We start from the raw sequence: 61,024 nt of genomic DNA, 5'->3' as shown, positions 1-61,024 counted from the left end.
TATATAAAATATAACATCTAATTTTATAACACTCACTAGTGTGTTAAAGTTACATTCTTAGACATTTATTATTTTGTAATCTATTCATTTGGCAATCGCCAATGGCGGTCAGCGGGGTTAAAGAACATTAGTTGTTCGACCTGTTAGTCAAATGCGTTTTGTTAAAGTATACTTTTTCATTTTTTTTTTAACTTTTGGAAAATGTTGTTTGTGCTGTAGTTAGACCCTTCTACAACGAAGTTTGCTTTACATGCACACGTATAAGAATTGCGGTTTTTATCCAACGCAATGATAGGTTTGAACGTAGGTTTCAATTTAGACTTGTTTATATATATATCACTATAATAAATATATATATATATGCGAAAGCAAATTTACAGATCTAACATTGTTGGGTTGATGTTTAGACGAGTTGTATGTATATACTCAGACGTACTTATGAATACAAGTATGTTCTGTGACTGTATCTGACATTGATTTGTAGGATCCTTTACGATAGATAATTTTGCTGATCTGTAACAATAAAATCTTCATGCCTTATATATCATGTACTGTAGTACGCCGCTAGATTAAAACTGACGAGGAAAGGTAACATACGGCCAGCGAAAGTTCTGTTTTTGTAGAGCCCAGGTGATCGTGTTGTCTAGCAGGACGGCTGCAGTGCAGGCGATTTAGTATCACGATATCACAGTAGCATGGGTTCGAATCCCAGCGAGGGAAGAACCAAAAATTTGGGAAGCAAATTTACAGATCTAGCATTGTTGGGTTGATGTTTAGACGAAGATCCGTAACATCACTAACGTTGATGTGACTACAAATGCGATAAAACGTCAACATGTCATGTCCTGGATATATATTTATGTATTATCACAAACCAAATGTCGCTCAGTCTTATAAAAACAGATCTTGTTCAACTGATCATTTTAGTAAAAATAGTTGATATTGTTTAACACTTCCATGACAGTTGTAATGCAAACATAAGATGATCAGCCTCTCATGAATGATTCTAACGTTATTGTTTAAGGATGATTCATGCTTGCATCAAGCAGCCAGAAAAGGGAGAGACAAAGTGACTAAATATTTGGTGAGTTTTGGAGCCGACATGTCAGCTGTTAATAATGAGGTGAGTCATGTTTTTATTATATCAAGATATTAATATCGAATTCCAATATGTTGTACATGTATCTGATATCACTTATTAAAACACATATTTTGTTTATTTGTAATACTATTAATGTTTTTATTTTAGAGTGAAAAGGACTTTCGCAATTAGTATTCGTATTAGTAGTTTCTAATTATGTTTGAACACTTAAAATAAGTTTGCCTTTAAAACAAAAACCAAAAAAAAGTAAAAAATATTCAGAAAAAAAGATACACATTTCACATTCTTACTTTTTTTAAGACGATTATTTTGGGTTGCTATGCTATTGATTTTTTACTCAACGTGACCAAATAGATCAAGTAGATGACAACAAATAAGGATAATTTTATAATTTGTGTATAACATGGTTATACAAATGCATGCAAACAGTAGTGTACTTAGTTTACACGACAATGACATACAATCGTGGTAAATCCTAGAACTCACAAATTTTGGATATGATGGGTCCCGTTGACTTGCCAAATCAAGAGCCATTGCTCCAAAAATACTGGCAACAAAATTATAAATCCCTGTATTTTGTATCATAAAAAAATATCGACTGAAATGAATAATGCATTGTATACATGCAACAGTAAATAGAGAATATTTTATGTAAACAAATGTATGTCTCGAATAGTGATGTAGAGGTGATTTGGTCCAGTTAAAAACGGCAAACATAAATATGTTTATATTTCATTCGAGACTATACTTGTTTACATTCGTTGAATAGAACCAATTGACCATTTGCCAAAATATCTGACAGCTATGTACGAACAATAAGTATTTTACCAATGCAAATATGTGTAGAAAAGACTATACAATTAAGGTTACCCACTTATATTTTAAAAACGTTTTAAAGATCGGTGGTGATCGGAAGTTTTTCCTATTTGATACGTCTGTATAATATTACTCATATTAGAACAGTCATGGTAAGTACATTGTTTTACATGTTACGTATTTTGTTTCTTTTAGGGTAATTCACCTTTACATATGGCAGTGATATTCGAAAAGGACAGCAGTGTGACAACTTTGATAACATTGGGTGCCGATCCATCAGCTAGAAATAAGGAGGTTAACCTCTTCTAGAAGTCATCTTTTCTGAATCGTATTTCATGATTGTTTCAAATTCCTTCATGCATGCATTCATATTATTGAATAATTTTTTACTCAAGAACTAAAATCGATTAAGTAATTGTATGTAAATGGTAATCTACAATTTTAAGTTGTTAACATGACAATTCTTTAATGTTTAAATTTATGAATAATTGCGTATTCCTATATTGCGTTGTAAGGTCGATCATATGTTGCATTTTTAATCACATTTATACATGATATAAACTTCCTCATTTCTGTGGTTTATTATATTCCATAATCAAAATCGTTTTGTTACAGGGTAAAACACCTATCGATATAGCTGAATATATGTATAAACAAAAAAGGACCAGCATAAATGAGTATAAATATCGAATGATATTTAATGTTTTAAAGGTATTTATCATACGTTTTTATCCTTAACATATATTGTTATGTTACAGTATATATATTTTGGTTGATATGTTACCCAAGAAAAAAATGTATTAAATGACATCAACATAATTTTTTGTTGTTTTCCAAGAATCTTATAAACAGAAACACTCTTTTTGAGTTGCAATTAGATTAAGAAAATATCGCAAGAAAACTATAAAGATAAAATTTAAAAAAAAACAGGTTTTCGATAAGAGAAACGATTTATCAAAGAAAATTATAACAGCTGAACATGTGTAATGTCTTTTGTTGTTGAAATGTTATTTAAAAGCAATATCATCAAAATCGAAGAATCTTAAGCATGTATAGTTGTATTTAAAAGCCAACAATAGTTTAACCTAACTGTTGGCAAACATTATTTCTATGTGCTTTAGGGAAACTCTCATACCTCGATTAGATCAAGAGAACAGTCCCGTGCCATCACCAAAAACCAAGCACCTACTAAGGAAAAACTGGAGTTACCAACTACTATGCAGTCAGAAATGTCAAAAGGTCCGTATATGTATAGCAATGATGTTGAGTTAGGTGTAAATTTACCGAGAAAAAAATCAATAGCAATAACAAAAGCAAAAGAAAACAAGAGTATCAAAAGATTAATTCACAGCGTTGAACTGGTAACAATCAAAATGATAAAATTGATAATGAAAATGGAAAATGTGTCTTACAGATAGCAACCCGACCAAAGGAAAGAAAAGACCCCAAAGTCACAATAACTGTTCAACACAGCGATCTTAATTTTTTTGAGTTGAAGGACTTTCGGCTGCTATTATATTTCCGGTCAATAATCAAACGGTATTTAGTGGAGATAATTAGCTGTTCTGAACCGGGATATGTTAGCTGCAACATAACTGATTTTAAACAAAAATCCATATCTCATTTATTTATAATGGCCTTATTGAATGTTAATTCATGAAATTAAGTTATTGACGATCTTCTATATAGGGTTTGTTTTTGCTTCATATACATGTATTAAATATGTTTGAGTCCTTTTCATGTTTTTGACGGTTTGTAAGTCATTACAAGTTCAATGATTTCCTTAGTATTAATATTAAAAGACCTCCTCACAGAAAGGGCTGTTCAAATCCCCTCATCCTTCATTGAACTTTCACTATAAGATATACTATGGTCATTTCAATTTATTTTTTTAAATGATTTAGCTGTTACTTGTTCTACTTGGTACTGACAGCTAGCTCAAAAACTGTTACACATAAAATGATAATTGTTTCATAAATGAATCATCACTAAAATCATTAAAAGGTTGTTATAGTTTGCACATATTACAAAGGAGGGTACATTTTGACGTTTATTTGTTTGTTAGACTTACCAGTTGACGGGAGATAAATCTTTATATAAAGTATATGCTGGTAAGTAGAAAATTCAATAAAAACAATCTGAACTTGAAGATAAGATTTTAAATTATTTACAGGTTTATAGGTTACAATTGCATTTTTTGTGTTCGACGATCTATAATCTTTGAAAAATCTTATTAATAATTTTCTGTTTTAAATTACGTTACTCCTTTGTTTTTAATGTCTGTCTAGAAAAGGACCTTCAACTCCCTTGGTTGGTTGATGATGAAGAATTCCAACGCATGCTTTCCCAAGGAACATTTTTATCTTACGAGAACCGTTTGAGTCTAGGTAGTATAGTTATCAAAGATATAAACAAAAATTAACGAGTAAATAAAAAATGCAGAAATTAATATTTAGGAAACTCTGTTTTTACATGTTTCATTCTTTATCGGTATGTCATATATAGATATCGTCAATTATTTCTAGGATATGTATATTATATTTTTAGTTCATGGATACCTGTCTTGTAGATCACAAAAGACATACGAAGGTGTGGTATGAGTGAAAATGATAAAACTCTCCATCAAAGTCAAAATTCACAAAAGTAAACCACTATAGGTCGACTTACGGACTTCAATACGGAGCCTTGTCTGACACCGAACACCAACCTTTAAAGCGCCCTTAAAAATTACCAGGGAAACCATTCAAACATTTAACTAAAAATATAATCTATACAAATAAGAAATAAGAAACACTTATCAACCACATCAATCAATGACAACTACTGAACATCAGATTCTTGACCTAGGTCAGGTACAACCAATTGCAGCAGGTGTTAATGGTTTGATGGTACCAAGTCATCACCATATAAGATATCAATTGAAATGGCTCAACTCATCCAAATGACATATTAACACAAATAAACATGCATCGAAGGAAGACGTTTGATATGTGATACAATTTAAATACAAACGCATATTTCTCTAGACAAAAAAGTTATATACCTAAGGTTAACAGTAGATAAATAATATCATTACAAATTCAACTGTATGTATGACATTTTACAGTCTTAATTAATGTCTGGCATGTTAGAGTGTCTTATACGCTTATAATGAAGCTGATAGGCAAGAAAAACACACATTTATGATATATGTTTCTTTCTGTATTTTTATTATACATATTTTTCTGTGCTAGGAGGCCCGTGTAGAGCAGGAAAAAGTACCCTAGCAAGTGTGCTTATTGGTGAGAAAATTCCTTTTCAATGGAATTCTACAGATGGACTGGTCATATACTTTGGCAGAAATGGTATTGATATTGACCAGAAAAAAATGGTTCCGCTGAAGGAGGGTATGTTAAAGATAAAGGAACACATGCATCTTGTCTATTTTACACTCCATTAACACGATGTTTGCATTTAAAAAACTGTTTGTTTGTTCCTTTTTATTTTGTTTTTGGTCTATATTCCTTGATGGGTATCATAATTAGATCATAACGGACTAACCCTTTCCATAGCAGTAACATATAAATGAAAGATTCTAACATAATGTCCTTCAAATGCTCTGAGTACACACCCGTGGTAAAAAATGATTGTATTGCCTAGGCTGGTATGAAGGTACACCCACGTCATATGCGTTTTTAAAGAATGAGAACTTGACGTCGTAGAACAATGACGTGGAAATTCACGCTTGTGAAACCGAAAATGATCACAACAACGAAACATAAGCAAACGATGATGTAATATGTTATAAGCCATATTTTGTTATACATTCAAGACATAAAAGTAAATTATCATTTACATTCGTTCTTAACTATCTATATACATTATTGTGAATAACAACAACAACAACAACAACAATACTTTTTTTTAAGAGGGTTACACAGTTAGCTATATAACTAATCTTCCCTGAGGCCCTCGTAATGAAAAATCAAACAAAACACAAACATATACTAGTACATTGCATACATACATTAGCATAAAAAGTCAAGTGTGATAATAATGTTCAATACAACTTGATAAAATGTGATGAAAAAATAAACATGATGACATGATCAGTTTTTTATATTATTTATACAGCTAGGTTGATTTCAATAAATGATCTGTTATTTTGTATTTGAAAGAATTAATATTTGTAATATTTCTTAACGGTATTGGCAAATTATTCCACAAGAATGGTCCAGAATACATAAAAGATTTTTTGAATAATTCTGTTTTTGGTTTAGGGAGTATGAGGTTTCCTTGAACAGCATTTCTCAAGGGGTACGGATTTCTGTCTGAAACATAATGAAACTTGTTAGTAAGATATGATGGGGCATCATTATTAATACACTTAAATGTCATCACTAACTTATGATATTTTATTCTCTGTTCAACTGTCATCCAGTTTAAGTGTTTGAATAAGGGTGCAGAAGGAGCGAATGGGTCTGTTTCTAGTATTAATCTAGCATCCCTCTTTTGTAATTTTAATATCCTTTTTAAACCCTCACTGCTACAACTACTCCACACTATACAACAATAATCAATAAGTGGCAAGATATAACCATTATAGAATAATTTTCTGCAGTCTAGATTTAGAAATTTTTTAATCTTTAATAGTAGATATAGTCTAGATGATATTTTTGAGCAGATCAAGTCAATTTGGGTTGTCCATGTGAGGGAAGGGTCAATTTTAATGCCTAAAAGACTTTCGCATGTGGAAGATTGTATCACTTGATTGTTAATAGTTAAACAACTCTCATTGTAATGTGGCATTGCTCTTTGCTTCGTTCCAATAATCATATATTTTGTTTTATTTTTATTGATGAACATATTGTTATCATTGCACCATGCCTCTACACCATGTAAATCTTCTTGTACCTTTGACTGAAGAGTTTGATAACAATTACCAGAAAGATGTAAGGTTGAATCATCGGCATATAAATCAGTGCAACAATTTTTCATATAAATAGGAAGGTCGTTGATGTATAATATAAACAGAAGGGGGCCTAATATGGAGCCTTGGGGAACACCATACTTGATATGAAGTTTTTCAGAATAGTTTAAGCAAGTCACTAATTCAGTATGCTCCATTCTTTTACGCCAATTTTATATTGCGTTTATTTAGTGGAACGGCACATATTTGCCTCCACCCAAAGTGCTTCGATTCAAGAGAATTGCCGTATTGTTGATATTAGAATCGAATTAATTCATGGGATCTTGAATATATCGTGGTTTTACCACGGTTGTCACTTTATGTCCTTATTCTGTAGTTGTCTATGTTGTGTCATGTCTACTATTGTATATCTTTTTGTCTTTTTCATTTTTAGCCATGGCGTTGTTAATTTATTTAAATTTATGAGTTTGACTGTCCCTCTGAAATCGTTCGTCCCTCTTTTATGGCGATATTTCACCCCTTGCTATCGCTTAGGGTAAAATATTTGACATACAGGGCGAATACGTAATAAAATTACGATATATTCAAGCCCCTTGCATCATTTCTAAATCAATCAATTGAACAGTCTTACACGCGTTGTGTTGATTTTTCCTAACCTCGGAAGAACGTTAACTTTATAAAATTAAAACAAAACTTATTAATGTTATTTCTGTAAAACAAGTTAATTATCAGCACTTTCATATTTATCATTTATAACTGTGTTTTTTTTTTATTTCATAGGTGACAGGGGTCATAACGTTTTGGCTAAAATTATCAGAGGGAAACCAGATGTTTTTAATGAAACAAAACCGAGAGAATTAGATAAAAGGAAAACATTGGTCAGGAGAACCACGTCAAAGAACCAAAATGAAAACAACACCTCCAAATCATTAATCAAAGATATGCCAATGCATTATTCAGTTACCAGGACATCAACAAACGAATTTGCAAATCAGAAGCATACTCCCATTGCTAAATCTGATCTGCAGGCTGAAGGTAAAGAAGCGCCGGGCAAAATCATGTCTAAAGTAAGAAATGACATTCTAACGTTAGAATGTCAGAGGCTGAAGCTTCAATCAGATATTTTGGACAAAGTTAGGACTGGACAATATAAAATCGAAATAGCACCGTCTGACCTGATTGATTTTGGTGGACAAAAATCATATGATATGACCCATCAACTGTTCATACAACACAAAGGATCATTTTTGTTGATGTTTGATGGTAGATTTGGTTTACATAATCAGTTGGAGGATTATCCTGAGGGAGTTACTGCTGCGTGTAAGTAAACTCATCATAGATACCAGGATAAGTATATTTGCTGAGTATACTGCCAATTTTAACTATTAATGATCAACTTTTTTTTCTACAGGCTGAAAGCTCCATGAGGATGATGAGATTGGATATATCATAATGTCGAATTGATGTTTTATTTAGACTAAACATGCTATGGTATTAAAATTCTTTAAAATATTCTCTTATCATTCAAAAGTGTGCCTTTCTCTCGTCAATTATAAATTGACAATGGTTGTAAAGTTTTAGCTTTCTTTAATTGGTATTTCATGAAATAATGTATGCTTATCCTGTGATATTACTAGAAATATAATATCATTCATGACTCTTTTTCTAACAAATGGTGATACCAATTTTATATTAATTTGTTAAGTTGTTCGATTGAAGCCTATTGGAGATAGGACCTTTGATTGGCTTTGAACAAAAAGTTGATAACATAACAATGGTGATATTTGTATATTGTACAAAATTAAATGATTCCTTTTTTTTCAGCTATACTGAAACATTGGGTTGATTCAATTTTGACGTACACTGCAGATGCGGATGACATAATGCCAATGATATTGTTTGCAGCAACACATAGAGATATGTGCGAGGTATATATATATATTGAATAGTATTTAACAAACGTACAATTCAAATATCACTGGATAGGGAATGAACGTCATAAACTTTCCATTATCAAGATGCCCTTTGTCTTGATTACATCGGGTTTTTTTTACATTTTGAACACATGATTCAGACAGAAAATATTTATTGTCGAGGTCCTTAGAGCTACAGCTAAAAGTGAAGTTATATATTATGAATGATACTGTCATTGATTGAGTAGTCGTTATGGTATAAATATTAAACATCTGATGGTAGATATGTCCAATTGTTGTATTTCAAATCACGTGTTCATATTTGAATGTGAACTCACACTAGTAGCACGATTTCAGTCTGAAACGGTCATTTTGGTCTGATCACATCTTGATTGACTGGATTTACCGCTTGAGGAAATCGTCGAGACATTTAAGACCGTTAAGACTGCGTTACGATCGATAGCCGCATCAGGTAAATCAGTTCGTTAAGGCATGTCCAGACGGAAAAGACTGAATCGTCTAGCGGGCTGTTTAGATCCGTTAAGACAGTGTCAGACCAAAACAGACCATGGATACAAAATTACGTTCAAAATTTTCAGACCCTGTTTAGATCCGTTCAGTATATCGGTTTGATACCACGAGTTGCGCCCCTTCTACTCGATAATGCATTTTAGATTAATATACATGTATTTTAATATAATTATAATTTGAAGTATATTTTGGTTAATTAAAAGATAAATAAGGATTAAATCTTCTGTTGATTCTTTATTTCTTTTCTTGTTTTGTTGAGGAACTACTAAATAATTCGTCTATATAATTGTTTATTTTTTAATAAATGTTAGTTTATATGAATATATATATTGATAATTAAATGCAAGGACGTATGTTTATTGTATACACACCAAAATGTATGCCATCAATTTAACCTTAAAATGTGAACACCGGTGAAAATGTGTTTCGTATTTGAAGATTAAAAAGTAACGGAAAATCCTAAACGTTACCTTAAAAAGTTAAGGAAATGTGGTATGATTGCCAATGAGACAATCCACAGAAATGCAACGGAGGCAAATTAACACATGCATATTTTTGTTTTATGTATTACAGTTGCTTTAATTCGTTATCTGTTGATATATGTCATAGTTTACCATGGAAGCTGTTGCTTTTTTATGTTTTTTTCGTGAGAGTTACTCTATTAAACTTGGAAAAAAATATTCTCGACATCAGGAAATTAAAAAAAAAGACTTCCCGGATCCCGAAAGCTGATCATGATACTGCATTCAGTCTCTTTCGGGACCGTGTTAAAGTATCACCGTATAAAAATGTTCATTCAAACAATGTTGTATCCTTATAAAATTTATTTTCTAATTCATATAATATGTATATAGTTCTTAGTATATATGTATGGCGTTAATTTAAAAAAAAATCTGTGTTAGTTAAAATGGTCGAGTTCAATGGCACGTGCTAGTAATCAACCGGGTCAACAGGTAACAAAATCAATGATCCATAACGTAAGAAAGAACATGCCTATTATATTTTACAATTACTCTCATCATCATTCTTAATAAAAAGGTGCCGTAGGGCTAAACGTTAATAAAGAACTAATGAATTTGTGTATACACGTATTTAAATAGTGATGTCTGACCGTCAGTTTTTAATATACATGTCTTTGTTTTTCTTATATTGAACAAAATAACGAATTTGAATCTATTATACGTTAAAGGTTCTTACAATGTCCAGGGACGTATATATTTTAAGTCCTTGCAATGTCATATGTCTAAACACTAAAAGACCATGCAAAATATTTGAGCGCCGTAGGGAAAATCATTAAAAAACATGTACTAGCTGTTCGGAAGTTTGTTTACTATTCAAAAGAAACTTTTCGCTTCTCTACTTGTATAGTTTAGAGATTATTCCTTTAAATTATGTCAGTTACTTAGTATATAAAGTAGTGTGTATCATTGTATTCTATTTATTTGGCTAATTGTATAATTATAATATACATTTTGTATTTCACAACTATATATACTATAAGTTGTAGTGTGATTGATTGTTGGTTGTTTAAAGTCCAGTGGCAAATACTTCATGCATATTCAGGACCAGCTGTAAGTTTATGACATATATGGAACTCACTGGTGTAGTTTTCACGTGTTAACATGGATAAAAGAATAATTATTTTTTAAAATATCGAAACATCAGGGAGGAAAGGCGCATGGATTCCCCGCACTTATCAGTTCTTTTCTCTGTTTTGTGTTAAAAAAAATAATGGTTTCTTTTCGATTTTTTTTATATATGTTTTTATAATTTACGATAACTGTGGTGTATACCTGCTGTCAGACGAAAGAAACATATGTGCCCTCTAAAAAAAATTATGGATTTTTTGCTTTCGCATTGACGTTTAACACACAACTTTAATTACTTACTGTGATATATGTATGTAGAAATTCTGGAGTACTGGAAAATGAAGGATGCAAATCCAACTGACCAAGCTTTGAATTAAAATGGTCATTAAATAACCACACAAATAAAAGAACAAGTGTAATTGTTGGAATGACATATACAATATATCACCAGGTGCATTGTCAGAGAATTATAAATTTTGATTTTACTTTGGTAACTAGACACAATTGAAGAGAGGCAGCCCAATCTTTTCTTCTTTGTGTTACGTGTACACATAAAGTGATCTTAGTTATTTCGTGAAGCATTTTCTTTAAATGATAAAATCGCGCGTGATTATCTAACAAATACTCACAGTGCAGTGTACTGCAATCAGGCGCGGATCCAGCCATTTTAAAAAAGGGGGTCCCAACCCAGAGTAGAAGGGGGGGGTCCAAGTATATGCTCTATTCAAATGCATTGATCGGCCAAAAAAAGGGGGTCCAACCCCCGGAACCCCCCTGGATCCACCGAGACAAATTATATCAAATTATAGAGCAGTCTGACGGCTCCAACTCAAAATTTGAACAATTCTATGTTGGGGGTTGGGGTTACCATTTAGTTCGAAAGCTCAAAGTATACAAGCTGTTTCACCCATTTTATTGTGATGATTGGGAATTTTCATTAAAGGGAAACTTCGCAAAAAAATCAAAAATTGATATTATGTTCATTCTGTATAAAAATGCTCAAATGCATGAATATTAAAGTTTAATTCTGCTAGATAAGAGATCACCATCGATTTTGAATTTAGAGTATCAATTCTCTCCGGTCGGCCATTTTGTTACCTTCTCTGCTTTGCACCCAAGATATGTCTAAAAATCTGTATGTTATTGTATGTAAAAATATCTTTCTTTGTACCATTTGCTTGGTTTTATAAGAAATAAAGAAATCTAAAAAAGGAACAAAACTACAGTAACCCGATGTAGTCGTAATTGCGTGTCGATATCTTGTCAATCGTACGGTTGTTTTATCCGACTAGTTAACTATACAAACTATGTTGATACGGAAAAATTTCTTATCTTTTTTTTTTAATAACCATGATCTGTTATTTTTAACAATAATGATAATATTGGAATAAGTTAAATAGTAAAAATTTCAAATCATAAATAATTGTTCCGTGAAACTTGAATTGTTTTCGGAAATCTAATTCGTTCATAATTCTTTTATGTAATAAACTTTATTCAAATAAATTAGGATCTTCGTTCCACTGATCACCTGCATGGCTAAAGGTATTACTCCCAAAGGTATTGCAGGGGGTGTGACACGTCCAGGTATTCAGGCGATTTCCTGTCGAGCTTGCAAATTCACGCATCGTTGGATCACGTCTTAGGGTATTGATCAGTGTAAACGGCCTGTAACTTATAACTTTCCATTTTGAACTATTAGGTGTATAACGGAAAAAAAGTCACAGGAAAAAAAGTCACAATATCCCTAGGAAATAAAGTCACAGGAAAAAAAGTCACAAGAAAAAAAGTCGCAGGAAAAAAAGTCACAATTTGTTTAAGTAAACTTATTTGTCAGAAATATGTTGGAATGCATGTGAAAAAGTCACTATGTACATGTATGCAATAAATAATTAAACTTTAGTTTTCGAATGCATTGAAAAAGTCATAATATATTTGTATCGGATTAATTTTTTAAAACTATATATACTAATAAAAGTGTATCTGAATAAATCATTTTCTTTTTTTCAAAATTGACTTTTTTAACTAACAGGGAAAACTGATTGTGTCCTTTTATTTAATATTGAGCATAAGTTGTATTTCATTGATATGGCTTCCTACGAAGACAAGAAATAAAAGGTCTACAAAGGGGGGAGGTGCCACAAGAAGCCACACATCAATATCAAAAGTCCCTAGATATATATGTATAAAATGCGTATAAAATGCTAAGCTATTATTAATGGCAATGAGTTGTTTGTTTAACACTAAATTACAGAATACTTATCTTTATAAAAATCCCAAAAACATGTGGTCAAGTTATATACTGAACTTCTAACTTTTATTAAAATTAGGGGAAATTGTTGCTGTTAAACTCACATCTCTAAGAGATATAAAACAAAAATAATTACAACAAATCCTTGAAAACATGTATCAATCTAGTACACTAGCATGAACATGTTCCATTTAAATGATTTGCAATTTATATCTAAATTTCCAAAGCTAGTCGTATAAAATGAATTAACAAATGTCTATTTCCAAACAAATATCTATTGGGAATGTTTCGCTAATATATCCATATATATGTGCGGCCTTATGACCATTTCCATAAGAAAAAAAATACAAATTGGGAATGTTTCTCCTGTTAATACATGTATGTGCAGACCCTATGACTATTTCATGCAAAAAATATATATTGTGACTTTTTTTCCTGTGACTTTTTTTCCTGTGACCTTTTTTCCTGTGACTTTTTTTCCGTGACTTTTTTTCCGTGACTTTTTTTCCTACATTCGTATAATATGCATCTCTATCTTGTGTGTCCGAAAGTGATATTATATATACTAGTCATTACTAAACTCATACGCTTGTTTATGAATAACATTTCTGATGTAAAGAAAATTATTAATAAAAATATAGATAATACCTAAAAATAAACAACAGATTTGATGAAATAAAAATATATATACATATTTTTTGTCAATGGTGAAGGACAGATCAGACTATACCAGAAATTTTGATTAAAAAAAATGTACGCACTTGTCGACCATTCGTATATACGCCAGGATAAAAAGTTACGGAACTATAGCGCAAATTCAAATATATACATGTATACATTGTACATAAGAAAGAAACATACATTTTGTGTGAATTGGGGTAAAAGTTTTGTTACATGTAGTAGACTAGTCCATGTATGCCAACAGTATGTAATCATCAAATGTCGAAAGACTATTGTATACCAAAAGAAGAAGAAGAGATTTAAATACAGGTCGATATAAAACTTTCTTTGGCTCATTTATGGACATTTATATATCATTAGATTGTTCTCGAATAAAGGAAGAAATTCGTCATCATCACAATTGTTCCGACATACATGTTATATGTACGCAACTGGACGTACACTAATATTCCCTAAGGGATGTGAATATTTTCCAGGAAAACTATAGAGTATCAAACTTTCAAATCAATTTCGGGATTTATTTTCTTTCTTGATATTCAATGACAGCAATTTAAAGAACAAACTGATTGTCCGCTTTATGGGTATTCTTGCCAGTTGAAACAGACTTATAACATTAAACAATAGGGAAAGATGACATTAAATTCGTTCTGTTTTTTTTATACATTGTTGGTCAAATAGCTAAAGTATTATATATAGTTGGGCCCGATATAGTTACGGTGTGAGACTATTCTGTTAAAGACATTCCCGATTATGTATAAATTTTGTTGATGGTTTTCACACTTGAAAAGCATATATGTTCGTAAATTTCGACGGGGGGATTTAGGGGGGCAGGGGGTTACCCCCTTTTATGCAGTTATTGGGCCCTACTTATGAAAATTTCTAAATCCGCGAGTGGATACTCAGTACCACAGAGGTCAAACAATGCACATTTGGGTAATTGTACACGACATGCATGCTACAATTCATGTTTGATGATCTTAGACCCTTTGGACCTCTATGTGGGCTATTTCGGTAACTTGGCAAAAGATCCCTAAACTGGATACACGGTTAGATTCAGCATGTCAGAGAACCCCAAATATCCATAAGGACTTTTGTCTATAAATTTGAAGACCACAAACTTGAAAAAGGGATCAAAAATATGAAAATGCATGCATGAGATACATTTGTTATTGAAGGCATGACTGTAACAATATGATGAAGATAAATAAATATCTTATTCTGGGGTATCATTTTGGGGGGGGGGGGGTCTGATACCTGATCCCGCTTACTGCTTTGTCAGATTCCCGTATCCCGCTTATACTATGCAGTTCTGATTTTTTGAAGTTTTCCGTGTCCTGCTATACTTTATTTGTCGTTTTCACGACACAATCATTTAACTTTCACGTGTCACGCTTACAAAAACAATCGGCAATTCAGCGTCAAGCTTATACCCCAACGCGACTCACTATTCTACTCTTTTCTGACTCATATTAAGCCCATTATAAATATATAAAAAAAGTGTGTTTTTATCCCTTTTTGTCCCGTTTCGTTTCGGTTTGAGCCATAGATAGATAAGATGTCGTATGTGACAATGAGACAACTCTCCATCCGAGTCAAAATTTATAATAGTATATAATAAAAATAAGTCAAAATACGGTCTTCAACATGGAGTCTTGGCTGACACCGAACAGCAAGTTATAAAGTGCCCCAGTGTAAAACCTTTTAAACGGGAAAACCAAGGATTCAATCTATATCAAGATGTACGTAATTAGTGGTGAAGTGTCATGGAAATGGATAAAAAAAAATACAAGGATATGGAAATGGATAAAAAAAACAAGGATAAAGATCCCTATACGATTTATAAGAAATTAAATGGAATACATTTGAAATAAATGAAATTTCTATTGAATTTATTTAGAGTGTTTTAAACCCAAACTTTCCTCCATATGTTAAATTTTATCAAATCCGTCTCTTACTTTATCTATTGTTTGAGCAAGTCGGCTAAATTAAGGCTTTACAGCTAGTTTCCTAATGCATGTAAAGCAAAACTTTGGTTTACTTGCTTGCTTTGTTTGTATAATTGTTTATACAAATTTTGTTAATAAGATTGACATCTTTAAACAATATGTATCGGCATAGTTTAACCTGTATTTATATAATTATTATATTTGAATTAAATTTGGTTTTATCATAATGATTGTATAATAAAAAAAAAAAAAAAGCAAGCACGCTAACTAAAGTCTTGCTTTACATCATTTCATCATTTAATTTATAAGTGCACTTGAATTGTTTAGGTTTTATGTGGTTTGCAATTGAAGGATGGAAGAGTTATCATTGATATGTTCATAATTATAAATTTATAGTTAACAAAATTTTGTATTTTTGAAACACTAAGGCTTTTTATCTCAGGAATAGATAACCTTACGGAGGATGAAATTGGGAAAACTTTTAGGTATGTTGGTCCTCAATTCTCTTCAACTTCGTACTTTATTTTGCCTTTTTTTAATTTTTTGATTCGAGCGCACTAGTCTAATGAGCCTTTTTTTTAAGACGAAACGCAAGTCTTCCGTAAATATTAAATTGCAATCCTGGTTAACATAACCATAGTGTCATTAGAGAGAAAATTCTTCGATTAAAACACACTCGGGAATATCAAGAAAGTTCACAAAAAGAGTATTGGGAACTTTACTGATTTTTTTTATCATATATATTTCTGATAGTTTTTCCGACCGATTAACATATTTTCAAACTTGAAAGGAGACCTCTTTCAGCGGCACGAGCCTGGAACATGTACATATGACAGTTTTAAGTAATAGCTATATAAATATAAAAGAGAAGATGTGGTATGATTGCGAATGAGACAACTGTCCACAAGAGACCAAAATGACACAGACATTTACAACTATATGTCACCGTACGGCCGTCAACATTGAGCAAAGCCCATACCGCATAGTCAGCTATAAAATGCATGTCAAATATACTAGTACAGCCCTTGGATGGTGTAAACTTCCCAAAAAAACGTGTATGGTGTAATGGTGTAAGGTGTATGGTGTAATGGTGTAAGGTGTATGGTGCTATGGTGTATGGTGTAAGGGGAATGGTGTAATGGTGTATGAGGTATGGTGTGATTGTGTAACGTGTGATCGGGAATGGTGTGAATGATGGTTTACGACATTTCATTAGTTGAAAACGAAGTTCTTTTTATTTTGTTTTTTTCAAATAGTAAACATTAACAATAATAATAATCTTAATCTTTGAAATTTAATTGCATTATGGGTAATTTTGGATCGTGTAGATAGAATGGGTAATGGTGTATGGTGTAATGTGTAAGGTGTATGGTGCAAAGGTGTAACGTGTATGGTGTAATGGTACAAGGTGTATGGTGTAATGGTGTATGGTGTATGGTGTTATGGTGTATGGTGTTAGTGGGAAGTTTACACCATCCAAGGACTGTATTAGAATTATTAGAATCAAAGGTTAAAGTACTTACAAAATATGTCATCTTGTAGAATGTGATTTCACAAATATATTATTTTCAAATTCGCAGTCCAAGTCAACGTTAAATCGGTAACACACATTTTTCATGTTATAAATCCATTCCAACAATATCATTTTAAATACACACTAGCTTGCCTTTTTCATTAATTTGAATAATACAAATTCAGCTAAATTTTGTTTATTCCCATCAACAGAGATTTCTCACACTCATCCCAGACGTTAATAATACTCATGCACTTCAATTTTGATATTAAACAATTTATTGATACGGATGACTACGCTTTAAAAGTACGGTTACATCAGGGTGTAAAAAATGTGAATTTGTTATTAATTGAATTCAAAGATAGATTAAACGGTAGCTTTAATAGTGAAATGAACTATTTTTTTGAAGACTCGCCTAAATGTTTGTTGCATAGATGTATTTGACCCCAACAATTTTATTTAGATCATGCTGTATTAAAATTATATTTATAGAATCATTTATTTGAAAATACCGCATACATCTGCTCACCGTTTGAAAATAGAAACTTGTCGATTTTATAATATTGAGAGATATCAAAAATTTTGTAATATGTGTGATAAACAAGTATTTGGAGATGAATATCATTTTATTATAGTATGTGAAAAGTATAATGAGTTTTCGAAAGAAATTTATCAAACCATATTGTTGAAGAAAACCGTCGAATCCTAGACTTTTTAGACGATCAATGCATTTAAATAGGGACATATAGTTCGTCCCTTTTTTGATGCTCGGTTGTGACCCCCTTTTAAAGTGGCTGGGTGCTCACCAGTATCTGTTCATTATGTAAAGCAACTTAACAATTAAAGGGAAATTTTTATTTTTGACTGTGAAGGCACAAAATTAAATTCATTTGAAAATGTGTTATATTTGATTATACTGTGCTGTACTGTTATATAAATGGGTATACTTATTTATATGATTATTTGACTAATATAAATATATTTCACTGATGTAATTGAATATTTGTAATAATTATTTTCTGTAAGTTGTATTGCTTACGAATAAAAGATTATATTATTAATAAAATAAATATTATGACTTTCCTTTTTTCATTGGATGACCATGCAGTGGTGTTGCAACGCCAAAGAACTGATAATAGAAAGCTATTTTAATTTGATACATAGGACAATGAATCTTAACAAAAGGTTCTATAATTTCAATTGTGAAAAAAAATCACAATACCGTGCATTAACTCAACAACCGTTCATCGACAAATATTACTTGATATTCATTGAAATGATAACAAGATAACAGTTATTATAAAAGCAGGGCAGCCTTAAATTCTAATATTTTTGTCAAAAAAGATTCAAAGTTTTACCGATGCAACGATATTTTTATATATTTTGAGTTGAAATGGCCTAGCGATTGTCTGATCACTTCGAATCATGCGGCAACACGTTTAATCTGAGCATTCGTAAAGTTTTTAAACTAAAATAAGATCTATATTAGCTATCGAAACATATGTTATATGTAAGCTATCTATTATAAATCTATGAGGAGTTTCATGAAAAATGGGGGGGGGGGGGGGGGAAGGGGGGGAGGGGTTGAAGTCTAACTTTAAATGTTGACACAATTTCCCCACGACACCAGTCTGTAATTGCATAAATATTTATTTACAATCACTTGTAAACCATTAAATATAAAGTTTTTGATGTGTATATTCAATGAATAATTATTAAATATAATTTCGGCAATTTGTTGATTTTAAACTCAATTCACCACGGTTTGCGCAGCAGTATGACTTTGAACCACTTATGTTTTTTTTAATATAGAAAATGTTAAATAATTAAATAGGAAGAGGTATGAATTAGAATTGATTATTTTCTTTATTTAATTAAAACATGGCAGACTTTCAGTTAACATAAACCGTCTTCTTTTTAATTTTAATTTTATTCTTAAAAGGGGAGCAACCCCTGATAAACACTGGGAAAGTTTTACCCGTTTTTTGTCCAAATTAATAAAATCTGAACACGACTAAACACGGTCTGACAACATCTTAACGTAATTTTGTATCCATGGTCTGTTTCGGTCTGACACTGTCGTAACGGATCTTAACAGCTCGCTAGGAGATTCAGTCTTGATAATCTTGACATGCCTTAACGGACTTATTTACCTGATGTGACTATCGATCGTAACGGAGTCTTAAACGGTCTAAAAAGTCTCGACGATTCCCTCTAGCGGTAAATCCAGTCAATCAAGATGTGATCAGACCAAAATGACCGTTTCAGACTGAAATCGTGCTACTAGTGTCACCAATCGAGACATATTACACATGTATGAACACCATTGATGATTAATATCCCGTGTAACGTCTGTCTTCAAACAACACAATAACGAATTCACGCAATAATTCTTCAACCTAATATATATCTAGTGAAATTAATCAGTCAAGTCGTTTTCTCAAGTCACATCGTTCTCTGATGTCACATTAAGGAGACAATGCCGTACCATAACCTAATATTAAAAATCTGTACTTCCACTTTTTAGGGAGATACAACAAAGATGAAGGAATGCTTCCTAGCAGATATTAAAGAGATGTTTTCCAGTCACGAGAAAAAGAATCACATACATCTGGACACGCTATACTTTATCAATGGAGTAGATAAAAACGATGTCGACATACAAAGAATGACAGATCAAATTGTCATATTTGCGATGAGGCAGACGTCTTGGGGTCAAAGAAGACCCATGCAATGGGTTCCTTTAGAGCTACAAATTTCCAACATGAAACTGAAGAACATTAACATCTTAACAAAAGCAAACCTCCAACAAGTTAATGTGCTAAATGCAGACCTGGCTTTGGATGAACATCAAATGGATGACTTTCTTTTAGTTCAACACTCACTCGGTAAACTGATGTATTACAACCTTCCTGGATTAGACAAGTTCATCATAATCCATCCTCCTGCATTAGTAAATATACTTAGGTCCTTCGTGACAGACGAAAAATTTTGGCCGGCAGATACGAATCTGAGATACATACTTGAAACAATGACCAAAACGGGAAGAATCTACAAGAGAGATCTTTTAAAGATTTGGAAACAACCCAAATTTAACCAGTATATGCAAGAAGATGGCATCAAAGAATTCGTCTTAAAGCTTCTTGTCCACTTGGACATACTAATAGTTCCTAAGGCGTTTAAACAATCCTCTACAGATGTGTACCTGGTACCATGCATGATCAAAGCAACACGGCCGGATTTCAACAACCTGGGAAGTCAAAGAGAGAAAACGATCTGCCTACAATACATACTAGCTCATAGTTCTATACCTAGTGCACTAGCTTACAAAGTTATTGGAGCTGCAGTTATCGCTTGGCCATTAAAGGAGGAAAAGGACAGACCATGTCTTTATCACAAGGCTGCAGTGCTGAACGTAAGTGAAGATGATGAACTCCGCATATGGGTAGACGACAACCGCGTGAATGTTTATCTGACAAACAAGAAATCATTACTCTCTATCTCACCGGATATTGCCGCAAGCATACAAGATTGTTTGACCAAGAATATTGAGTCGTCTCTCTTATTTTATCATAGCAGTTTCGGTAGGACATTGAATCCAACAAGGGTATCAGAACTATACTACACGGAAATTGGGATTCCATGTGGAGGTGGGAACTGTTTTATATCGTCTCTGGAAGTGACGAAAACTAACAAATGGATATGCAAGAACGGAAAGGAACATAATACGAACTACGTACGGTACTGGATATTCGACAAGGTAAGGACACGTTTTCTATTTGTATAATTCTCGTTCAGTATTTTGTTGCACACACACATACACATTTTTAAATGATTGTTGTATTAGTCACGTTTGAGTAATACATAAGGATGAATACAGTAACAAATAAGCGAATAATATAAAACAACATACAGCCTATATGCATTTACCAACAAACAAAATGATGGAAGGACAAATGAAGTAACTTAAGAAGATATAAAAAATACGATATTCAATTGTGAAAGTGGGTAGCTCGTTTTTCAATCGATTTAATGTACAATGGACCAACTGGACATCATGAATCTATATCATAAGGTTGATTATTTTGGTCTACCTTTCAATTATAGTGAGGATTAAGGTTTTATTGATATTTATTGTTTTACAAAAAAAACTGAAGCCGATTTTGCACATAGAACTGTATTCCTGTTCTTCATCTTTGTGTTTTTTTTTGTGGAATTATACCGTCTGTACGTTATAAAAAATTAAGATGAAAAACACAGATAGATCTTTCCAAATGATACCCTCTCTAGAACGAGTGTATATATTCATTACACATACTAACAAAAATATATAAGAAGGAAGCCTGTCTTTTAATTACTGCAAGTACTGCAAATGTCCACGATATGTTTCTGAATGATTAAGCTTAAAGCAAGGGGGAATTATGAAAATATGTGTACTAATTCACTTGTTTATATTTAAATCTTGATACACTTTTATATCAATAGTGTTGTTATAAACGTTCTGGACTTAGAGTAAATCCTATCCAGAAAGGGCCAGTGTACGTTCCGGCATTTTGAAATAGTATATATTTAGTTTTATTACACTTATTGGTGACTTTATATAATTACAGTCCCAAAAGACTTGCAGTGTCGGGTGTGCAGGTAAATATAAAGACACTAAAAAATAAAGACGCAGATATGCATTTACCGCATTTTGTAATATAATACTCTATCATTAAGTCATATAGTTTAACTTGTTTGATTCGTTCAGGCATAGTCACATGTTACACTATGTTTTCGAAAGTAGAGAGAAAACGGCGGATAGCAAAAAGCATGTTGCACAGCAAAAAGCATATTGCGCGGTTATTTTTAGAATATCTAAAAACCGATATCCTTAAAGACGTCATGTTATGAACTTCATGATATTGTTAAAAGTTTTATAAAAAAATATCTTTGATAGATTTTTTAAAGACGAAAATATAAATTATTAAGATGTAAAAAAAGTAAATGAATTAACAACTTATATTTTGATATTGTCTAGGAGATACTAAAATATCTATAAAATTCCAACAAAATCAAAAGACGATTTTGATACGAATATGGTCTGAAATTAATAATATAACAATTATACCCTTTATATAAGGTAAATACGGAATATATCGACTCAGAGAAGTATATCAACCTCGGATTTCAGTCAATATACTACTTTTAGGTCAATATATCCTTGTACCGACCTCATTCAAAGGCTATAATTGTACGAACCACTTATAAGACGCATATACATGTTTTAAAATACCCTCAGCTATAGTTAAAAAAACAGAATCAGGTTATGTGCTTTCATAATACTTGTATACTCATGTAGTAAACATTAAATACATACATGCACATGATAAACTTGGATAACCTTCACGACAACGGTGTTTATACTCATAATTTGGAGGACGTTTAAAGATTACAAGCTAATTGTTCTAATTGGTCAGTTTAAGGTACAAACTCGAATTTCAAACAATGCTTTACCAATATACATTGGTCATGTATTCACAGTAATGTATATATGTAGTCAGTGTTGTGCTTTGTGGTAAGACATATTTTCATTCTGATTTAATGTTTAAATACACGACACATCACAAACATATTTCAATATTGGTGATGGTAAACGGCAGCAACCAAGAAATACATATGCAAGTACAAAAAAAATGTAGAGTCGAAATTTTTAAATGTGTTAATTTAAAATTTGGTGTTTTCATGAAAATACCATAATAACACACAACTATACAATTAAAAGGATCTTGTCTTCTGAACTACATTTTTTGTAATCGTAAAATGTCGTTACATGCAGCATTGTACTAATTTATGCTTTTACATGGTCAAATTAATAATTATAATGTTCATTTTCAAATTTCTTTTGCGATCGTCCAGTACACATTACGTACTTTTTAAGGTCTCACAGATATTGAACTGCAAACACAACCAAGTGATAAGCATCTTGTTAGATTGGGAAGTCAGATTGAATATGGTATATTTAGAGAATTTTTCCTCAATTTGGGAATGGAGTTACAAAAATGGCGTAGCACAGAGTCCACGTATGCTTCTCACAGTACCGAAGGAATTAGATCGATGGCACTGAGACAATGGAAAACATGCAATCTATCAAAACTGAAGGATCCTACTTTGAAACACATTTCTGACGCTTTGAAAGAAGTGAATTTCGATAGTCATCTTGTTTGCCAGGTAAGAACCTTACCAGTTAAAGTTTTTTCTTTATCACTTTTGACGTTCACTTTACCCGTTTTAGTTTGCATCATTCACTGCAGTTTATTTTACACCAAAGTCATATTAATAACAGCATATGCGAAACAAAAAATACGTGGTCGGAGAACCTAGGTTAGTTCACGGTTTATTGTACGACTCGTTTTCGCCAAACCATGAGTGTAAGTACAATACTGCTGTTTTTTGTGTTTTTGTATGTTTTTGTATTTTTTTCTTTTGCCGAGGTCATTGTATTTTCTTTAATAAACTGTTTTTGAGTATCCACGGTGTCAGCCCTCCCCTTTCAATATTCGGATGCTGAAATATTTGATAATAGCCTTTTGCTAATTTTTTCATAAAGAATATTTATTTATCGCCTTACGAGATGCACTCTCAACTAACACGATCAGATGTTTACGATAACAGTGAGTATTAATGTCCTGTTGGTTTTTTACAGAAAGTCTTTTTAAGCTGATATGTATCTTTTGTGTATTCACAATGTATATAATATAAATACGTTCCAGATGTAAATGTTTCTGTCGTGATACGAGCTGTGTTATTGACTGTCCTTAATTTTAAATTTGGGTGTTTGCTCAGATCGTTTACCTCTTTCGTAATAGGCGAGTGACATTCAGACCTAAAAAATAGTTTTAGTGCACCTATCTAACACACAGCTATATTATATATCATTCGAAAAGAAAAAATGTGTAGATTCAATTTTTCCCGGTCGTAAAAATGAACTATGGTGCAATTTTTTTTTTAATTGGGGTCAAGGTCATTCATAAGAAATTGAAAGAAAAAAACTTGTGCAGTATTGTTGTTTTATTTGAAGCAGCTGGTAATATAGCTAATTCAAATTTTACTAAACGCGATACTATAATAACGTCTCTCTGATTCTTAGTTGCTTATCGTTCATGGTTTGGCGATAATTCACGTCATTTTGACGTTTTCACTCTGCAATAGGTAAAACGGTACTTTCTACAAAAAAGAAGTATAATAACAAAGAGTTGACCTTACATGTGTTAATATTTGCTATAATTGATGGTGAGCCATGCAAAATAAAAAAATATGATGAAATATTTGTAAGTAGGATGAGTAAAAGGGAGATGAAAACAACGCAATAAAGAGAGTAAAATGTAGACGTCTTTGTCACATCAATAGTGACAATAGTCTCGTGTTTGTTAACAGCCTACAAACCGTGTCAAGATCGGAAATCACTATCTTACATGTTTAATACAACCACAAGCAAAGTTAAAACGGATATAAGAATCACATTTTAAGTCTGTCCGTCCGTCAGTCCCCACTTATTTGCGGCCTATGTCGAATTAAATCAAATAACTTAAACATGTAAACAGATATACAGTTGATCCAAAAACCAATAATTTCAAATATAAAATGCATTGCCTAGAACTATAGAACTGATGTTAAACACACTCAGTTCAGAAATGTATTATGGGATGGCACGTGGTTCTTCATATACTAAATCAGTTCATTTTAACAGTTACATTGACATTTGAGCCGTCAAGTTTTCAAACATTGTTTGATTCTATCAGCTGCCGGTCTGTCCATTATATTTTAAACCTTTGAATCAGGGTTTTCCAAACTAAGTATGCATATACATCATATAATAGGGAATGGTCATACACTAAAATCAGGTCACTGTGATATGGACCCAATCATAATGGAGTCCTATCCGCGACATATATAGCTGCTGAAAACTAAGCTTTTTACATTGTCAAGGGCCTTTTATAGCCGACTATGTGGTATGGGTTTTGCTCATTGTTGAAGGCCATACAGTGACCTACAGCTGTTAATGTCTGTGTCATTTTTTGGTCTCTTATGAACAGTTGTCTCATTGGCAATCATACCACATCTTCTTTTTTTTATATTTACCAAACTTCAGATACAGAAGTTGGTTTTACCAAAAAAACTGAAGACAAGATTTAAATATCGCAAGTAAACTGAACTATTCATGATTTGCGACCAACTTAAGTCGTAAGATTTGTTTTGAAACTGACCCCAGATGCAAAATAAGAATGCGGTGATTTACAAACGAAACTTAGGTCCCACGGTGACCCTTGTTTTGACACTTGGGATTATATACTTTACAAACACTTTAATTTCTTAACGTGTTTTTTTTTTATTACGACTGCATTTATTTTCACTCACGTTTGTGCAGTCAAAAGTTTTGCAGTTACAAATGCAAGTACAAATGTCTTACCAGTATTCAAAACTTAGATATAGACAGATTTTTATCAACTAATATGAATTTGCGGGATATAGTTCGGCTAAACCTATATATAGTTTTTTTTTGTCATTCTGGAGGATTTTCTGTGAATAATCTATTTCTTTAAAAGAAACGAAATAAATCTAATTTATAAATAATAATGCAATTTTCTACTTTTGATTTTTAACAATATAAGACAGTCGAAATTCATATTTTAAAACTGAGCCTGTGAAGCTTTGCTTTACTGGAACACTTTTTGTTACTTCGCTGTTACTGTACTGACAGAATTCTGTGTAACAGATGTTTACAATGATTTCAGTACATGTACAAGTTCCCTAAGAACAAATGTATTAAATCCTGAAGAAAGTATGACGTATTAAGACCACTTTTGTCATCAGTACTCATACTTAGGTAAACCTGCTGCCGAATTAGTTTGTTATGACGCAATTTCTTTGTTTGCCAGCTTTCAGAACATGTAGTTTGAATGATGATACACTTGGTGGTAGGCGTGACCCGATGGCAATCTTTTTGGTTTGAAGTTTGATATTATGTAGCTTGCTCAAATTGTCTTGATTATGTATTTTTGGTTTCGGGCACTTTAGAGTTTTCTTTTAGCACCGATCTACATGTCAATATGAATTTTGTTTAACTTGTGATAGACCCGCTATCTATTGATGATTTCTAAAGCGTAAAAAAAGAGAGTTTTCTTAGAAACACAGATAGATGATGAGCTATATAACTTGTAAGAGCATGAACAATTGTTCCATGTCTACAATACAACGAAGTGTCAGATCATCGTCGACCCTCTGACATTACTCCTCATATATTGTTAATCCGTATTTAAAATAAGAAGCCTGATGATATCATATTATAAGCCTGGTACCTTTGATAAGTATGATTTAAAGTACACTGTGATATCTGTATACCAGAGACTAAATGCTTTGAGGTAAACAACTATAGTGTATTGTATGGCCTAAAACAAGAAGCAATAGCCAACACCGTATAAGCTATAAAGGTACTAAAACAATTTTAATTAGATACCAAAAAGCTTGATTCAAATCAATTTGAAAGATATTTGGCATATGATCGCTTGTTTACGTTAGACACGTGTTTCGTCGACATAAGACTCATCAGTTACGCTCGAACCAAGTAAAACTTCGAAGAATATTTAAAAACACGTAATCCTATTTAAAATACAGCTTAAGTAATATATACCCCCTGAGGTAGAACATTTATTGTATTTAAAATATCTACGAAAGATTCAAAATTGTCAACTGAATGAATAGATATCCCCATATAAAAAAGTATTTAAAGCATGTCAACATACAGGTTCTTGATATGGCCCTACATACGCTATGCTTCCTCTTAAATATTGACCAAATTTGCACCACCGATAAGTCTACCGTATGCGAAAGTTAAAACGGTAGGAAATTTAAAAGGTGGACATATCTCACGTTCAAGTTCATGGTAAAAATGTCAGATTTGACACATTTTTGCGTACTTTTAGTTGCAAAACTAAAATGTGCATTGATCCAATTAAGAAAGAAGTATTTTTCAATAGTTATTCATAATCTCTGCTTTTTGTGAGTGCAAATTGACTAAGAACAGTAAGATATTGGTTTTCTACAAAGAAAAAAAACGTTGACATTTCAGCTTCTATGGTCCTTTTAATTTATCTTTTTATACTTTGCGTAATATTAGTACCAAAAAAAATGCCTTCGTGGTTATTCATACCCTTTTTCGAAGCGTTTAGGTCCATTAACTTGAGGAAAATTAACAGAGAAAGCGATATCGGAAATTTGATTGAAAAGGGGGAGTTTGTAAAAAATGTATAAAATCCAGAATAATACAGTGATAATGATATGTTTTAAACAAGTAATGAACTCTTGAATAATACGAAAATCATTAATTTTGGTTTCGAGCCGAAAATATCTAAGAAATGAAAAAAAAATATGAAAATTGGCACCATTTTTATAAAAATATCCAAAATTGTTACAAAAATCTTTTTTTTTTGGCAAAGATTACTTCTTTTATTTTTGAAAAGTATTTTTTTATACATTGACATGTTAAACGTACATATTTTTTGCATTGTGACAACAGAAAATAAAGCTACGTGTTAATTTTTTTCACGCTTCAACACTGTTGGTCATTTTTCAATTTGGAATTATTTCTCGATTTTAATTCAATTTTTACAAAAATTGCACCATACGATTTTTTTACGACCGACCAAAAAAGGAAGTTTAGATATTATGCTATAACATATAAAAAGTTCATCTGTGTGCTAGTCGGGTGCATTAAAGTCACTAATTAAGCGTCTTTTCTGGAAATGTCACTCGCCTATAATGCATTACAGAGAATAATTGAGAACTTAAAATATGAGTTTCGTTTTCAAATAAAAAAATAATTCATTTCTGTTGTATTAGATATTCAGAGAAAACATGGATTTGGTAGGTAAGTAATAACTAAATACGTTTACCTGGATTGCATTTGGTACTTAATTTTCACAAGAATCCGTACAAACGGCGACCAATTGTCGACTTATCCGCATGCTATTTTGATATAAGTCGGAGTTCATTTAGATACTTGCAATAGATAAGGAGATCAAGTAAGATTAATCATTTAGTTTCCCTTACCGATATATTGATGGTGTTCATAATTCAAACTATTCCGATTGAGTTGATTTATAAACTACGGAACAAGACACTGAAGAAACAGCATACATGGCTTCCTCTGGCTCTGTATGTTGTGTTTGCGAATGTGCTTTGACTATATCCCGTTATGTGTTTTTGTGATATATATGGTGTTTCATAGTGATTTATACAGGCAACTGTGGTATACCGCTGTTTGAAAGTCATTATTCGATTCAGAGAAAACATGTCCTGATTACAAAGTAAAACCGCGATAAACACATCAACTATAAGAGGAAAACAAACGAACAACAGGAACTCTGATGTGCAACAAAAACAAATGCAACATACACAGAAACATACTAATTGATTACAACTGCAATATTTCTGATTTGATACCTGACATTTTAGGTAAAATAGTGTTCAGATGATAACGCAACACTGCATTTTGTACTTTAATTCTAAGACATAGTCTCCCTATCGTGAAACCAGGTTTGATTCGCAATTTTCTACATACGAAAATGCCTATACCACATCTGGAAAATGACAGTTTTTAAACGTTACTTTGAAGTACTCGAGCTTTTCATTTTGCCATTTGATTAGGCACTTTTCATTTTAGATTTATCTCGGAATCTGTACTTTTGTTATCTAACATGTAAGCTAGTACATCTTTATTTGAAATATAAGGAAATCCTTAACACTATTATTTTAATTAAGTAACTAGCCATATAAACAATAAGCAAAATATAAATATTGTTCCTTATTTATAATACATAATCAATCATAAGATGACACTAAACTGACGATCAATTTACATGCACTAGAACATGCAGAGCTTAATCTCCAAGCGGATCCGACTGATCAACATTTGAAGGAATTGTCAAACCAAATAGGAAATTGTCCGCTTCAGTTAGGAATAGAGCTAGGATTAAGCTTCACTGAAGTTGAACACAGTTTGTTCAGATTTCCAAAAGATCTGCCTGGTTTGGTGGAAGACATATTGTTAAAATGGAAGGCAAAGTCAAAAGTAAAGACAATATTAAGTCTAATGATGGCACTTCAACGAGTTGATGCAGGTGGAGTTGGATATTTACGTGAAATTGCAAAACCATAAGCTTAAAATTGAAATAATCAAAAGTGTGTGGAAAAAAAACTTTTCTTTAATTATTAGCATGATTAGTGTTTGTTATCATTTTTTAGCGTGCTTAACTGTTGTATATATTATTAGATTCTAATGTGGTGGTATTTGTATGCGTTGAGGCAATGTTTACTTACTTACACAGTGCACATATAATATGACTCTTTAAAACTATAAAAAATAAATTAAAAAAAAGAATTCACAGAAAAATGTTTTACTATACATCACTCAATTAAATCATTTTTATAAATATTTAATATACTAGTATTCAAAATTTAAAGCTTACTTAACAGTTGATATAGGTATGACAAAATCAGTGAAAAGTCTGAAACCATAATGTACTAATCAAATATTTTGTGTTTAACATACGGTATATATGTTATATGTTATATAAATAAAAATCATATTCATCCTTATGTTCTTATTGCAGAGTCTTCCATAATTGTTTATTTCCATGTGTTGTTTACCTGTCATAAGAAAACGTTTAAGCATTGCTGAATACACTTATATAAGAAAGTCGAACAGTAAAACTCCTAAAAAACATAAACTGACAACGCCTTGGCTAAGAATGAAAAAAAGACAAAATGATAATTAATAGTACACAAGAAACAACATAGAAAACTAAAAACGCAAAACGAACCCCACAAAAACTAAGAGTGATATCAGATGCTCAAGAAGGGTAAGTAGATCCTGCTCACCAAGTGGCACCAGTCTTGTTGCTCATGGTATTACAAACCCGGTAAATTGTGATTATATATAGACAGATCTGATATGAGTGCCAATGAGACAGCTATCCATACATGTCACAATTTATAAAGGTAAATAATTATAGGTCAAGATACGGTCTTCAACACGGAGCTTTGACTCACATCGAACAGCAAGCTTTTCAGGGCCCAATGAAATTACTAGCATGTTAATATTCTAACGGAAAACCCAACGATATAATCTACATTAAAAAACGAGGAACGAGAAACAGTTATGGACCATAAAAACAAACGCCTGAACATTTGATGTCTAACTTAACTTTTTTGTGTTATTTAAATTTGCTGTTACAAAATATTATAAATTATCATAAATTAAGGAATGTTTCTCCCTCATGCAAAGCTCTGATTCCTTTCACAAATTTGACAATACTTTTTGGACCTTTAGGATTATAGCTCTCCATCTTTTATTTAAGCTTTGGATTTCAAATATTTGGGCCACGAGCATCACTGAAGAGACTGTTTTGTCGAAATGCGCATCTGGTGCAACAAAATTCGTACCGTTGATTTTATTAAGACAGGTGCAAACAAATGCAACGGAATAACACTATTTAATGGTACCAAACCTTCTACTTTATCTGAAACATAACAACATAGGAAGACACACTATAAAATAGCAATTGAAATGGTTTAACTCAATCAAAAGCATATTAACAAAAATGAACAACACTGAACGAATACATTTGCTCTATGATACATTGCAAATATAAAATAAACAAAAATACGGGATAAACTATCAAAGTAAAAGTATCAGACTGCTTTGCAATGCCAATTCTAATATGACGACCTATTTTCGTCAACCAGTATAATCACAATATATCTTACTTTAGCACAAACACAGTAATAAAAAGAAACTGGCTATTACGCGTTACGACCAACTTATTTATACGGCCAGATATTCACGATATTCTCAACTTTCGACATCAAAATCTTCAATTTACGCAGGCCACGATTAGATACAATATATTGGTTTTAAACTTTCCTTTTTGAATTTTCCTCGGAGTTCAGTATTTTTGTGTTTTTACTTTTTATCTCTAAGCTACAGCAAAACAAAAACTAATCAGTCTATTTCAATTTATTTTCAATGGAAAAATTTCATAAAACGAAAATTCCGCGAAATGTTGTTATTGTCTTGGCATGGCAACGAAACAAGGTGATGTCAAATGTAAATACCGGTCTTTTTAAAGCGTCTTGTACCTCTCAGCACGAATAACATTACATTGGAAATAAATGAAATAAGTGAAAAATGCGATTAACAACATAATCATTGAATTATATAATATAACTTATATTGTCAAAATTGGGTAAAATGGAAGATGTGGTTTGATTGCCAATGAGACAACTGTACACAAGAGGTTATCAAAATTACCGAATTTGTCCTATTAGAATCGAAATAATTCATGACAGTTTTAACTTGGCTTTGCATTGACCTATGGTTTGGGCATTTATATTCGTATTTTCCCCCTTGCTAACGCTCAGGGTAAAAAATCGAATAAAGATGACCAACCCATGGATAAAAGAAACTAACCTATGACTGCGATGAATCATTTCTTAAACCATTAACTTTGAAAAAAATACGTCATATTATACACAGGTAAATACAATATTTGTTGTTGTGTTAACTGTTGCCATTCATGGTGCAGTGCTGACTGAGTTCATTGTCCAACTCTGCAAGGCTTGCGCAGGAGGTTTTCTCGCTACATTGAAGACCTGTTGGTGACCTTCTGTTGTTGTTTTTTATTTGGTCGGGTTGTTGTCTCTTTGACACATTCCCCATTTCCATTCTCAATTTTATTTCATTTTTCGCATTTTTCAACAGATGCTGTCCCAAATGTGCTCTATCGGGTTTAAATCGAGACTACAAGCTAGCAAGGGCAATGTCTCTTCTGACTCGTCATGAAGATACACTGTTACAGCCCGCAATTGATGCGGTCGTGCATTATCGTCCATTACAATTGGCCTCAACGGGTGATTGTCAAAATGCGGCACTACACTTGCGTCAAGGTTTTCCGACCTGTATCTTTTCCCATTAAGGTTACTACGAACAAATTTTGTCATTGGAAATTGCATGGCCAAAAACAATGAATGCAAGGTCAATCAGTAGGAGAGGTGTACTCTATCAGATAAAAAAAAGTTTTTCTTTTTCTTTTATATTTGATGTTGCAAAATTTTTTTCCAGGCGTATAGTATAAAAGGAAAAAAAACCGAAATAATTATGATGTTCATAGTACGAAGAAGTAGAAATGTATAGTAATTACAAACAATCAAAGCTGGTATAATGAGATGCTTCAAGTTAGCATAACATAACAAAACGCATTACAAATAGTCTCAACATATCAAATTAACAAAAAAAGTACAAGTTGAAAGTACTCTCAGTAACTGTCAGCTAGTTAAAAGCAAAAGGAAATAATAATGATAAAAATCATGCACCGGAGATAAAGACAATAGAGACATCAGAGATTGTTTTGACTACTGCGAAACATACGTTATAATTGCATTAATGTAAACTCCCATTTCAGACCCTTGATATTGATTAAACAGGATTGTTCTCAGTATCACAAATAGTTATTAATTAAATCGCATATATTCTTAAATGTCAAAATCGGAGTTATTAATACTAGCAAACATTCCTGAATTTAGAGTATTCAAAATGCAAGACATGATGAATGAACAAGGTTCATTACTTATCTTGTTTGTTTCGAGACATTGGATGATCCTTCAATATAGGATTTTTTTCAATTTTACATGAAGATTTGCAGTTCACAGGATTGACGACAAATGGTAAGTTTAGATATACTATATTTGAGATAAAGATAGAAACTACACATGCTCTATATTTTTTTTTAGAATCCACATCAAGTTAATACCAAAACTAAACAGATTCAAAGTTTTCCTGAAAAACCTTTTTCAATGCAGTAATACTTCCTCAATCTCATGGACAATGCATTAGTAAATCATGAAGATCAGCCAACAATGAACTTTTTGGACAAAAAATGTAGGTTCAAAGATTGGATTCATTTATTCTTAATTCTTTTACCAATCACGTCTATTATGTTTTTCACGTACAAAGACAATATTATTTGATAAGATGTAAAACATACCTTATTTAAAATCCCCGTTCTTATGTTGTAGAGGTGGTTAGAAATTCCAATTCCTATTAAAATATAATCTAATATGGAATTTTAGCATTTAACTTCAAATGTTGAACGTATTTTCGCATCAGGGACTGTAATTATGTTTGAGTTAATTTGACAGTCACAACTCCTCTTACACCAAACTTTAGTATCAAATTATTAAAGGAAACAAGATAACACTTCAAACCTTCAGCAGACAGGAGATAAACAAATGTAAAGAACTAGACATTATGTGTCAAACAAAGTATACTGTTGAGAATTATATATTTTGAAACATAATGTGTATTTGTTATTTTCGTAATAGTAATATGGACACAGACCACAATTAATTCCTCTATCAGTTCTTTAGAACGTTTTGTATCATTAAAAAAATTGCACCATGCACTTTTGTCATTTTTTTTTGTGTGTAATGTATAGTACTAGTCCAAATATACATCCAACATTCAGAAATATTGAAGCAATCACTTTTACAAATTTAGCCAATACACATCCATACCCCTATGTACAAGTCAAGAGATGTTTCGAAAACTGTAAATATCACCTTTTGCACTTGGCCTAAGCACTCATTCCATATCAAAATCAGTTTAAATACAACATCTAAAAAAATATTTCACCTCTCTTCTTTCATTTCCACCCAAAAAAAATGTTGGATTTCATGTTCCGAGCATGATTTGTTTGCTCCGAGCATTGGGCAATGATTTATGACTTCATCCCCAGGGGTAATCAAAATCAATATCTGCTTAGGTGACTAGATGTAGCTAAAGTCAAATATTTGGGGACCATAACCATGGATAGTTATTACCAAATATCTGTATACGACGATCAAAGATACTAAAAGTTGTTATCTGTGTAAGAAAGGTCAGCCGAGAAATTGTGTATTGTAAAAGGAGAAAATTGAAAACAATATATCAATACGCTGACCATGTTTAATCCACGTCAAAATCCGTGTATGATGATAATAGCTAACCAACGATTATATCTGTGTTGAGATAAATGTAGTTATTAAAATTCATATCTGTGTAAAAAAAAAAAAAATTATCCACATCCATTATTTATATATATATATTATATACAACTCGTCTAAACACCAACCCAACAATGTTAGATCTGTAAATTGGCTTTCGCAATTTTGTTTGTTCTTCCCTCGATGGATAAATATGTTGTAGAGTTGTCACTGACTCAGACGTACTTATATATATATATATATATATATATATTATATTGCAGTCAGCAGGGTTAAAGAACATCAGTTGTTCGACCTGTTAGTCAAATGCGTTTTGTTTAAATATACTTTTTCACGTTTTTGGTCTTTTGGAAAAATGTTGTTTGTGCTGTTTTTAGACCATTCTATAATGAAGTTTGTTTAACATGCACACGTATAAAAAATGCGGTTTTTATCCAACGCAATCATAGGTTTTAACGTAGTTTTAGACTCGTTTATATTTTTTTTGTTTGGGCTTGTATCATATTTTCCCTCCGGTTTATATGATCCGTTCATCCTATATTGACTCTTAAAATTCAAGGGTTTATCTAAAAATGAGGGTACTCTTTATATGGCCTTCCAAAGACCGTTTCGATCCCTAACATCACTGAAGAGACATTTATTGTCGAAATTTGGTGTACTAAAAATATATTGACACCGTATGTTTGTGGCATAACATCGTGGCCACAAGTTAAAACTTTTTCAGTTTAAAATTAAATTTATATTAAGATCCATTTTGTTACATCTTGTGATCAATTTTATTTGGCAATCGCCAATGGCAGTCAGCAGGGTTAAAAAAATCATCAGTTGTTCGACCTGTTAGTCAAATGCGTTTTGTTTAAATATACTTTTTCACGTTTTTGGTCTTTTGGAAAATGTTGTTTGTGCTGTTTTTAGACCCTCTATAACGCAATTTGTTTTACATGGACACGTATAAAAATTGCGGTTTTTATCCAACGCAATCATAGGTTTAAACGTAGTTTTCAATTTAGACTCGTTAATATTTTTTTGTTTGGGATTGTACCATATTTTCCCTCCGGTTTATATGATTCGTTCATCCTATATTGAATCTTAAAATTCAAGAGTCTATCTAAAAGTGAGGGTACTTTTTATATGGCCTTCCAAAGACCGTTTCGATTCCTAACATCACTGAAGAGACATTTATTGTCGAAATTTGGTGTACTAAAAATATATTGACACCGTATGTTTGTGGCATAACATCGTGGCCACAAGTTAAAACTTTTTCAGTTTAAAATTAAATTTATATTAAGATCCATTTTGTTACATCTTGTGATCAATTTTATTTGGCAATCGCCAATGGCAGTCAGCAGGGTTAAAAAAATCATCAGTTGTTCGACCTGTACTGTTACATAATAGCAATTGTTGACCTAAAAATATAGGTTATGGTTTGTTTGGGGACACGTTAAGTTTGTTTACATATAAACAGTTATAATCAATACAAAAAATATATTCGTAGACGATTAAAGGGGGACAAATAATTTAAACTCAACACAATATAAGCAAAAATTTGATTTCTTCACATGAAATCAAAAACGGAATATTTAATTTACGTCATGCAGGTTCATACATTTACAATTTTCTTTTTTTTAACAATTTATCATTGATATTTAATTACGCATGAAATGGGTTAAATCAAAATAAGATACAAGTTATTGGTAATTTAAAAAAAAACCCACAGCAATGCGGATATGTAAATGATAATGACGTCCGTGAAAAGTAGCTATGTCGCTCAGCACTTCAATAATATATCCTTAAATATATAGTTATCAGTTTGAAAGTCATAATTTACTGTATTTAGCTAATTATTCCTGATATCACTACAAAGACAAGTGTCGACCAATAACTTCTACTATTTTACAATTACAAAAAAAAGTAAACTCCGAGATAATTCATAACAGGAGGCCCCATATCAAATGGCAAAATCAAAAACTCGAATTCATCAAACAAATGGACAACAACTGTCAAATCCTGACTTTGTACAGAAATTTTCTAATGTAGAAAATGCTGGATTAAACCTGGTTTTAAAGCTAGCTTAAAATCTGACAAGTATGGCAATCGCATAAAATTCCATTATATTGACAACGATATGTGAACAAAACAAACGGACATAATAGGTATACATTTTTTTTAAAGTATGGGTACAGCGGGTGAATTTGAGGGTTTTTTTGTGAGTCCGTTGGTCGTCTGGCTCACCAACAAAACTTCCTGTTTCTAATCCAAGCGGACGAATGCCACATCTAAACTGGTTCAGTACTGCTCTTTCTGTACGTTTTCGATTTTGTTTTTAACATATGTTTCTGTTGAATATGTAGATTCAAAGGTTCTATATGTAGGTAGTTTCAGAAATAAAGATAAGTTTGAGTGCCATTTTGTTCACATATATCCATAAGATTGTTTCTGACGCTATTAAATTCACATTTTAGCATTTGTTGAAAGTTATCATCAATACTAACTAAAGACAATATTTTTCTTACACAAGATGACCAATTGTTTGTAGATAATTCGTAGTCCCATATGAACACCTTTATTGCAAAGTCTACTATTGTCCAATTCCATCAATCGGTTACAACATGTAACCATATTACACAAGTGACGTTCATTAAAGGTAACCATCCAATATATCCGTTGATAGACAGCTTTGGAGCAAACTTGGGAACTCCAGAAAAGTATTTTTTGGCCTTATTTAAAACAGTGTCGACAAAATTAAAGTCTTTAGAACCCTACACTTAAGAACAGTAGTCGAGTATAGGTACAATACAAGGTAAATACAGTTTTCCATAAGTCTTGATACCAAATTATTCTAAACTGTGTATCTTCGATATAATAGTTCCGAGTGCTCTTCCAACAGTTGTAGAAAAATTTGCAACGTTCGATGTATAATTTTTTTTCGCAATTAAAAACAACTTTCAGATATTCATATTTGTCTGTAATTTGCAAGATGTTCCCTCCGATTCTTAACTAAAATTCACTCCGTTTTTGCGAGATGCTCTGAAATGTACAACTTTTGGTCTGTTTGTATTTATTTTTACACCAATCATATCACATTCATTCTCTGTCATCAAAACAAAATCGTCTGCATAAAGAAGTAAAGACAATTTCGATTCTCCAATATTAATACCAAGTTCAAGTTCGTTGATTTCGTCTACAAGATCATTGATAAAAATAGAAAATAATGTCGGAGATAAACTATCACCTCGTTTTACACCACATAAAAACCAATCAGACTTTTTATTGTTTGATCGAATACTTGCCGATGTTTGCACATATAAACTTTTATAAGAGTTAAATATTTTCCAATCAATATTATTAAGCAACAGTTTGTACAGCAACATATCACGATCGACGAAATCAAAAACCTTTTTTAGACACATTAATGTGGTTATAACATTGGGATTAGTGTTTTATTATTTTATTATACTATTAGGGTGGATATATGATCCTCCCATGATCTATTTCTACGAACGCCGTTTTGCTCCTCAGATACTATAAATATACGATAAAACATCTAGGTTCATATATTTTAGTGATTTTGTTTTATACATCTAATATTAAAAAGAAGATGTGGTATGATTGCCAATGAACAAGCCATCCACAAAAGATCAAAATGACACAGACATTAACAACTACAGGTCAACGTACAGCCTTCAACTATAAGCAAAGCCCATACCGCATAGTCAGCTATAAAAGGCCCCGATAAGACAATGCAAACATTTCAAACGAGAAACGAGAAAATTAACGGCCTTATTTATGTAAGAAAATGAAAGGAAAACAATTATGTCAACTTTCAAATACTTTTTTGTAACAAGTTATCATCTGAAAAGCTACTTTTTAATTTCCAGTAACCTCCCTCTTTTAAGTTTCAATTTATTTTGATTATGATTAATCACCATAATGGTCAGTGTGAATTATTAGTCGCATATCGCATGTAATGCCAACTTTTTTTCTTTCATCGCTTTCTAGAAAATGATCAACTTTTGAAGATTCTGTTAATTGTGTCTAGTTCAGGTAAATAATGTATTAAACATGTTATATATGTGTTTTTTCTCTCCAGATATTAGTAAATTTTAAATTCTTTACCAATGTCTAAAGGTTATAAAACTGATAAAAATATAAATGATTTTTTTTCGAAAAACTAAGGATTGTCTTACCCCAGGAGTAGATTACCTTAGCCGTATTTGGCACAACCTTTTTGGAATTTTTGGTCCTCAATGCTCCTCAACTTTGTATTTGTTCGGCTTTTTAACTATTTTGATCTGAGCGTCAGTGATGAGTCTTGTGTAGACGAAACGTGCGTATGGCGTATTAGATTATAATCCTGGTACCTTTGATAGCTATTATAAACTGGTTTATCAAATTTTTCTTTTGTTCTGTATTTTGTATAGAGAATAAGTCGTTGATGTCGCCACCGATTAGGGGCTGAGCCATACAATGATTTTCAATTAATCGTTTTATCGATTTAGAAAAATATATTATTTTGTTTTCAATTATTATGTGTGTAGAAATTCACTTCAAGTATATATGTTGTCATATTTGTCAACATTGACTAGTATGAATCTATTTTCCGAGTAACTATATTGGTCAATAATCTTATATTTAAATTATGTTTTAATCCATACAGCCGGCCCTCTAGCAAAACTAAACCCGTTACTTAACATTCTTTGATTTCTTGTTTAAGCTTTTATTCTAACGTACAAGTGAAATGAGTTTCTTGTAGAATTTTTTTTTAATATTTTTGTTGATTAGTCCATTCAATAATACTGTTTCTTTTTTCATAATTAGGTAATCCGTTAATATTTACAGTACAGACTTGGAAACAGTTTTTATGTATCCTATTGTAAAAACAATCTGAAGGTGAGTTAGGTGTGTAAGTATAATTAAGGATTGAAAATTTAAATGTTCTTGAATAAAGATAAATATTGTACAGTTTTGTTCTTTTTGAATGCAGGTTAAACATTCAAATCCGCAAAAAATTAAATTTAGGATTTTATTCTGTATATATATAAGAAAATGTAGTATTAGTGCCAATGAAACAACTCTCTATCCAAGTCACACAATTTGTAAAAGTAAGCCATTATTTTTCAATGAACGGTCTTCTACAGTTTTATTTTTGTTAATAAATTTCATATGAATTATAAATTCCTCATTTGATAACATTCACTATTTATACATCCATATTTATCAAGCCTATTAATTTTTAGACATTACACAACATATTAATTTAGGTCACGATTTGGTTGAACACCGGACTCAACATACAGACTCAACTGTGTCTATACAAATTATTTTAGGACACATTAAGTTTGTAAACATAACACACAAATAGAATTCAAAAAATATATTAAAAAACGATTAGAGAGGAAATAATAATTTAATTCAACACAATATAAGCTTAATTTTAATTTCTTCAAATGAAATTGAAAACTGAATCTTAAACTTACGTCATACAGGTTCACACATTTTTAATTTTCCTTTTTCCTTTTTATCATTGGAAATTTGATTAAACATGAAATAATTATATCCAAATAAGATACATGTGGTGACTTTAAATAGACATCAAACACTCAGCAATGCTGTCAAATAGCAAGTATAATATGATCGATGTTTAAATATATTTAAAGGGAAATATGATAATGATAATGTTGTCCGTGAATAGGAGCTATGTCATTCAATATTTCTAAAAAGATAATTTGATATAAATTCATATATTCACTGTATGTAGCGGGCATATACATTTTTTACATAAATAAGGCCGTTAGTTTTCTTGTTTGAATTGTTTTACATAGTCTTATCGGGGCCTTTTATAGCTGACTATGCGGTATGGGGTTTGCTCATTGTTGAAGGCTGTACGGTGACCTATAATTGTTAGTGTGTTTGTGTCATTTTGGTCTGTTGTGGGTAGTTGTCTCATTGGCAGTCATACCACATCTTCTTTTTTATAATTCTTATATCTTGTATTACTACGTAGACAAACATTAACTTCTACAATTTGTCCTTATCAGTCAATTTGATTTTGTCGTTTGATTAGGGACTTTCCATGATGAATTTTCCTCGGAGTTCAGTATTTTTGTGACTTTAAAAAAACAGATAGATTGATAGATTTTCTGATAATTTCGAAATGAATTCATTGTGGCATACTGATTCATCTTTTAACCTAGGTTGTATACTATTTGCATTAAAAGCAATAAATAGCAAACACAATCATTTCAGTAGCAATAACTCCAAACACGGCACAGATGATTTACTTTCAATGTTTCGGGAATTCAACATCCCTAAGGTGACAACGGTTAACCACCATTAATATATGTCTAAGGTGACCACACACTATCAATGTCAATGTCAATGCTTGTGTAGGATGACCAGAGGTTAGCAAAGTCAAATAATGTCTAAGCAAGGTTTCCAGAAGTTTTTTGAGTAGATATATGTGTTTAATATGTTAAAAGTATAATCACAAAAAACACTCCGCAGAAAAGTAAAAACGGGAAGTCAGTCCCTAATCAAATTGCAAAATCAAAAGCTCAAATACATCAAATGAATGGGCAACTGGCATATGCCTGACTTGGTACAGGAGTTTTCTAATGTAAAAAATGGTGGATTAACCTAGGTTTGTAAGATAGCTTAAACTCTCACATGTATTACAATATGTAAACATAACAAAAAGACATAATAGGTAAACATGTAAAAAATATGGGTAAAACAGGCAAATTAGTGTTACTTTCTTCATCTATATGTAATATAACCAAAGTTCACCAAAGTTAATATCGCGTTATCCGTTTGAAATGACCAGAGATTACCAACATCAATAGCTGCGTAAGGCTATAAGAAGTCATCAAAATCAATACCTGTGTATGTTGACGATGTATAGTCATTATACATAAATATGAAAAAGGAACAGAGGTAACAAAGTCATTTAAAAATTGAATGTTTCTTTTTGTAAATCCATTGGAGTGTAAAATCGTTGATCGCAGCACATTTGTATGGAGCGCGACAGATACTAGTAGTCAGAGGTAGCAATAGACACTTTATTTATATGGTGAGTAGACGTAGCCATAATCAATATCAGTGTGAGGTGTTAAAGGGTACCCAAGGTCAATACTTTTAGAACCAGACACCAACTGTTAGTTTTTCGGAGGTAACCAACGGCAGTATCTCTGTTATACGCTATAGGTGATAAGAGTATCTCTGTCAAGTGACTAGAGGTCACAAGGTCAACATTTGCATATATATTTTTCATAAGCTCTTCCAAATATACATTCGATTCTTAGAAAAAATCTAAAAATTCTCCACCAATCCAACAGACGAAAGAAATTATTACCCGATCCGCCTATCGAACCATGTAAACGCGATAACAACATAAAAGACATCTTGGTGCACAAAAAAACATAATTCACTATTTTATAGACAAACTTATGGACGTGGACCATGTGGTAAACATTTTGCGTTATACTAACATATAAATGAAACCAATGTATTTTGTGACAATAACGGAAAAGAATATACCATTAAGGGACAAATTAATTGTAAAACCTTAGGCGTAGCAATTAATTGTACAAAATGTGAAAAACTTATAAATGTAGGAGAAACGGGCGATATGCTATATAAACGGATTGAACTTTTTAAAAAATACGAACAAAGAAAATAGAAGATCCGGTAGCCAAACACTTCATTCGGCACAATCGTTCGGTAAAAAATGTAAAAGTAACCGCCATTGGAAGAGTATTTGGAACAGAAATTTACCGGAAAAGTAAAGAAGCCATTTTCTACATTTGAAAATGCCTGTACCAAGTCAGGAATATGACAGTTCTTGTCTATTCGTTTTTGGTGCGTTTTGTTATTTGATTTTGCCATGTGATTTTGGACTTTCCGTATTGATTTTCCTCTGAGTTCAGTATTTTTGTGATTTTACTTTTTGGATAGAAAAATGAAAACTTTGAAACCTGCAGGACTCACCACAATGTATGTACGATAATACAAATGTTTATATTCAAAAGGAGAAAAACGCAGCAAATGAACGGTATAGCAGTTACTATAACGTAATGTATTCAAGCAATGTAATTGTTGTTTCAATGTTGTAATTTGTTCCAATGAAGAAGGCCGTAATGGCCGAAACGTATGGGAATTTGTGTTTTATCATATATATACATATATATATAACACAATTCAGTATCTTTCGTGTTTGCCAATGTTAGGTAACCACAGGTAACTAAAGTTGAAACTACTGTACGGTGAATTAAGGTAACAAAAATCATATTCTTTTCGTTTTTCTTAAGTGCCAGTCTTTGTAAGAATCGGGCAGTTTGGGTAAAAATAAAAAATTGTTCAGAAAAAACACCCAGCTAATTATGGTTTTTAATACTAACCATCATCCTGAGTTAAAAAAAATTGGTCTTTCGTTTGTGTGTGTCTGGTATTTACTCAATTGTTTTTACTTGACTGGGCGGAGTTTAACCGGTTCGCTCATAATAAACCAGTCCATCTATAGATAGGTGTATTAGGATAAACTCATCAATGAAGTGTAGAGTGATTATTTTGTAAATTTCTTTCATGACACTAATAGGTGATTAGAAATCAGTAATAATTATAACGGCAATCATCCTTATCACACACATCTTCAAATAGACTGTCCTTATGCAAATTAAAACCTAGCTCCCCCGATCAGTTTAAATAACATTGGTGATAATATCAAATATCTTCGTTGTAAAATTGGTTACATGAATGATAGTTAATTACAGAGTTATATCCCCTTATTCGTTAATTTCAAGTGCATTTCAACCAAATTGTATCTTTTGTCATCAGAACAGAAAACAGAAATGAATGTTATGTTTGTGCATAACTACATATTATGAACTGAGATCAATGACAAATTGGGTGGTTTTTTTTTGTCATGTTTTCACCACTGCCTGATTCTTAGGGAGACTGGCACTTAATTATTTTTTACCGTTTTACATTGAAATGTCAGTGTCCTCTGTTACCTGAATGAACTTATTTTACACCGAAAGCTCTTTGCTTTTAATTCTTTAGAAAATGCAATTAAATTTGCAATAAAAAAACGTATTAATTTGTCCTAATTGAAGCCTGTACTAGTCTACTTTTTAATTTGTCTTTCAAGTTTGATAGTTAATGAATGTTAATGTCTATCTCGTTTTCAAAGCGTGTCAGTTCAAAAAGTAGTATAAAAATTAAATCTTATTTATGATTTTGATAAGTATAAATAAAAAGATGCGGTTTAGTACATCTATGATGAGCATGCAATTTTGATATTATTCAAATTATGAAATCTTTATAAAACGGACAAGTGTTAACTCAACGAAAACGAAAACTTGTCTATCAATTGGTGCAGAAAACTTTAATTTCCAATTAAAAAAATAAAACTTCTTTACCATTTGTGCACTTGCCAGCAAAAGAAGACAACGTTTATAACACGTTGGTGAAATAACTTTTAATTGTGATTTTATTTGTAGGAACTAAAGTTCGTAGTTTCGGATAATTTTATAGAAATAGCAATAATGGTGAGTTTGAATTTAAGACAGACGCCCATGGGATAAAAGTTTAAGACGAATCCAATAAGATAGTCTACTATGGTGGTATATATTTAAGACATTAGCCCATACTTTAGTGTACTATGGGGGTATAGATTTAAGACTTAAACCCATTTTATTATATACTATGATGGTATAAATTTAAGAAAGACGTCAATACGATAATGTATTATGGCGGTATAAATTTAAGACATTAGCCCATACACTAATGTTCTATGATGGTATAAATTCAAGACATTAACCCATACGATAGTGTACTTCCGCGGTATAAATTTAAGACATTGGCCCATACGATAGTGTACTATGGCAGTATAAATTTAAGACGTTAGCCCATACGAAAGTGTATAATGGCGGTTTCCATTTAAGACATAAGCCCATACGATAGTGTACTATGGCGGTTTTAAGTTAAAGAATTAGCACATATGATAGTGTACTGTGGCGGTATAAATTTAAGACATAAGACCATACAATAGTGTAATATGACGGTACACATTTAAGACATTATCCCAAACGATAGTGTACAATGGCGGTATACATTTAAGACATTAGCCCATACGATAGTGTACTATCGCGGTATACATTTAAGTCATTAGCCCATACGATAGTGTACTATCGCGGTACACATTTAAGACATTAGCCCAAATGATAGTGTGCAATGGCGGTATACATTTAAGACATTAGCCAATACGATAGTGTACTATGGCGGTTTTAAATTGAAGACATTAGCCCATGTGATAGTGTACTATGGCGGTATAAATTTGAGACGTTAGCCCATACGAGAGTGTACAATGGCGGTATCCATTTGAGACATTAGCCCATACGGTAGTGTACAATGACGGTATACATTTAAGACATTAGCTCAAACGATAGTGTACTATGATAACAGCCTCTAATTATCTATGTCAGTTTCAGATGGTTCGACTGGGTGTCGGGGTATGGCTAATTATTAATTTACTATCTGACTGAGTTTCGGGTGTGGCTGCTTAGTAATACACTGTCTGACTGAGTTTCAGGTTGTGGCTGATTAGTAATACACTGTCTGACTGAGTTTCAGGGTATGGCTGCTTAGTAAAACACTGTCTGACTGAGTTTCGGGTGTGGCTGCTTAGTAATACACTGTCGGACTGAGTTTCGGTAGTGGCTGCTTATTAATACACTGTTTGACTGAGTTTCGGGTGTGGCTGCTTAGTAATACACTGTCTGACTGAGTTTCAGGTTGTGGCTGATTAGTAATACACTGTCTGACTGAGTTTCGGGGTGTGGCTGCTTAGTTATACACTGTCTGACTGAGTTTCAGGTTGTGGCTGATTAGTAATACACTGTCTGACTGAGTTTCAGGGTATGGCTGCTTAGTAAAACACTGTCTGACTGAGTTTCGGGTGTGGCTGCTTAGTAATACACTGTCGGACTGAGTTTCGGTAGTGGCTGCTTAGTAATACACTGTTTGACTGAGTTTCGGGTGTGGCTGCTTAGTAATACACTGTCTGACTGAGTTTCAGGTGTGGCTGCTTAGTAATACACTGTCGGACTGAGTTTCGGTAGTGGCTGCTTAGTAATACACTGTTTGACTGAGTTTCGGGTGTGGCTGCTTAGTAATACACTGTTTGACTGAGTTTCGGGTGTGGCTGCTTAGTAAAACACTGTCTGACTGAGTTTCGGGGTGTGGCTGCTTAGTTATACACTGTCTGACTTAGTTGCGGGTGTGGCTGCTTAGTAATACACGGTATGACTGATTTTCGGTAGTGGCTGCTTAGTTATACACTGTCTGGCTGAGTTTCAGGTGTGGCTGCTTAGTAATACACTGTCGGACTGAGTTTCGGTAGTGGCTGCTTAGTAATACACTGTTTGACTGAGTTTCGGGTGTGGCTGCTTAGTAATACACTGTTTGACTGAGTTTCGGGTGTGGCTGCTTAGTAATACACTGTCTGACTGAGTTTCGGTAGTGGCTGCTTAGTTATACACTGTCTGACTGAGTTTCGGGTGTGGCTGCTTAGTAATACACTGTTTGACTGAGTTTCGGGTGTGGCTGCTTAGTAATACACTGTTTGACTGAGTTTCGGGTGTGGCTGCTTAGTAATACACTGTTTGACTGAGTTTCGGGTGTGGCTGCTTAGTAATACACTGTCTGACTGAGTTTCGGTAGTGGCTGCTTAGTTATACACTGTCTGACTGAGTTTCGGGTGTGGCTGCTTAGTAATACACTGTCTGACTGAGTTTCGGGTGTGGCTGCTTAGTAATACACTGTCGGACTGAGTTTCGTTAGTGGCTGCTTAGTAATACACTGTTTGACTGAGTTTCGGGTGTGGCTGCTTAGTTATACACTGTCTGACTGAGTTTCGGGTGTGGCTGCTTAGTAATACACTGTTTGACTGAGTTTCGGGTGTGGCTGCTTAGTAATACACTGTCTGACTGAGTTTCGGTAGTGGTTGCTTAGTTATACACTGTCTGACTGAGTTTCGGTAGTGGTTGCTTAGTTATACACTGTCTGACTGAGTTTCGGTAGTGGTTGCTTAGTTATACACTGTCTGACTGAGTTTCGGTAGTGGTTGCTTAGTTATACACTGTCTGACTGAGTTTCGGTAGTGGCTGCTTAGTTATACACTGTCTGACTGAGTTTCGGGTGTGGCTGCTTAGTAATACACTGTTTGACTGAGTTTCGGGTGTGGCTGCTTAGTAATACACTGTTTGACTGAGTTTCGGGTGTGGCTGATTAGTAATACACTGTCTGACTGAGTTTCGGTAGTGGCTGCTTAGTTATACACTGTCTGACTGAGTTTCAGGTGTGGCTGCTTAGTTATACACTGTCTGACTGAGTTTCGGGTGTTGCTGCTTAGTAATACACTGTCCTGTTGCGTTTTGGGGTGTGGCTGCTTAGTAATACACTGTCCTGTTGCGTTTTGGGGTGTGGCTGCTTAGTAATACACTGTCTGACTGAGTTTCGGTAGTGGTTGCTTAGTAATACACTGTTTGACTGAGTTTCGGTAGTGGTTGCTTAGTAATACACTGTCTGACTGAGTTTCGGTAGTGGTTGCTTAGTAATACACTGTCTGACTGAGTTTCGGTAGTGGTTGCTTAGTAATACACTGTCTGACTGAGTTTCGGTAGTGGTTGCTTAGTTATACACTGTCTGACTGAGTTTCGGTAGTGGCTGCTTAGTTATACACTGTCTGACTGAGTTTCGTTAGTGGCTGCTTAGTAGTATACTGTTTGACTGAGTTTCGGGTGTGGCTGATTAGTAATACACTGTCCTGTTGCGTTTTGGGGTGTGGCTGCTTAGTAATACACTGTATGACTGAGTTTCGATGTGTGGCTGCAATTTCATGGTCAACTGAACATAAAAAAATATAGTGCGAGTGGGGCATCCGTGTCATTGGTACACATTCTTCTTAATTATTTTTTACTGTTTTATATTGAAATTTCAGTGTCCTCTGTTATCTGAATGAACTTATTTTACACCGAAAACTCTTTGATCCTAATTCTACACAAAATGCAATTTAATTTGCAATGAATAAACCCATATTAAATTTGTCCTAATTGAAGCTTGTACTAGTCTTCTTTTTAATTTGTCTTAATTGAAGCCTGTACTAGTCTACACTTTAATTTGTCTTTTAAGTTTGATAGCGTGTCGGTCTAAAAAGTAGTATTCAACATTAAATCTTATATATGATTTTATAAATACAAAATTGCGATATGGTACATTTATGATGAACATGCAATTTTAATGTTATTCAATTTATGAAATCTCTATAGAACGGACAAGTTTAAACTCAACGAAACCAAAACTTGTCTCTCAATTGATGACGAAAACTTTAATTTCCAATTAAAAAATATTAACTTCTTCACTTCAAAAGAAGACCCCGTTTATAACGAGTTAGTGATATAACTTTTAATTGTGATTTCATTTGTAAGAACTTAAGTTCCTAGTTTCAGATATATTCATAGAAATAACCATAATGGTGGGTTTAAATTTTAGCAGTCAATGGGATAATGTGCAATTCGATAAAAGTTTTAGACAAAATCCCAGGGATAATTTGCAATTTAGTAAGAGTTTAACACAAACGCCCATGGGATAAGGTGCAATTTGGTAAGAGTTTAAGACAAAAGTCCATGGGATAATGTGCAATTCGGTAAAAGTTTAAGACAAAAGCCCATGGGATAATGTGCAATTTGGTAAAAGTTTCAGACAAAAGCCCATGGGATAATGCGCAATTTGGTAAGAGTTTAAGACAAAAGCCCATGGGATAATATGCAATTCGGTAAAAGTTTAAGACAAAAGCCCATGGGATAATGTGCATTTTGGTAAAAGTTTCAGACAAAAGCCCATAGGATAATGCGCAATTTGGTTTAGAGTTTAAGACAAAAGCCTATGGGATAATGTGCAATTTGGTAAGAGTTTAGGACAAAAGCCTATGGAAAAATGTACAATTCGGCACAAGTTTTAGATAAAAAAAAAGATAATTTGCAATTCGGTATCAGTTTAAAATGAAAGTCCATAGGATAATGTGGAATTCGGTAAAAATTTAAGACAATAGCCCATGGGATAATCTGCAATTCAGTAAGAGTGTAAGACAAAAGCCAATGAGATAAAGTGCAATTTAGTAAGAGTTTGAGACGAAACCCCATAAAATAATGTGGAATACGATAAGAGTTTAAGACAATAAATAACCCATGGGATAATGTGCAATTTGGTAAAAGTTTCAGACGAAAGCCCATGAGATGATGTGCATATCAGTAAGAGTTTAAGAGGAAACCCCATATGATAATGTGCAATTTTGTAAAATAAAAGTTTTAGACAAAATCCCAGGGATAATTTGCAATTTTGTAAGAGTTTAAGACAAAAGCCCATGGGATAATGTGGAATTCGGTAAAAGTTGAAGACAAAAGCCCAGTTTAAGACAAAAGCCCATGGGATAATGTGCAATTCGGTAAAAGTTTTAAACAAAAACCCATGAAATAATGTGGAATACGGTAAGAATTTAAGACAAAAGCCAATGGGATAATGTGCAATTCGGTAAAAATTTAAGACAAAAGCCTATGAGATAATTTGCAATTCGGTATAAATTTAGGATGAAAGGCCATAGGATAATATGGAATTCTGTAAAAATTGCAGACAATAGCCCATAGGACAATGTGCAATTCAGTAAAAGTTTAAGACCAAAGCACATGAAATAATAAGAAATTCGGTAAAAGTTTAAGACAAAAGCCCATGAGATAATGTGCAATTCAATAAGAGTTTAAGACAAAAGCCAATGGGATGAAGTGCAATTTTGTAAAGTTCAAGACAAAAGCCTATGGGATAAGGTGCAATTCGGTAATAAAATTAACGGTAACAAGTTTCTTGCACCAGATGCGCATTTCGACAATACATGTCTCTTCAGTGATGCTCGTGACCAAAATATTTGAAATACAAAGCTAATATAAATGATGAAGAGCTATAATCCAAAAGGTCCAACAAGTATAGCCAAACCCGTGATAGGAATCAGAGCTTTGCATGAGGGAGATACATTCCTTAATTTATAATAATTTCTAATATGTCATAACAGAAAATTTTAATAACACAAAAAATCCGTATTTTCAGGCCAGTACCGAAGTAGTGGCTACTGGGCTGGTGATACCCTCGGTAAAGCTTAAGTCAAAAGCCCATAAAATAATGGGAAATTTGGTTAAAGCTAATGAGATGATGTATTTTAATAATAATAATAATAATAATAATAATAATAATAATAATTATAATAATAATAATAATAATAATAATAACAATAATATATTTATTTATTTAGAGAGAGTAACTCATTTGGATTACACCAATTTTCAATAAGGCTCTCTTATATAAAATAATAATTACATTAAAAATAAACAATGTATTAATTATAATGATAAATAAAGGTTATTACCAATGTAAACACAATAATCAATTATGATATCGCATTACAGTACAAATATGGTGGTACACAGATTTGTATTTATGTTTAAATTCTGATTTGAGTTTTTGATTGAATTATGAAAAGCATTTCACACTTTTGGTCCAGTGTACGAGAAACTAGACTCTTGCATTTCTGTATTTGGTTTTGGCATTATTAAATTATCTAACTCTGTATTTGGTTTTGGAATTATAAAATTATCTGAGGATAAAAATCTCGTATTGTATATTTTTGGTTTGCAGAAGCTAATAAAATAAGACTGGACATGTATTTTGGAGCTAGTTTTCTTTGTGTGATCGGCACGTCACATTCGTGAAATAATTCTCTTGAAGAATATAATATAATTCCCTATAGAATATGAAGGGAGAAAACACGAAAACGCGAAATCGCGAAATGGCCTTAGCCGACCACCATTGAAAAGTTAAAATTTTAAGTTATGTAACTTGTTGTTTGTGTAACACAAAACAACATTTCACTAAACTCGTATCTCCGTTGTCAGATATCTAACATGATGTTGTCAAAGCTACCTATAATTATCTAAATATTAGTTAAAATTTCTGCGATCTTTTGATAATTTTCATACTAAATAAAGCAACAACAAAAAAAAAATGTTCAGACGATGAATTATGTAAATTTATATGATATCGTGCAGCAAATCTGTATAAAAATAGTTTCAGTTTTATTTAGAAGTTTACGTGTATAAACTATAGTTTGTTAAATTAACCAAAAAATATAGATATAAATACTGTGAACGAAATTAAGGTTTGATCAAGCATAATACATTAATTTTGTATTCAGACGATACATAATATAGTTTGATAAGATATGGGGAGGTGTGACTGTTAAACATATAGTTTATTTTTTTTGTACCCAGTTTGTTAAACAAACATAAAGACAGATCACTTATTAATCCTTAAGTATACAATACCTGATGGACCACTTATTATACAATACCTGATGGGATGAATATCGTTATTTTCCTATATAAGCGTATTCAGCACAGTTCAACCAAGGCATCCATATCTTATTTCTAAATTATTTATGTGCGTCAAGAAAGAGGAAAAGGGTGATAGGAAAATGGTCAAAATAAATAAGAAATAATCTTAAGTGAATCAGACTCACTTCGTATTTGCCATAGCAACTAATCGAATGAAAGACCTTAAAAAAACAAATTGAACTGAAAGATCCTTCATTTCAAAATCGTTCATCTGGAGGTTCAGAAGTGACACAATTAGTATGTGCCTGTTATTCAGTGGTTGTCATTTGTTTATGTGTAACATATAAATCGTTCATTTTTTTGATAAATAAGGCCGTTAGTTTTCTCGGTTGAATTGTTTTACATTGTCATTTTGAGGCCTTTATTAGCTGACGATGGGCTTTGTACATTGTTGAAGGCCTTACGGTGACCTATAGTTATTGATTCCTGTTTCATTTTGGTCTATTGCTGAGAGTTGTCTCATTGGCAATAATAATACCACATCTTCAAAAATTTTGACAGAAACGATACAAAAACTCTATATTAAAGTTATTTGCTCTAATGCATTTGAAATAAGTGATATGCATTTGTTACTGGTAAACCATAAGTGATAGGGACTAATGGTCTATTGATTTAAAGTCCTTCGTCTAAGAAAAGAAAATTAGGTAAAGGTCAAAAGTCAAGGTCAATTTCTAATTTTTTACTTTTACTTGTTTCTCGATCTCCTCTTTCACTTTTAAAGATATATATAAAAGAACTAGTGCAAAAGTTTTCCTAATTGTGATTGAGTTAAGAGACAAAATCAAATGACATCTTATAAAAGATATTGGCCCTGAAATGATTCAATTTAAGGTAAATTGATAACTACTCCAACTTAGTACATGATAAAGATCTGTAAACTCTTTGTTGACATGTGACAATATAACCGAAAGTGATTCTGAGCTAACCGGAAGTAGCTATGTTTGCACTTATTTTATGGAAAAGTACCTAGAAACTAAATTTTTGTTTCTAAATATGCTGAGATAAACCTATCATTTGAGAGTGGAAGTGAATTTCATTCATCCATAATTTATGAAATTGATGTGGAAATACCTTGATTTTCATTGTTTCCATTCAGTACGATTATTCCCGCAGAATATCTAGCATAAAGGTTATTCTCTCAAAATATCGTGCATTAAGGCAGAATTGCAGTGTTCAAAAGTTGTTATTACATGTTTATATTTTTAATGAAAACTATTAATTCTCATTCTTATTTTAAAAAAAGAAATACGACAAACCTTGTGAACTTTAGATAGATATAACAAAAAATGTATCATTGCCAATGAGACAACGTTGATAAAGAACAAATTCATTATTGATGGTCACTTTGCTTTAATATCTTTTGGATCTATCACATGTATAAACTTTCCAGTAAACCTCTGACATTTTCCAATGGTAAAAAGTGCCGACTTCTGGGCTGGTGATACCCTCGGGGATAAAAACTCCATCAGCTGTGGCATCAATCCAGGGGTTGAAAATAAGATCATCATATATACAGGATTAAAATTTATAGTTATGCAAGACGCGCGTTTCATCTACAAAAGATTCGTCAGTCCTAAAGTTTTGCCAAATACAGTTAAAGATTTATGTCTGAGATAGAAAATGCATTGTATTTTAAAATGATTGTTTTTTTTTACCATACTATGTATTTCCATAGATAAACTGCACACACACACACACACACACCAACACACCAACACACACACACACACAGACACATATCCTAGAGTTCGTCAATGTACTGCACGTAAACGGGTATTCGTATTAAGAATTTTTGTTTGTAAATTTCAGGTCAAAACGTCAGTACAGCTGGTGATCTGTGTACTTGTCCTTGTAACTATCGAGTTATGTGCAGGTAACTATCAAATAATGTTCAGGTATGATGCTTGTATAAACTATCGAGTTATGTTCAGGTTACTATCGGATTATGTTCAGGTAACTATCTAGCTATAATCAGATAACTCTCGAGTTAAGGTATGATGCTAGTATTAACTATCGAGTTATGTTCAGGTAACTATCGAGTTATGTTCAGGTAACTATCGAGTTATGTTCAGATATGATGGTTATATTAATTATCGAGTTATGTTCAGATAACTATTGAGTTATGTTCAGATATGATGGTTGTATTAATTATCGAGTTATGTTGAGTTTTGATGGCAGTATTAACTATCGAATTATGTTCAAGTATGATGATAGTAATAACTATCGAGTTATGTTCAGGTATGGTGCAAGAATTAAATATCGAGTTATGTCCAGGTATGATGTTTGTATTAACTATCGAGTTAAGTCCCGGTGGGATGTTTGTATTAACTATCGAGGTATTTCCAGGTTTGATGGTTGTATTAACTTTCGAGTTATGTTCAGGTATGATGATAGTATTTAATATCGTGTAGTGTTCAGGTATGACGTTAGTATTAACTTTCGAGTTATGTTCAGGTGTGATGCTAGTATTAAGAATCGAGTTTTATTCAAGAACGACGTAAGTATCAACTATTGAGTTATGTTCAGGTATAATGACAGTATTGACTATTGAGTTATATTCAGGTAGCTATTCAGTAACGTGCAGGTATGATGCTAGTATTACCTATAGAGTTATTTTCAGGTATGGTACTAGTATTAACTTTCGAGTAAGTTCAGTTATGATGCAAGTATTAACTATTGAGTTATGTTCTGGTATGATGCTAGTATTAACTATCGAGTTATGTTCTGGTATGATGCTAGTATCAAATATCGAGTTATGTTCAGGTATGATGCTAGTATGAAATATCGAGTTATGTTCAGGTATGATGCTAGTATTAAATATCGAGTTATGTTCAGGTATGATGCTAGTATTAACTATCGAGTTATGTTCAGGTATGATGCTAGTATTAATTATCGAGTTATGTTCAGGTATGATGGTTGTATTTATTATCGAGTTTTGTCCAGGCATGATGGTTGTATTAACTATCGAGTTAAGTCAGGTATGATACTAGTATTAACTATCGAGTTATGTTCAGTTATGAGGCTAGTAATATTTTTCGGGTTATGTTCAGGTATGATGGTTGAATTAACTGTCGAATTATGTCCATATATGATGCTAGTATTAACTATCGAGTTATGTTCAGGTATGATGGTTGTATTAACTATCGAGTTATTTTTAGGTATGATGGTTGTATCAACTATCGAGTTATGTCCAGGTATGATGTTAGTATTAACTATTGAGTAAAATTCAGGTATGATGCTAGTTTTAACTATCCAGTCATTTTTTGGTATGATGGTTGTATCAACTATCGAGTTATGTTCAGGTATGATGTTCGTATTAACTATTGAGTAATGTTTAGCTATGATGGTTCTTTAAACTATCTAGCTATAGTCAGGTATGATGTTAGTTTTGAGTATCGAGTTATGGTCAGGTATAATGCTAGTTTTGAGTATCGAGTTATGTTCAGGTATGATGCTTGTTATAATTATCGAGTTATGTGCAGATATGATACTAGTTTTACCTATCGATATATGTTCAGGTATAATGTTAGTATTAACTATCGAGTTGTGCTCAGGTATGATGTTAGTATTAACTATCGAGTTGTGTTCAGGTATGATGTTAGTATTAACTATCGAGTTATATTCAGGTATGATGTTAGTATTAACTATGGAGTTGTGTTCAGGTATGATGTTAGTAGAGGTCGGTCATTTACAAACGTATTAACCGTATCGTATACGTTGACATATCCGCATCTGCAGATATATCCAAAAGTAGTACGTGATACTCAGTACTTTCTATTACCTTTAATGATAAATTCTCAAATGAACAATATTCAAAGTTCCTTACATGTATATAAGTAGTACATTTGATTTTTTTTTGTGTTTATTCATATAAGATCTTGAAATATTTTTTAACTAGAGTATTAAAGGATTTTATACGATATTCGTGTACCTGCCCTACATTGGCTCCTTTTTAAGGGCATGTGAAAGTAGTTGATAGAACCCCTTATTTTTTTTTACGAAACACCCCTATCACAAAGATTGAAAGTGTATGTTTGATTGTTTCGAAAAGACTCCAATTAGGTTTTTGTAAAATGAAGTATGGTCTTATTATTTAATAAGCTCGGGATCACATAATATTTTTTGGCATATCTGCAGATGCGGATACGTCAACGTATACGATACGGCTGATACGTTTGTAAATGACCGACCTCTAGTATTAACTATCGAGTTGTGTTTAAGTAAGTATCAAGTAAGTTCAGGTTTGATGCTTGTATTAACTTTCGAGTTATGTTTTAGTATGATATGAGTATTTGTGTACTGAATCTTTTAACTGTCGAGTTATGTTCAGGTATGATGCTAGTGTTCAATATCGAGTTATGTTCACGTACATTTTTTTTTATTAACTATAGAGTTAAGTCCAGGTATGATGCTAGTATTAAATATCGAGTTATGTTCACGTTAAATGATTGTATTAACTATCGAGTTTAGTCCAGGCTTGGTGCTAGTATTAATTATCGAGTTATGTCCAGGTATGATGGTTGCATTAACTATCGAGTTATGTTTAGGTATGATGTTTGTTTTCACTATCGAGTTATGTCCAGGTATAATGTTTGTTTTCACTATCGAGTTGTGTTTAGGTATGATGTTTGTTTTCACTAGCGAGTTATGTTTAGGTATGATGTGTGTTTTCACTAGCGAGTTATGTTGAGGTGTGATTTTTGTTTTCACTATCGAGTTATGTCCAGGTATGATATTTGTTTTCACTATCGAGTTATGTCCAGGTATGATGTTTGTTTTCACTAGCGAGTTATGTTTTGGTATCATGATATTTGTTTTCACTATCAAGTTATGTCCAGGTATGATGTTTGATTTCACTATCGAGTTATGTTTAGGTATGATGTTTGTTTTCACTAGCGAAATATGTATAGGTATGATGTTTGTTTTCACTAGCGAGTTATGTTTAGGTATGATGTTTGTTTTCACTAGCGAGTTATGTTTATGTATGATGTTTGTTTTCACTAGCGAGTTATGTTTATGTATGATGTTTGTTTTCACTAGCGAGTTATGTTTAGGTATGATGTTTGTTTTCACTATCGAGTTATGTTTAGGTATGGTGTTTGTTTTCGCTAGTGACTTATGTCCAGGTATGATGTTTGTTTTCACTAGCGAGTTATGTCCAGGTATGGTGTTTGTTTTCACTAGCGAGTTATGTGTTGGTATGATGTTTGTTTTCACTAGCGATTTATGTTTAGGTATGATTTTTGTTTTTACTAGCGAGTTATGTTTAAGTTTGATGTTTGTTTTCACTAGCGAGTTATGTTTATGTATGATGTTTGTTTTCACTAGCGAGTTATGTCCAGGTATGATGTTTGTTTTCACTAGCGAGTTATGTCCAGGTATGGTGTTTGTTTTCACTAGCGAGTTATGTGTTGGTATGATGTTTGTTTTCACTAGCGAGTTATGTTTAGGTATGATGTTTGTTTTCACTAGCGAGTTATGTTTAAGTATGATGTTTGTTTTCACTAGCGAGTCATGTCCAGGTTTGATGATTGCATTATTGGATGCTAATCAGACATAAGTCTAGCAGGAATCGGAATTCGTAAACTCTCTGATACTGTGTTAAAAACCAAATTCAGAAAATTCAGTGACTTGTAATCACATATATCACACTTTATGTCTAAAATGAATTATTTAGTATTTCTAGCTTTTGTAAGTTGTAGTTGTTACAGTTCGGTTGACTGAGAATGTTTTCTTTATTATAGCGACAAACATTAAATGCACAGTATTTAACTGAGAATGTTTCTTTGCTATAGCGAAAAACATTGAATGCACTGTTTTCTTTATTATAGCTGCAAACATTGGTGAGTCCTGTACTGCAGATAGTAACTGCACCGACACAATAAATGATTCCGAATGTTCAAGTGGTGCATGTAAATGTATTGACGCAACTCATTACAACTATTCTAACGCATGCGTAAAAAGTAAGTGACACTCTTATCCATTATATAAAAAAAAGTAAATGGCACTCTTATCAATTCTATAAATATAAAAAAAGTAAGTGGCACTTTTATCAATTTTATAAAAAAAAGTAAGTGGCACTCTCTATCAATTCTATAAATATAAAAAAGTAAGTTACATTCTTATCAATTCTATAAAAAAAAGGTAAGTAGCACTCTCTATCAATTTTATAAAATAAATAAATAAGTGACAATAGTTTTGAAAAGCTTTACTTGTATGCATAATTAAAAAAAATATGATTATACTTTCAGAAGAAACGCATGGCGGATCATGTGATCAAAGTGTAGGGGATGGCACGTGCCTATACTCTCTCAGATGTACAGCCGACATATGTCAGTGTGACAAACCTCATCTCGAATACTTTTCTAGCACCGCTTGTAGTTCAAGTAAGATATCTTTGTTTCTATTGTCATAAGATTATTATTTTATGCATTTAAATAAAATGTTCGTCGTTTAAACGTGTATCAAAGTATTTCACGTGTAATAACGTATTTTGAGTGTAATAAAGTCCGTCACGTGTATCAAAGTATGTCACGTGTATCAAAGTCTGTCACGTGTATCAAAGCCCTGTCACGTGTATCAAAGTCTGTTACGTGTATCAAGGTCTGTTATATATCCCAAACCATCTTTAACATAGACGTAATGCAAAATAACAAAAAATCATCTTCAACATATACGGAATGTTAATTGACACACGCCATAGTCGACATCACAAAAATGTTAAATAACAAAAACATCATCAACATAGACAAAATGTGATATAACACATTTAAGATTCTACCTAAAAGGAATGAAAAATAACACAAACCATCTTTCACATATAGACGGAATGTAAAATAACTCAAACAATATTTAACTTAGACGGAATGTGAAATTAAACAAACCTTCTTTAATATAGACGAAATGTAAAATAAAACAAAACATCTTCAACATAGACGGAATGTCCAATAGCACAAATCATCTTCAACAAGGACAAAATCTTAAATAAACGAACTTCAACATAGTCAGAATGTAAAATAACATAAACGATCTTCAGCATGGACGGCGTTATAAATATCACAAAAATCATCAACATAGACGGAATGTAAAATAACACAAACCTTCTCCAACATAGACGGAATGTTAAACAACACAAACCATTTTCATCATAGACGGAATGAAAAATAACACAAACCATCTTCAACATAGACGGAATGTAAAATAACACAAACCATCTTCAACAGAGACGGCATGTAAAATAGCACAAACGATCTTCAACATAGACGGAATGTAAAATAACAAACTATCTTCAACATAGACGGAATGTAAAATAACACAAACCATCTTCATCAAAGACGGAATGTAAAATAGCACAAACCATCTTCAACATAGACAGTATGTTAAATAACGCAAACCATCTTCAACATAGACAGTATGTTAAATAACGCAAACCATCTTCAACATGGACGGAATGTAAAATAATACAAACCATCTTCAACTCGGAATGTAAACTAACACAAACCATCTTCATCATAGACGGAATGTAAAATAGCACAAACCAACTTTAACATGGACGGATTATAAAATAACACAAACCATCTTCAACATAGACGGAATGTAAAATAACATAAACCATCTTCATCATAGAGGGAATGTTAAATAACACAAACCATCTTCAACATAGAGGGAATATTAAATAGCACAAACCAACTTCAACTTAGACGGGTTATAAAATAACACAAACCATCTTAGTACAGACGGAATGTTTAATATCACAATACATATTCAACATGGACGAAATGTAAAATAACACAAACCATTTTCAACTCGAAATAATTACATTAGATGTATGTTTCATTATAATACGTTATTCTGATTGGCTAATTGCACATCACATGTTATTTCGTAAGCAGTTGCATGAGACAATAACATTTCATTCATGATGACACGAGGTCCCTAAATAAAGTGCACAGGTGAATTTAAAAATTTAACTTCATGAAAATCGTGTTTTTATAATCCTAGCTAAAAAAATGTAATTATAAGTATTGAATGCTTCTTTTTGTAACTTTATAGGGTTGTAAAAGCGTTGACCGTGCGTACATTTTTAGAACGAAGCGCTGCCGCGCTTCATACAAAATGTACTTCGGTCAAGGCTTTTACACCCCAATACATTTACAAAAAGAAGCATTCAATCCTTAAATGTAAACTAGAACAAACCATCTTCAACTCGGAATGTAAACAAGAACAAACCATCTTTAACATGGACGGAACATAAACTTACACAAACAAATTCAACATAGACGGAATGTAAAATAACACAAAACATGTATATAAAGTTTTTTTAATTGTTAAAATTTCAGAAATTGTATTGGACAGAACCTGTACTGTTTTAAGTCTTTGTATTTCAGAGATTGTGTTGGGCGGAACCTGTACTGTTTTGAGTGTTTTCTTTTGAGATATTGTATTGGATGGACCCTGTACTGTTCTGACTTTTTTACAATTTAGAGGTTGTAATGGACAGATCCTGTACTGTTTTAACTGTTTACATTTCAGGGTTTGCATTGGACGGACCCTGTACTGTTTTAACTGTTTACATTTCAGAGATTGTATTGGACGGACCCTGTACTCTTTTAACTATTTACATTTCAGAGATTACATTGGACGGAACCTGTACTGTTTTAACTGTTTACATTACAGAGATTGAATTAGACGGAAGCTGTACTGTTTTAACTATTTATATTTCAGGGATTGCACTGGACGGAAGCTGTACTGTTTTAACTTTTTACATTACAGAGATTGTATTGGACGGACTGTCTACAGTTTTAACTTTTTACATTTCAGAGATTGTATTGGACGGACCCTGTACAGTTTTGACTTTTTACATTACAGAGATTGTATTGGACGGAACCTGTACTGTTTTAACTTTTTACATTTCAGGGATTGTATTGGACGGAACCTGTACTGTTTTAACTTTTTACATTTCAGGGATTGCATTGGACAGGAACCTGTACTGTTTTAACTTTTTACATTTCAGGGATTGCATACGACGGAACCTGTACTGTTTTAACTTTTTACATTTCAGGGATTGCATTGGACAGAACCTGTACTTTTTTAACTATTTATATTTCAGTGATTGTATTGGACGGAACCTGTACTGTTTTAACTATTTATATTACAGAGATTGTATTGGACGGACCCTGTACATATAACTATTGATATTTCAGGGATTGTATTGGACGGAAGCTGTACTGTTTTAACCATTTATATTTCAGGGATTGTATTGGACGGAACCTGTACTGTTTTAACTATTTATATTTTAGAGATTGTATTGGACGGATCCTGTACTGTTTTAACTATTTATATTTCAGAGATTGCATTGGACGGAACCTCTACTATTTTAACTATTTATATTACAGAGATTGTATTGGACGGAACCTGTACTATTTTAACTATTTATATTACAGAGATTGTATTGGACGGAACCTGTACTGTTTTAACTATTTATATTACAGAAATTGTATTGGACGGAACCTGTACTGTTTTAACTATTTATATTTTAGAGATTGTATTGGACGGATCCTGTACTGTTTTAACTATTTATATTTCAGAGATTGCATTAGACGGACCCTGTACAGTTATAACTATTTATATTTCAGGGAATGTATTGGACGGAAGCTGTACAGTTTTAACTATTTATATTTCAGGGATTGTATTGGACGGAACCTGTACTGTTTTAACTATTTATATTTTAGAGATTGTATTGGACGGATCCTGTACTGTTTTTACTATTTATATTTCAGAGATTGCATTGGACGGAACCTGTACTATTTTAACTATTTATATTACAGAGATTGTATTGGACGGAACCTGTACTATTTTAACTATTTATATTACAGAGAATGTATTGGACGGAACCTGTACTATTTTAACTATTTATATTACAGAGATTGCATTGGACGGACCCTGTACTATTTTAACTATTTATATTACAGAGATTGCATTGGACGGACCCTGTACCCCTGGTCCTACTGGTCAGTGCTTAGACGACAACGCTGAGTGTAAAACTGACATTTCTGGCGATAAATGTTTATGTAAAACGAATTACAAGGAATTCATTGGAGCATGCGTGGCTAGTATGTATAACTATAGCAAATAAGAAAAATAGAAATAGAAATCAAAGTTCTTTCTGTATGACAATATTAGATTATTACATGACATTTTTCAT

General features: G+C 32.4%; 1 protein-coding gene across 1 annotated transcript; it reads left to right on the top strand.

The window, feature by feature from the left end:
• The first annotated feature begins 1,102 nt into the window (after positions 1-1,102).
• On the top strand, positions 1,103-29,561 carry LOC134719342 (uncharacterized). The gene is made up of 12 exons (XM_063582352.1): positions 1,103-1,123; positions 2,114-2,212; positions 3,040-3,279; positions 3,984-4,029; positions 5,152-5,304; positions 7,608-8,147; positions 8,652-8,755; positions 19,776-21,008; positions 21,859-21,889; positions 23,169-23,458; positions 28,127-28,154; positions 29,155-29,561. The coding sequence occupies exons 1-12, from the start codon at positions 1,103-1,105 to the stop codon at positions 29,442-29,444; spliced, it is 3,075 nt and encodes a 1,024-aa protein (XP_063438422.1). The 3' UTR covers positions 29,445-29,561.
• Positions 29,562-61,024: the final 31,463 nt, after the last annotated feature.

Source organism: Mytilus trossulus, chromosome 5, assembly GCF_036588685.1.
Source record: "Mytilus trossulus isolate FHL-02 chromosome 5, PNRI_Mtr1.1.1.hap1, whole genome shotgun sequence".
NCBI classification, from domain to species: domain Eukaryota; kingdom Metazoa; phylum Mollusca; class Bivalvia; order Mytilida; family Mytilidae; genus Mytilus; species Mytilus trossulus.
The sequence above is the reverse complement of the archived record's forward strand: the minus strand, read 5'-3'. Positions and strand labels throughout refer to the sequence as shown.

Coding starts and splice junctions, on each gene's coding strand:
- LOC134719342 (XM_063582352.1), top strand. CDS start 1,103: ATGTCAGCTGTTAATAATGAG. Junction 21,890..23,168: donor TTGCAGTGTCGGGTGTGCAG/GTAAATATAAAG, acceptor GTACTTTTTAAG/GTCTCACAGATATTGAACTG. Junction 23,459..28,126: donor ATAGTCATCTTGTTTGCCAG/GTAAGAACCTTA, acceptor CTGTTGTATTAG/ATATTCAGAGAAAACATGGA.